Raw genomic sequence first — 58789 nt, forward strand, 5'->3', positions numbered from 1 at the left:
CCGGGGTTTTTCCTCCTCTTTTCTGCATCGTTCATCCATCTTCGGAGGAACTCCGGATTAAACAGCCGCCGCTTTCTGTCCCCCGCAAAACGGATCCCAGATTGGGCCCGGTCTGAGCAGCCTTCTACTTCAACTGTGGGGGAAACGAAGACCCTCCGGGTCCAAACTGCCTCCTTCCTCTCCCGCTAGTACTGACGATCAAAAGACACCGCTTGCTGCAGCAGCTGCCGCTTCGCTTTTATATCCTACTCTGTGGATTTTTCCGGCAGCTTTTGCTCTGGGAGGAGTAATTTCTTCTTAACAATGCCTCCGGCAAGAGCCTGCTCCCTGCTCAAACCTTTTTGCCGCTGATTTTAAAGAACACTCTGCTGAATCGATATTTGAAAGCCCCGCTGAATTTACACGGGGCGACCTACTTCTGAATAGACACACAGTGTCTATTATTATTATAGTGTCTATTATTATTAGTGTCTATTATTATTATTATTAATTATTATTATTATGTCTATTATTATTTATTATTATTATGTCTATTATTATTATTATTATAGTGTCTATTAGTGTCTATAGTGTCTATTATTATTATTATTATTACAGTGTCTATTATTATTATTATTATAGTGTCTATTAGTGTCTATAGTGTCTATTATTATTATTATTATTACAGTGTCTATTATTATTATTATTCTCAATCTCTCTCTCTCTCTCTCTCTCTCTCCCCCCCCCCCCCCGCCGCAAACACTTAAGGGAAAAGCAGAGTTACCATTTTCTTACTAACCGCAGTCCTGTGCCTTTACTTTAGCAGCAACCTGACGCATGGAGATTAAGAAGATGGAACTTTTTTCAGTCCGAGCCTACGCCTTCAGAAGTAAATCCCTCTGGCACCAAGTTCAATAGGACTTACTCCCAAATAAGGAGTAAGGCCCATTGAACTTGTAGTCAGATTCTATGCAGTTAGGCATGCCTGAACCAGTGGAGGCTGGTGGTTCCGATTTTGGTGGGGCTGTGATTCCACTCTGGGTTTTAACCAGCCAGAACTCTAAAGGAGCAGTCCAGGGTGCTGAACCCGAAGCCCCCAAAGTAGGTTCAGCAGCTTGGATAGCTCCTTTAGAGGTCTGGCTGGTTCTGACTAAAACCCAGAATGGATGCACACCCCCACCGAAATTGGAGCCACCAGCCTCCACTGGCCTGAACCTACTGTTTTCCCTCCTCGGGGGCGGGGGAAAGCTGCGTGTGGGGAGGTGTTAAGTAGGAAAAGAGCTGGCAGGGAAAGCAAGGGCCTCTATCCCCCCTTCTCGAGATCGCAGCTCGGTTTTGTAAAACAGCCACAAAGACCCAAGCTCTCTTCTCTCCTACTACCCAGATCATTCCGGGGAGGGAAGGGTTAATTATCTGCTTCCTTGTAGGTTTCGGCAGCCGCTTCAAGGAAGGAACCAAGTTTTCATTTCTCCCACGGTAGCGGGTTACTGTAAAGGCACTGCCAGCGATTGTATCACAGTGGCCCCTGTATTGCCACACTGATGGCTCGCTTTGTAGAAACTCTAGAGCAGCCTAACCAGGTTTACTCCGGTCCTTACTCCCATAAGTAAGTACGGATAGTTTTACGGAGATTTCCCTCCTTTTTTTTTGTCCCTGGCAGGGCTCCTGTGCCTTGAAGAGCTGCCTAGCAGGCAGAGGGTCAACAGGTGCAGCTGAAAAAGTGTGGGGGTTTGATGGCTGCGAGTGTCTGGTTTTGGGGGTGTCCTTGGGGACGATTGTGACCTGTGCAAGGCTGTTACTGATACCTGAGTCAGACACAGATGCTAGTGGTTTGGGCGTGAATGTGGCTGCTGCTGGAGGTGCAGCAGGATGGCGCCAACTCCGGGGCGGGGGGGAGCCGCCTGTTTTCCCAGAGAAGGAGGCGGTCTTGTCATGATGCCCCAAAGCCCAGCAAAAAGGGGCCGCCTTTCCAGCCACATCTCCTTCTGCAGTGCCTTCCCATGCGCAAAGCCAGCAGCGCGGCCCTGCGACTTCCCAGGGCAAACCCTGCTGGACCTCTCCCTTGGGCGCCTCGACGCCCATTGGCAGCTCAGTCGCTGCTGTCCATCAAAGCCGCCTCAAGGCACGCAGCATCAATATCCTTTTGGAGTTGTGCCGTTCCTGCTCCTCTGCACCCCCCCTGACCAGCACGACAGACTCCTGCCGGTGACCAAGGCTTTCCGTAAGTCTACAGCTCAGGCAGATGAGTAAGGGCAGTGTTCTGGCTTAGGATTTCATGTTTCTTATATTATAGACCATCCACAATGCTTTCCTTTACTGTCCTGTTTTTATCTTTGTTTAATAAACTTTACTTCGTTGGACTATTTTGATTTAGCTTGATTCCTGTTTACATCTTCAAGGGCAGGTTTGTTCCGCCCACGTTGCTTAGTCCATATAGGTACACTTTACTGAATAATCAGTGTAGGGAAGATGGGCTAATTGCGGAGACTGGGAGCTAGCTAGCTGTCTTCCGACTCCTGAGTAAACACCCCGAGAGCAGGAGGAAGCCTGGCTTGGCTTAACTAAGAGCAGTGGTGGCGAAGGAGAGAGAGAGAGACAGAGGCGAATGGTGCATGCCCAGTGAGCTGCCCGGAAGGGCTGGCATGGATGTCTGCTCTCCGTGTCAATAGGGTTGCCAACTTCTGAAGTGGCTTTGGGCGCTGTGCCTTTAGCAGCAGCTTGATATGCAGGAATTGGCAGGAGAAGCTTTTGATGGCAGTGGAGATAGGGAGGATCACTTCTTAATTGCTGAGTATGGATATGCTGTTAAAGGAATAGAAGCAGGCTGGGCCAATTTTCTCCTGGTCAATGGGCAACGTTACATTGCAGCGAAGAGTGCAGTTATAATCTGGAGCTGCCGGCTCCATGTTTCAGAGTGAAACATGCACTAACAGCCTTCAGTTCTTGCCATGCCTGCAGAATAAAGCCCAGTTACCCTAAGTCTGGGATCTCCAACGTGGTGCCTGTGGGGACACCTGCCAGGCGCCTGCGGTCTCCCTGCCCCTCCTGAGTTTTATTTTTAAAAGATTTTAATTTTGAAAAAATGAACTGGGAAGCTGGCCTGCTGCAATGCCAAATATGGCCCTCCAGAGCCATCTGTATTTCCCAGATTGCCTTTGGAACTGACAGGGACCCCGGAAGCTTTCTTACAAAATAAAGATGGTGGGCGGCTGCAGCTCAGCACTTTGCTTTGAAGGACGCCCGGCTTTTCATACCGAAGAAGAAGATATGCTGCAAGGAGTAGGGCGCGGCCTGGGGGGCTAGAGTGGGTGGCAGGGAGCGTCCTAGGGGGCTAGAGGAGGGTGGAGCACAAAGGGGGTTTGCTGGTGCTCTCTCTCTGTGTTAGCTGGTTTGCTTTGGTGTAGTTCATGGCAGTGGAGGCTGGTGGCTCCATTGTCAGTGGGACAGTGAATCCTCTCTGGGTTTCATAGAATAGAATAGAATAGAATAGAATAGAATAGAATAGAATAGTGGGGTTGGAAGGGGCCTACAAGGCCATCGAGTCCAGCCCCCTGCTCAATGCAGGAATCCAAGTCAGAGCATCCCTGACAAATGGCTGTCCAGCCTCGTCTTGAAGGCCTCCAGTGTGGGAGAGCCCACCACCTCCCCAGGTAATTGGTTCCATTGTCGTATTGCTCTTACAGTCAGGAAGTTTTTCCTGATGTTCAGCCAGAATCTGGCTTCCTGTAACTTGAGCCCAGTATTCCATGTCCTGCACTCTGGGATGATGGAGAAGAGATCCTGGCCTTCCTGGCCTTCAGTCAGAACTCTAATGGAGCTATCCAAGGTGCTTCCTTAAGAGTTCTGACTGGTTCTGACTGAAACCCGGAGCAAATTTACTGCCCCACTGACATCCGAGCAGCCAGCCTCCGCTGTCTCCAGGGCCACCTCTTTGCCCCCTTTACCTTGCTCTCGTGACCTCCCAGAGAGCCTTCCCACCTGATGGCTTGTACTGAGGGGTCCTCAGAGCAAGTCCTCAAATGGGCAGTGCTCTGGCTGCTGTGCTCTCTTGTTGTAGCCTTTGCCGCAGCGGGGGAACAGCCAGTGCGGCTCTCCAGAGCAGCTGCCCACCTATACTGTACTCAGAGTGAGGCATCGGTCAGGCGGTGACTGCTTCCCGAGAGAGCCACAACTGTGGATCTCCTGCTGTAGCATTTGCCACAGCAAGGGAGTGGCCTGTGGGGCTGCCAGGGTGCCTTCACTTTGAGAGGCATAGGGCAATGGCAGCAGCAGCATGGCCCATGGCCCTCGGAGCAGTGGGATCTGCTGTCCTTCCAGATCTGCCGCCTGAGGCAGGGAATTCATTCCACCTCATGGGAGAATTGGCCCTGGTGTAGTCTATGTTTTGCTTGGTGTGCATATGTGTATGTGGCATGTTTTGCCTGGGTTTTGTGTGTATGCAGTATATGTCCTTCTCTGAGCATCACCAGTTTACTCTCTGTGAAATGGCTATTTTGTTGTGCTTTGCAGAGGCAAATAAGTGATTTGGCGTTTGTGGCTCAGACCCCACCTCTACCTTGTACTTGGTTTTTTAGCCAAGTTACTCTTTTTATGACCTCACCTGTTTGCCTTTTGGGAAATGGGTGTTTTGTGACTGGCCATGCCCACCATGGCAGCCATTTTATAAATGGGCAAGTCTCCCCCATGGAAGCCATTTTGTGAAAGCACTCTCAACATTCCAGATGTGACCTCCAACTCAAAATGTTTAGGGACTTCTGGCCTATTGTGTCCTTATTTCAGATTTCCCCCTCTTTGGGGTTATTAGTGTGGTTGGTACCTCCCAGCCCTCCTGCCCTGTCACCTCCAGTGACATCAGAAATTGAGCTTATTGCACTACTGGACAAAACAAAAATCAGTCTCTGCTGAGGGATGGCTTTTACTGAACTCAGAGTCCCTTAAAAGTGAATGTTCACTTACCTCCCCCCCCTTCCTAATAACATCTAATTGGAACCCAATACACACTCTCTCATACCATCTTCTCAGCAGTCAACTCTGTATATGCCCAGAAGCTCAAGATATGTAGGTAACACAGAACTAGAAATAAAAAATTGATTTTTATTTGGAATTCTCTGTGTGTGATCGCTGCCTTTCTTTGTTTCCTCTTTTTTTCTTACCCCCTTTATCTCTTCACCCCACAATAAAATCCTAGTTTATATTTGAACATTTGGCTGTGTTAAAGTACCTTCCTAGACTTCAGGTTATCCTCAGAGGCCCTTCTCCAGGTTCCCCCCACCCAGTGGTGTAGCTGGAGGGAGGGCTTGCAAGGACACAGCCCCTGCACTTTTTCACTAGCAGGGACTCTGACGTCATCTGCCACCCCCCTCAGAATTCCCTGTTCCCTCTGTGCTTAGCTGCGATCCTCACTGTAGCTGTGGGGGGAATGAGTTTTCCAAGAGACAATATATTGTTCCATGTTGGAATGCAAAGTATTTGGGATGACTTGGTCTGGAATGGGCATTTAAGACCCATTCACTTTACCAAAGACGTGCTCCTGGTGGAGATGAAATTCCTAGAACTGGTTTGTTGATATGGATCGACACAGCTGCCTGAAATTTTTGGAATGCCCTTGGAGACTGTCACAATGAGCTCCTGCATTTCCAAATTTACCTGTACACCACTCTGTATGTGTGTGTGTGTGTGTGTGTGTGTATAGTTCAATCCAGCTGGGTGTGTGGACGTTTCTGTTGGAGGGGGAAGGGGGAGATATAATGAAGGAGCTTAGGGAAGGCTAAACGTTGGGGTGCTAAGGGAGTGTGTTCAAATAAGAAGGGATCTGTCCATGAGGGCTGAGTTGAGAGGGTGAAGCTTCCATAGAGTGTCCTATTTTGAAAACTTAAAATGTTTGTGTTTGAGTGAGTGTGTGTGTGTGTGTGTGTGGGTGCGTGGGTGAAAAAGATTTTAACAGCCCTGAATTTTTTCCTCAGACATCCAATTGAAATACCCCTGCCTCACTCTCAGCTGCACTGTTTTTGGATTCCAGTTGAAGGTTGCATATCTTACCAGGTTGCACAATCTTAGAAGGGGGCGTGGCTGTGAGGAGGCGTGGCCATGACTGTCACGAAGGGACCCTGCGCTTCTGGATTTGCTACTGCCCCCACCAAATGAGGTGAGGCGGGTGGCTAGTAAGGAGAGGGTAGCCTTCTTCTTCTTAGTAGCCTTATCCTCTCCTTATCAACGTAGGTGCTATTGCGTAGCACCTACGTTGTGGTCTTCTTGGCTCTAGGTGAATATTTCTTTTTATTCTCCTATGCTTTTTAAGCGTTCAGTTTTAAAATAAAATGTGTTACTGAGTTTTTAAGGTCTGTGTACGGCTGCTGCCTTTTTACTTTGGTTTTTACTCTAGTTTTATTCTGTTTTAAACTATTCTTGTTTTTTTATTGTGTTTTATTATGTTGTTGTATTTTATGGTTTCAACTCTTGTTCTGTGAATCACCTAGATAACTTTGGCAATTGGGCCATTTAGAAATGTAATAAATCAACAAATCAATTTTGAAAGGGAATTTCTCTCTCAACCCCACCTCATGGGAAGTACGGCATGATTGCAGAGCCTCCACTTGTATTATTGGGATTTTCAGAAGGTTTTATTAAGTTCTGTATTTCTTGAATTTGGCAGAGAAAATCCAAAGTGCTTTTCTTTTCTTTTCTTCTTTTTTCCTAGAGCTGGGCTGAAGGGAGCTCTTGACAATAGGACTCAGAAACTCTCCAAGCAGCTGGACAGACTAGGGTGTGTCAGGAGCTTCAACCTGACTGGTGGTATCCTATCAGTAATACTTTGGGGGAGGGGGAACCCTCATAAAGAAGGGGGGCCACTAGGAAGAGAAAGTCACCTCCCTCCCAGATCCATAACAGGAAGGCTGGCACTGCATTTTCCAGGCTATGAAAGGCAGCATTTGTTTTTGGTATTTGGGGCCTTCAACACTCCTGTTATAAAGGCACAAGCATCCACACAGGAAAAAGGTGGTAAATCCAAGAGGGAGGGAAGAGCAGCAGCACAGAGGGAAAGAAATAGGGAGTGGAGATGTCCGTCGCAGCGAGACAGAAATAGGATCAATAAGGACTGCATGAAGTGAGGAGTTTTTTGGAAGGGAGGAGTAGACTCTTGTGGCTCTCACTCCTGTGAAGACAGACAGGATGTGAATCTCATTGTTAGCATGCTTGTCCACCCGGCTATGTAGATGCCGAGAGAGCCTCTGCCTCCCACCGGCGTGGTGTGTGTGGGGTAGGGGTGGTGTTTGAACAGAGCTGGCTAATGTGTCCCAAATGTTACCTGCTGCTGCAGAGTGATGCTGCTTAAGGGCTTTGCTGAGAGCAGGTGCACACATGGAGAAGCACATTACTGTCTGGCAGACAGTTTTGTACCACCTCCTATCCCTGCTAGAATCACTGTGTCCTTTGCAGCACACAGATACAGCCCTGTGTCCTCGGGCTGGAGCTTGTTCAGGCGCAAAGACGTTGTCCTGCCATCCCGGGTGCCACCCAGCCGGTCCTTCAGCTTGCTTTCTGTCTTTTGCAAGACATTTTCATAGGTACTGAAAGTCCCAATGGGCTGGAGCTCTGTCTGTCCAGGGAGCTGGCGGTACCAATAGAAATAATAGTTGTCTTGGTTGACAGTGCAGTTCAGCGCCAGGACCTCATTCTGCCTTTTGCTTGGAAAGCGTGGTTCCTGACTCACTTTCACTCCAGAGTCACTGTCTGCTAGCCCTAAGAGCAGAAAAATGGTATTGTCACTGGAAAGAGAAGATCTCTGGTGACCGTGGATAAACTGAATCCAGGGGAGACAATAAGAGAGGGTACCAAGGGACATTTAAAATTTGGATGAGATCCAGTCCTGTCTCTGCCCTCATCTACGCGGACACTTACCACGCTGCAGGGCCAAGAGGGAGAAGAGCAGGTGTCTGAAGAACCCACGGTGGGACTGAGCCAGCGTGGCAGCCATCTCGGCCTGGAACCAACTGTAAGTGGGAGGGAAATGGATGTGCTTGTTTCCTTCTCTCTCTCAGTCCTATGTGTGTGTATCAGTGGCAGACTGTTTCGTGTGTATGTTTAGTTTCTTGTTGCTATTTGAAGGCAGCTTGGAACTAATCATGAGCAAAAAGTCATCTGTTAAAACAAGCAATGCACACCAGTTAATAAATGGCAAAAGTATATGATACATTTAAGAAATTATATATATTATTTTATTTATTTATTATAACATTTATAAACTGCTTCACATCGAGAGATCAGAGCAGTGTACAACAAATTAAACTACAAAATATAGACAATAAAAGCAGAAACATCAATAGGACAGTGGCTGGAATTTAGTCATTAGTCATGAAATGCTTGCCTGAAAAGAAAAATAACATAAGTGCATGCCTGATCTCATTTGGGAGAGCATTCCACTGGCTGGGAGCCACCATGCTAAAGGCCCTACTCCTGATGATTTCAAAGTGGATCTCTCAACCACATGGGACCACCAGGAGAGTCTCTTGTCAGTGATCAGGCAAGATGATAAGGCAGAACATATATTGTTATGATGTTACTTTTCTAGCTATATATTGCAAGTCAATATGTTTTAATAGTTTTATCGTGCAAACTCTTTTCTGTGAAATATATAAAGTACTTGATTTATATCTATGATATTTTCTTGAACTTACACAAACATATCCTGACTGCGATGCCGGTGTGGGTGTGCAGGAAGTGAAAATGCAGACAAACACTTCGGTAGATTGCACTGACATCTTATATGGGTTCAGAAGCCCCCTTATTAATGGGAGTGCCCAATCGGCAGAATGGAGGCCTTCCTGAGAGTCTGACTGATTGTTATCCCAGCACTGAAGGGCAGTGAAGCAGTAAATTTCAAAGTGCAGACATTCATCATGACAGCTCCCATAGCCATGCCCTCAAGGAGAGTGGAAATATTCAGGCAGCTGGGTTGATCCATATCAACAAACCTGTTCTAGCAGTTTCGATTTCTTCCAGAAGCAGGTTGTTTGTAAAGCTGTTGGGTTGTAACTGCTCATTCAAGACCAGGCCACCCCAAAACACTTTGCATTTACCATAGGGAGCAATATACTGCTGTTGGGAAAATGCATTTCCCCTCAGCTGCTGTGAGGATTAGAGCTACGTCAGAGGGAACAGGAGATTCTGGGTGGTGGTGGCAGCAGAGGATGTCAGCGTCCCTACTAATCAAAAAGTGCCAGCGCGGCGTCCCTGCGTGTGCTGGCTCCATGACACCGCTGTATGCAGGGCTTAGGCTCACAGCTGAACGGTTCCTTCCGTACTGGCACTCCCTGAAGTTTCCACCCTGCATTTTCATGTCGTGTGTGTGTGTGTGTGGGGGGGAGGAGTGTTGCCCTGGGACTGGGGAGCTGCAGGGAAGCAGCCAGGCAACCAAGGGCCACTGGGGCTGGCTGCACTTCCCAGGAATAACATCGAGGCAGGGGCAAAACCACCCTGGCCCATCCTCCGGCGAGAGAAGGAGCAGATGCAGGGAGCTCGCTTCTTTCTCCCTGCCAGAAAGAATATGTGGCCTTATCTGCATGTTGCCTTGGGACCAGTGGAGGCTGGTGGCTCTGATTTTGGTGGGATCATGATTACGCTCTGGGTTTTAGTCAGAACCAGCCAGAACTCTAAAGGAGCTATTTAAAGGGCTGAGCCCTAGGCCCAAAATTGGTTCAGCACCTTGGATAGCTCCATTAGAGTTGTGGCTAATTCTGACTGAAACCTGGAGTGGATTCACAGCCCCACCAGCCTCCACTGCCTGGGACTGCCAAAGCAAGGGGAAAGAGCACACTGGCCCCATCCCATGGCCAAAGGAATAGGAGCCACCAACTGCTGTCTAAGCAAGAAGACCAGCAAGGGAAGATCAGCCTGGCCCGAACTGCACATATGTGCCCGCTTATAACTTGCCACTTTGTTCTGACCTTGAAGAACTGATCACTTTCCCCTGCCTTTCCCCTCCACTCTGATTCCCTTGGACTTCTTGCCTTTTATGTTCCTTAACCTGGTGGCAGCCCCCCCCCCCATTTTAACGGATGTGAGGCACTTTCTTTGGAAGACAGAAACTGCTCGAAAAACGAGAAGAAAATACTGGAAATAAACATAAGCATCTGGCACAGGCCCAACGGGAAAGCGAAGCAAATACCAGGGGAGCGGGTGGTGGTCCCGGGGGGAGTGTATAGCAAGCCTGTGCTTCTTGGCCTTTGGAGCTTTAAAAAATAATTTCATAGAATTGCAGTTTGCGGCATACCTTGACTGAAGCTGTACGGCCGTTTCCTACTCTTCATAGCAATGAATGGATCATTTCAACCTGAACCCTTAAAGATAGAAGAGTTGGAATTTGCCTCTGCGAGGCTCTTTCCTTTTCCTTCTATTTACAGAAGCTGGATCTGTGATGTGTCTGAAACGTTTTTTGTGGCCAAATAAATCACACAAAAAACTTGGGGCTTGTTTCTGCTGTTCTGACATCCCCAGCCCCCACTTCCTCTACAGGCTGGTTTCACAAGATTTCTTCCATGTTTCCATTACAGTGTTTTCTAGAGGCACAGGCTGGCCTCTGATAAGCACGTCCTACCTCTTTCTCCAGTTGAATAGCTTCTCATTGGAAAGAGGGACAGCTGAAAGAAGATACTCAAAAAAGATAGGATGACGCTTTGCTGATTATTTAGGGAAGCGTTCCCCAACCTGGTGCCCTCCAGATGTTTTGGACCACAGTTCCCAGCATTCCTGACCATCGGCAATGCTGTCTGGGCTTGGTGGGAGCTGAACTCCAAAGCATCTGGACAGGCCAGGTTGGGAAAGGCTGATGCAGGGAGTCCTGACAAATTTCTAAGTAGCCATCATATTGTGTTTCCTGCTAAATGTTCCTCCCCACCCCCACCTCCATCCAAACACTCAGAGGATTTATGTGTTGTTGTTGTTTTAATTTGGCAACTACTCTCAAGTGACACCTATTTATAACCTTTCAGCAAAATAATTAATCTATTAAGTAGTGTTGCCAATTGATCAGGAAAGAAAACCTGGCTTGCTCTTGCGCTTTTTAGCAGCAGTCTGCAAAAATAAGCAAATGATGATTGTCACATCATGGAGAGAAGCATTTACTGCTAATGTTTGCAGACAGATCAAGATGTTATAATGTCACAGGAGCAAGGGCAGGGGCCAAAATTAGGTAAACTTACATTGCAATCAGAAGTGTGAGAGACCTTCTTAACTTCATAATTAAAAAAAAAAAGATGGGGAAGATTCAGTTACTGGCTGAAGGATATAAATACAATTAGGTAGGGTAGGTTCTGGTGACCTTCATAGAGTGGGCTGGTTCAGTTAACCATCAGAAGCTTGTGTCCAAAATAGGCATAGCTCAACATTTTAGTGTGACGTTAACCCTATGCAAGGGATGTGTACCTTTACCAGCTGGATGATAGATATTGGTATCTCTACATTAAAGAAAAAACCCGAAGTCCTACTATTGTGGAGCCTTTTCACATTTAACGCTGGCTCCCAGATGGAGATCATGTGATTGCTGAGACGGGAAGTTTTTAATTTTCAAGGTTCCATAGATCTCAATAAAACAGCACCATCTAGTGGCTGTTTAATAGTGCAACTGAATGTACACAGTAGGGAAAATCCAGGATATTTAAATACCTCATTATCTCCAGATCTTTTTAACATGGAATAACTGGGGAAATACCCCTTATGTGCCCTGGAGGGTGATGATGTTGTGAAAAGGACGCGCAAATGTCCATGAGTGACCCAGCACAAATGCATGATAAAAGCCTCATGTAATGGCACCCTACACAAATTCACCACTCCTAGTGGTGCCGACACGAGAGATCTGGATTCTGGGACCATGGGCTATACTTCTTGGAAGGTGGATTTTTGGCAAGGGATGAGTTGCACCTCACAAGGGCTGGGAAACAGGTGTTTGGCAACAGAATGAAGAACTTCATCAGGAGGGCTTTAAACGGAATTCTACGGGGGAGGGAGATGTAAAGTTGGAGGTAACAATGGATGAAGGCTTATACACCTCAACAGAGGGAACAGCTTTAACAGTGCCCAATAATAGTCTTCAGAAACATGTAGGAAAAAAGCCAGACTATAAAGCACATGGTCTTCAATGTCTATTTACTAATCCCCAGAGTATGGGAAACAAACAGAACAAACTTGAACCCTTAATACAGGAGGGAAATTATGACTTGATAGGTGTAACTGAGACTTGATGGGATGACTCCCATGACTGGAATACGGCAATTGAAGGATATAACTTTTTCAAAAAGAACAGGAGGAACAGAAAGGGAGGTGGGGTTGCACTATATGTTAAAAATACATATCTCTGAACAGAAATAAAGGAGGATGAGCTTAGTAGCCCCATTGAGAGCATCTGGGTTAAAATAAATGCAGCAAAGAATAAAAGGAACCTGGTGGCCAGAGTCTACTACTGGCCACCCAATCAAGGAAAAGACGAGGATGAAACTTTTGAAAAGCAAATGGCCAATGTTTCAAGGAAGCATTATGTAGTAGTAATGGGGGACTTCAATTTCCCTGATATTTGTTTGGAGACAAATTCTGCAAAACATGCCCCCTCCAAGAAATTCCTGGCTTCTGTTGCTGATAACTTCCTTCTACAGAAAGTGGAGGAAGGAACTAGAGGATCAGCTATCCTTGACTTTATCAACAGAGATGACTTAGTGGCTAAAATAGCAGTTGTGGGAACTCTGGGGGAAAGTGACCATGTTATACTTGAGTTCTTGGTTCTAAAGGAAGCAAAAGTCGAGTGTAGCCAAACATGTACCCTGGATTTTAGGAAAGTGAATTTTAATAAACTCAGAACAATGATCAGTAAGGTCCCATGGCAAGCAACTCTAACGAGAAAAGGAGTCCAAGATGGGTGGGAGTTTTTAAAAAAGGATATTCTAAAGGCACAATTACAAACAATTCCAACAAGAAGAAAAGGTGGAAGACAAAAGAAGAAGCCAATGTAGCTTCACAAAAAGCTTAGAGATGACCTGATAACAAAAAAGGACACATACAGGAAGTGGAAGGAAGGCCAAGCTACAAAGGAAGAGTACAGGCAGGTAGCACAGAATTTCAGGGATGGCGGCAGGAAGGCGAAAGCTGAGAACGAGCTGAGGTAAGCGAGGGATGCTAAAAGAAACAAAAAGGCTTTCTTCCGATACGTGCATAGTAGGGCTGTGCAGGGACCCCTGGATCCGACTTAGAAGCCACAAAGCGGCTTCCGAGGTGGACCTGATTCGGCTTGGGCAGATTAGGGCCCCCCTGACCTGCCTTGGCCCCGAACCCGAAGCAGGGTTCGGATAATGAACCCCGCTTTGGGTCCCCTCCGATGCCCCCACGCAACTCCCCAGCTCCTTACCTGGGCTGCCTCCTTCTCTGCTTTCACTGCCTGCTGCTGCCACTGCCATTTCCTGAGGCCTGGACGGGCGGCGACTCGTCTTCTTGCAGGGAGTTGCCATTTTTAAAATGACAACCTCCTGGAAGTTCCAGGAAGTTGCCATTTTAAAAATGGTGACTCCCTGCAAGAAGAGTCACTACACGTCCAGCCTTCAGGAGCTGGTGGCAGCAGTGCGTTGCTCCCGCTTCTGCCGCTGCTGCCGTCCCCTACCCGCCGCCAGCTCCTGAGGCCTGGACGCACAGCAACTCTTCCTGCAGGCCTCAGAAGATGGTGGCGGTAGTGGGCAGCAGTGGAGAAGGCAGCGGTGGCGGTGACAGAGAAGGCGGCTCAGGTAAGGACCTGGAGGCACCAGGGGGGCTGGGTCAGGGGCTGAAGCTCCAAAGTGCACTGAGTGCTTCAGAGAGCCCCCAACCCACTCTGGGTCGCTTTGTGTACCCTCCGCTTCACCTCAGAAGGGGCACAAAGTGACCCAAAGCAGCCCGCGTCAACTCGGGGTTCGGGCCTCAGGCCGAAGCGGTGCACAGCCCTAGTGCATAGTAAAAGACAGAGGAAAGAAATGGTGGTTCAGCTATTCAATGAGGATGGTAAAATGATAACAGAAGACAAAGAAAAACTAAAAGTGATTAATTCCTACGTCAGCTCAGTCTTCTCCCGAAAGAGGGTCTATGACCCCACCTGGCAAAGGCAAAGTAGAGGATGAAGGGGCAGGATTGCAGCCTGAGATTTATTTATTTATTAATTAAATTTCTTAATCACCCGTCTGGCTGGTCATCCGGCCACTCTGGGTGATGTACAATAATACAACAGTTTAAAACAATAAAATCCACATTAAAACATTGTATTTCTAAAAATACCCTAACCCACCTCAAATGCCTGCTTGAACAACAACATTTTTAATGCATGGCAGAAGCTCATTAAAGAGGGGGCATGGCAGAGTTCCCTAGGGAGGGAGTTCCACAGAGTGGGGGCCACCACAGAGAAGGCCCTCTCCCTCGTCCTCACCAGCCTAACTGTCCTGACTGATGGGACAGGCCATCCAAGGCAGATCTTGTTGAGCGGCCTGTCTGGTGTTGCTGGAGGCACTCCTTGAGATAGGCTGGGCCGGAACCATATAGGGTTTTAAAGGTCGAAACCAACACCTTGCATTTGGCCCGGAACACAACTGGTAACCAGTGCAACTCCTTCAGCAACGGAGTGATATGATCATGCCAGCGACTGCCTTTAATCAGGTGAGCCGCCGTATTCTGCACCAGCTGCAACTTCCAAACCATCTTCAAGGGTAACCCCACATAGAGCACATTACAGTAGCCTAGACGAGAGGAGACGAGGGCATGTACTACTGATGGGAGCAGATGGTCGGGAAGGTAGGGGCGCGGCCGCTGTATCAGATGGAGTTGGTACAGTGCTGTCCGGCTCACAGCTTACACCTGAGCCTCCATGGACAGCTAGGACTCTAAAATGACCCCCAGGCTGTGGACCTGGTCTTTCAAGGGTAGCTGTATCCCATTCAACACCAGGTCAACACCCCCAGCCTCCTCTTGTCTCCCACCAAAAGTACCTCGGTCTTGTCAGGGTTCAGCTTCAGCTTATTCCTCCCCATCCAGCCACTCACCGTCTCCAGACATTTGGACAGGGATTCCACAGCCAACCTTGGTGAAGATTTGAATGAGAGGTAGAGCTGCGTGTCATCCGCATATTGATGACACCACACCCCAAACCTCCTGATGATAGCCCCCAGCGGCTTCACATAGATGTTAACTAGCATCAGGGAGAGGATGAACCCTGTGACACCCCACAAGTGAGTGGCCACGGGTCCGACACCTCCTCTCCCAGTGCTACCCTCTAGTACCTGCTGGAGAGGAAGGACCAAAACCACCATAATACGATGTCTCCAATGCCCAACCCCTTCAAGCGGTCCAGGAGGATATCGTGGTCAATGGTATCAAAAGCCACTGAGAGGTCGAGGGGAACAATGAAGAAGCATTCACCCCTATCTAAAGCCCTCCTCATATCATCCACCAAGGCGACCAAGGTCGTTTCTGTCCCATGCCCAGGACTGTAGCCCGATTGAAATGGGTCTAGATAATCAGCTTCTTCCAAGTGTGCCTTCAACTGCATTGCCACCACCCGCTCAATCACTTTGCCCCCAAATGGCAGATTTGAAACTGGGCGAAAGTTGTTCAAAGCTTGAGGATCCAAGGAGGGCTTTTTAAAGAGTGATCATAACACTGCCTCCTTGAGGGCTGATGGCATCACTCCCTCCTCAAGGGAGGTGCTCACCACTGCCCTGATCCCCTCACCCAATCTTTCTCTGCAGCTCATAATGAGCCAAGATGGGCAAGGATCAAGTAAGCAGGTAGTTGGCTTTACAGATGAAAGCACCTTGTCCACTTCATCAGAAGGAAGAAGCTGGAATCAATCCCACAAAACCGGTTTGCCACAGGCCGCCTCTCGCTCGCTCACTGTATCCACAGCGCACGGAATAACAGTCCTGATCCAATCAATTGTATCCAAAAAGTGCCTTGCCAAGGCCTCACAGGAGGCCTTAGAATGCTCCAGCAGTTCCAGAGCAACTGGACTGACCAGGCTCCGGATCACTTGGAACAGCCTCCTGGGACAGCACTCTGCGGACGTGATAGAGGCTGCATAATATTTCCTTTTTTTCTGCCTTGTGCCTTCACCGCCACGTGATAGGCTGAAGATACAGCTCTAGCCCATGTCTGATTGTCTTTGGAGCGAGACTTCTGCCACCGGCACTCTAGCTGTCTCACCTCCTGTTTCAGGGCTTGTAACCATGGATTGAACCATGGTGCAGTTCAAACCCTGTTCAGGGGGAGAGGGCTTTTCGGAGCCACCTGATCTAATGCCCCGGTGATTGTGGCATTCCAGCCACTGCAAGAGTCTCTGAGTGGCCGTTGGCGTGCTCCAGAAAATCCCCAAGCATGTTCAGGAGTCCATTTGGATCCATAAGATGCCTGGGGTGGACCATTTTAATGGGTCCTCCACCCCTGCAGAGGGGTTGTGGAACTGAGAAGTCCAACATCACCAGATAGGGGACTGTACACACACATCAGAGACCACCTCAAGCACCTGGCCAGCGAGTCAGTCATGCAGCAGCGTGGGCGGTACACGAGCAGAGTCCCCGGACTGCCCTTCAGGCCCAACCTCCAATACATGCACGCAGCAACTTTGGTCTCCCAGGGTCTGGTGAAGACGAAGGACTCCCGATAGATAACAGCCACTCCCCCTCCCTGATCCCCAGCCCTCAGCTGCTGTGCATACGAAAATCTGGCTGGGCACATGGCTGCAAGAGCTGGAGCAGAGGCCTCAGCCAGCCAGGTCTCCGTAATACATGCCAGTTCTGCACCCTCATCCCAGATCATGTCATGGATGACGGATGTTTTCTGGGTAACAGACCTAGCATTGCAGAGCAGCAGACAAAGGCCAGAAGATGGAGATTGATAGGCACATGGTCAAGGAATACCTAATTACTTTGACTGAGTTCACATCTCCAGGGCCAGGTGAACTGCATCCTAGGGTAATAAAGGAACTGGCAGAAGAACTCCCAGAACCGCTGTCTATTCTCTTTGAGAAATCATGGAGGACGGGGGAAGTGCCAGATGACTGGAGGAGGGCTAATGTTGTCCCTATCTTCAAAAAGGGCAAAAAGGAGGAACCTGGGAATGACAGACCAGTCAGTCTGACATCAATCCCTGGAGAAATTCTGGAGCAGATGATAAAGCAATCCATCTGGAAGCACCTCGAAAACAATGCAGGGATTACTCAAAGCCAACATGGATTTGTCAAGAACAAATCCTGCCAGACTAATCTGATCTCATTTTTTGATCAGGTAACCTCCCTTGTGGACTGGGGGAATGCTGTGGACACAATTTATCTCGAATTAGGCAAAGCTTTCGACAAAGTGCCCCATGATATCCTGATGAGCAAACTAGCTCAAAGTGGGCTAGATGAAACAACGATCCAGTGGATCCACAGTTGGCTGCAGAATCAGACTCAAAGAGTGCTTATCAATGGGATCTTCTCAAACTGGGGAGAGGTAACGAGCAGGGTACTGCAGGGTTCAGTCTTGGGCCCAGTGCTCTTCAACATTTTTATTAATGACTTGGAGGAGGAGGTGCAGGGAATGCTTATCAGATTTGCAGATGATATAAAATTGGGTGGGATAGCTAATACCCTGGAAGACAGGAACAGAATTCAAAGTGATCTGGATAGGCTGGAGCTCTGGGAGAAAACCACAGAATGAAATTTAATAGGGATAAATGCCAAGTTCTGCACCTAGGAAAAAAAACACACAAATGCGTAGTTACAAGATGGGGTATACTTGACTCAATAATACTACAAGTGAGAAGGATCTTGGAATTGTTGTAGATCACAGGCTGAATATGAGCCAACAATGTGATGTGGCTGCAAAAAAGGCAAATGCTATTTCGGGCTGCATTAATAGAAGTATAGTTTCCAAATCCTGTGAAGTACTAGTTCCCCTCTACTCAGCACTGGCTAGGCCTCATCTGGAGTACTGTGTCCAATTCTGGGCACCACACTTTAAGATGGATGCAGACAAACTGGAAAAGGTTCAGAGGAGGGCAACGAAGATGATCAGGGGACTGGAAACAAAGCCTTATGAGGAGAGACTGAAAGAACTGGGCATGTTTAGCCTTGAGGAGAGAAGACTGAGGGAGATACGATAGCGCTCTTCAAGTACTTGAAAGGTTGTCACAGAGAGGAAGGCCAGGATCTCTTTTCGATCATCCCAGAGTGCAGGACACCGAATAATGGGCTCAAGTTACAGGAAGCCAGATTCTGGCTGAACATCAGGAAAAACGTCCTGACTTTTAGAGCAATATGACAGTGGAACCAATTACCTAGGGAGGTGGTGGGCTCTCCCACATTCAAGGCGAGGCTGGACAGCCACTTGTCAGGGATGCTTTGACTTGGATTCCTGCATTGAGCAGGGGGTTGGATTTGATGGTCCTATAGGCCCCTTCCAACCCTAGTATTCTATGATTCTATGAGGTGAAGCATTTCTCAGCATGGAGTGGTGGGAAAAAGGCTTCATCTATTGAATTTTTGCCTGGAATGCAGACAGAATGCAGCCCATGGGCTGAATATTCATTCAAGACCTCCTTCTCTTCTCCACCAGAGTGAACAGTTTTTCAGTGTTGGTGTGAGGCTCTCACCTCCTGAAGCAGTCTGCATGCAGTTATTGCTATTCTTAAGAGTCAGGAGATCCGGGTTCTAGACCCCATTCTATAGCTTGGGGAAATACCTTCCACCTTCATACATAATGACCAATCCCATCTAACCCTGAGAACATGGGGCAGAACAAAAACAGGGTAAAAGAGAAGGACACCGTGTGTTACACTGGTTGTTTGTACTGCTTCACTGCTGACACCCTGCCACATCTAATTTTCATTGATACACCTATCCTCCATGATACACTAGCCTAGCAATAGAGCCAAGTAACTTTGGTTTATTACATTCTGGATTCTCTTTCTTTCTTTCTTTCTTTCCACCTAACTGTGGGAAGTTATTTAACAATGTGGTTACCATATTTCCCCCTCCCTCTGCTGAAACTGAGGATCAAATATCTGTGACTTTAGAAAGAATAAGGAAAGAGGTATGATCTATGAAAGTGCTTGCAAATATAAGATGGCAATTAGGACGTAAAAGAAAATGCTGCAGTGTGCGGAGTGCTCCTTTTCAGGGGGTGGCCACCCATCCCTTCTTCCAGAATACTCCATCTCATTCCCCCTCTCTCTGATTTTCTGTTGCCACCACCTAAACAGACACTCAGCGTCCTGTGACCATTGACATCAGTCCTCACTGGACTATTGGATGTGTGTGTGTGTGTTTCACCTTGGGATTTTTCCCTATATATTTTTTGTTCTTCTGCAAACCTTGTGGCTCACCAGAGTTGCAACTGCTGTTGGACAGGCAAGAATTCAGCCGGGGAAGTCTTCTCCTTCACTGAATTTTCAGACTAGAAAAGGCACCAGTTAATTAGCGGCTGAGCAAGCAGTTGTTAAAAGCACAGAAGCCCTCTCAGGAAAAAGGTGGCAAATCTTGGAAGCAAGAGGAAGCAGCATTATTATAACTCCTCCAAGATTCAGACAGAGGGAGAAAAGAAGGAACCAAAGAGGTCAGTTGTAGGAAGAAAAGGGGAGAGAGAGGGAGGGAGAGAGGGAGATGCAATTTGAATAGAGCTGGCTGATGGATACTGAGTGAACATGCTGGGTGGTTTGCAAGGGATGAAGTGGTGCTGCTCATGTACAGGGAGCATGTGTTTATCAGCAGACTGTTGTTTGACAGTCAGTTTTGCACCAGCTCCTGTTCCTGCTAGAATCACTGTGTTTAGACTTGCTGTTGGCATGGTGTGTGTGTGAGTAGTAGTAGTAGTAGCAGCAGTAGCAGTAGTAGTGTTGGTGTTGGCATGCTGTGTGTGTGTGTGTGTGTGTGTGTGGCAGGGGTAGTGGTGTTTGAACAGAGCTGGTTAATATGCCCTAAGTTTAGACTAAATCTAACCAAAACAAAGACCCACTGTACATACACAATATATTTACTTAACATATAACCAAGAGTGAATACACAAATTACACACACAAACACACACACACAGTTTCATTCACACAAAAGCAAGCATGCACAACAGAGAACTATATTTCAGACTCCCATCACAGCTAGAGTGTATCAGTGAAATTCTGTTTGAGTCTTTATCAAGTCACTATGAAAAAGAACATCTATTCCCACTCTAGTCCTCCAGATGTGTTGGACTAGAACTCCCGTCACCTCATCCAGCATATTAGTCATGCTGGCTGGGGGATGCTGGGCATTGTAGTCTAACAGAACTGGAAGGCATCAGGTGGGGGAAGGCTGGTGTATACAATGGCTAGCCTGCAAACGCAGAGTGAAGTGGCCTGCATGCAATGCTGAGAGCAGGTATGCTGAAAGCAGGCACGTCATTATTTGGAAGTCAGTTCTTTGCCAGATGCTGTCCTTGCAACAATCACTGTGTCCTTGGCAGCACACAAATACAGCCCTGTGTCCTCGGATTGGAGGTTCTTCAGCTCCAAAGCTGTTCTGCCATTCCGGTTGCCACTCAGCTGCCTGTCCTTCAGCTTGCCTTCTGGCTTCTCAAAGCCCTCTCCGAAAGCATTGTAAGTCCCAATGGGCTGGAGCTCTGTCTGTCCAGGGAGCTGGCGGTACCAAGAGAAATTGTAGTTGTCTTGGTTGACAGTGCAGTTCAGCGCCAGGACCTCATTCTGCCTTTTGCTTGGAAAGCGTGGTTCCTGACTCACTTTCACTCCAGAGTCACTGTCTGCTAGCCCTAAGAGCAGAAAAATGGTATTGTCAACTGGAAAGAGAAGATCTCCGGTGACCGTGGATAAACTGAATCCAGGGGAGACAATGAGAGAGGGTACCAGTTGGCCCTATATTAGAAGGGGCATCCAAAACTTGGATGAGATCCTATTCTGCCTCCGTACTCATCTACGCAGACACTTACCACGCTGCAGGACTAAGAGGGAGAAGAGCAGGTGTCTGAAGAACCCACGGTGGGGCTGAGCCAGCGCGGCAGCCATCTCGGCCTGGAACCAACTGCAAGTGGGAGGGAAACGGATGCTGCTTGTTTACTTCTCTCTCTCTGTCCCTCTCCCTTTCCTTCTCCCTCTCCTTTGTGTGTATACCAATGGCAGGGTGCTTCATGAGTATGTTTAGTTTCTAGTTTCCATTCTAATGCAACTTTGAACAAAAGATGAACAAAAAGTCATCCGTTAAAATGAGGAATGTGCACAGCAATTAATAAATCGTAAAACTATCTTTATATATTTCAGGAATTATAGATGGTCAAAATGTTACCCCCCCCCCCACTGTCTAATTCTAAGTCAGCCTGTTTTAACAATGAAGCTAACTCTTCTTCAGGAAATATATGAAGTATTCAAGTTGATTTAAGTCCATTACATTTTCCTGAATTTATATCAGTTCATCGTGACTGGGTGCGGGATGCAATGCAGACAAAGTAAAAATGCAGACAAACGCTCTGGTAGGTTGTACTGATATCCAAGATGAGTCCAGGAAGCGCCTTATTAATGGTATAGCCTAACCAGCATAAAAAAGGCTTTCCTGAGGGTCTGACTGATTGTTACGCCAAGGCTTAGGCTCACAGTTGAACGGGGTTCCTTCTGTACTGGCACTCCCTGAAGTTTCCACCCTGCATTTTCACATTGTGTGTGTGTGTGTGGGGGGAGAGTGTTGCCCTGGGACTGGGGAGCTGAAGGGAAGCAGCCAGGCAACCAAGGGCCACTGGGGCTGGGTGCACTTCCCAGGAATAACATCAAGGCAAGGGCAAAACCACCCTGGCCCATCCTCCGGCGAGAGAAGGAGCAGATGTAGGGAGCTCGCTTCTTTCTCCCTGCCAGAAAGAATATGTGGCCCTACCTGCATGTTGCCCTGGGACTGCTGAAGCAAGGGGAAAGAGCATGCTGGCCCCATCCCATGGCCAAAGGAACAGGAGCCACCAACTGCTGTCTAAGCAAGAAGACCAGCAAGGGAAGATCAGCCTGGCCCGAACTGCACATATGTGCCTGCTTATAACTTGCCACTTTGTTCTGACCTTGAAGAACTGATCACTTTCCCCTGCCTTTCCCCTCCACTCTGATTCCCTTGGACTTCTTGCCTTTTACGTTCCTGAACCTGGTGGCAGCCCCCCCCCCCATTTTAATGGATGTGAGGCACTTTCTTTGGAAGACAGAAACTGCCCGAAAAGTGAGACAAAAATACTGTAAATAAACCATAAGCATCTGGCACAGGCCCAATGGGAAAGCGAAGCAAATACCAGGGGAGCGGGTGGTGGTCCCGGGGGGAGTGTAAAGCAAGCCTGTGCTTCTTGGCCTTTGGAGCTTTAAAAAATAATTTCATAGAACTGCAGTTTGCGGCATACCTTGACTGAAGCTGTACGGCCATTTCCCACTCTTCATAGCAACAAATGGACCATTCCAACATCGCATATGCCAATGACTTTAGCATATGGTCAGCTGGCATTTTGCTCCCACTCCCCTTTGCATGTGATGGCAATTTATCACCACGATTAAAGCAAATCTTGACTCTCTCCTCTCACTTAGGCTGCCATGTACTCTGTATACAGCAACATATGCCCAAGCACTTCAACCATTAAAACCAAGTCTCGTGTAGTTCCAAGTTAATCTCAAGCTTCTGGGTGTTTCCTTACAACTTTGGGGTGGGATGGACAAAATCTAGAGACCAGCACTTTCAAAATGGTGGGGAAAGTGAAACCCAGGGTGGGGAGAAGGTATACAATCCATCCTGGACTTGTAGCTGTGCTGAAGGAGGCATAAACACACACACACAAACAGCAGGGCATTGGCAGCATGTGTTTTCTTTGGATGTTCACTTGTCTGCTTAAACTTAGCTGAAGATTTGGGCCTCTGTCTCATGTTCAAACAGGTTTGGGTAAGTCAAGAAGAGATCCAGACTGCCATGGGCCTTAAAAAGGGGGGTGGGATTCTATCTCCCCTTGCTCTGTCCCAGTGTTGAAACATGATTTCAAGGCAGCAAGATATTTAGGTTTTCAAAAACCGACACAATGACAACTACATGTTTGTATATATTTTATAAAGCAAGTGCAAATTTGAGTATGTCTGTTGGGAGGCTCCTCCCCTCCTCTTTTGTCAGAGCATCCTTTCCCAACCTGTTACCTTCCAGATGTGTTAGAGTGCAATTCACATCATTCCCAGCCAAAATTCAACTGGGGAAGCTCTCCCCTTCGCTTTATTTCCACACTAGAAAAGGCACCAGCTGGTCATCTGCTGATCATATCGCAGCTGTGAAAGGTGCAGAAGCACTGTCAGGGAAAAAGCAGCAAACCTTGGAGGCAAGAGGAAGCAGCATTATTATGACTCTTCTGGGATTGATTAAGACATAATATAAGACTTTAAAAGTTTAAAAGCAGCATGTACAACCAAGTAAAAGCCAACAGCAGTTACAGCCCAGGGAAAGCCCAGGTGAAAAGATGCGTTTTCAAGAGGCATTTGAAAGATGCCACATTTTCTGCCCCCCAAACTGCATGGGGGAAAGTTTTCCAGAGGGTGGGTACTGCTACCGAGAAGGCCCGCTGTCAGGGTTCTTCATGGTGACATTGCTTTCATTTTGGAATGACCAGCAAGACCTCCTCTGATGATCTTAGATGTCGTCCGGGTATGTATAAGGGAAGGCGGTCTGCTAGGTATCCTGGTCCCAAGTTGTTTAGGGCTTTATATGATAATAACATAACCTTGTACGTGGCTTGGTAGCTAATAGGCAGCCAGTGCCGTTCTTTTAACACAGGTGTTATGTGAGCATGGCTGGGTGTTCACGTGAGCACCTTAGCTGCTGCATTCTGCACTAGCTGCAGCTTCCGAACCACACACAGGGGCAGCCCCACATAGAGCGCATTGCAGTAGTCTAATTGTGAAGATTCAGACAGAGGGGAGAAGAAGGGACTGAAGAAGTCTGTTGCAGCAAAGAGAGAGAGAGGAAGGAAGGAAGGAAGGAAAGCTATTTGAACAGGGCTGGCTTGTGGGCATTGATGGCTTGCTTCCAAGTGATGGGAAATGCTGCTGCTGTACAGGGAGCATGTGTTTAGCAGCAGCACACAGAGAAGCATATTATTGTCAAGCAGCCAGTTTTGCACCAGCTCCTGGTCCTGCTAGAATCACTGTGGCCTTTGCAGAGCATAGGTACAACCCTGTGTCACTGGACTGGAGGCTTGCAAGGTTCACATATGTGGTCTTGTCATTCCGTTTGCCACTCAGACGTTTTTCCAGCTCACCTTCGGCATTCTTGACCAAGTTCTCTTCGTAGAGTTCGAAAGTCCCTAAGTGCCTTAGCTCTGTCTGCCCATGGAGTTGGCGGTACCAATGGATATAATAGTCGTCTCTGTTGACAGAGCAGTTCAGTTCCAGGGTCTCACTCTGCTGTTTGCCAGCAAATGGTGGATGCTGAGTCACAATTACCCTGGAGTTGCTGCCCGCATCAGCTGAGGAAAGAGAAATGGCATTCTATCAGCTAGGGAATGTAAGATCTCCAGTGACAATAGGTGAGTCAAAGGGTGGCAATGAAAGGGGTACCATTTGACTCTGTACTGGAAGGGGCATTTAAATATTGGATGAGACCGAAATCCTCCCCTGCCCTCATATACCCAGAAACGTACCACACTGCAGGGCCAGGAGGGAGAAGAACAAGTGTCGGAAGAACCCACGGTGGGACTGAGCCAGCATGGCAGCCATCTCGGCCTGGAACCAACTGCAAGTGGGAGGGAAACAGATGCTGCTTGTTTCCTTCTCTCTCTCTCTCTCTCTCTCTCTCTCCCCCCCCCCCTCTGTGTGTGATTAAGGAAACAATAGCAAGGTGTTTTGCATGTATACTTAGTGTGTAGTTTTCATCATACAGCAGTTTGGTGCAAACAATGAATTAACAATGTTTGCCATTTTTCTAAAATAGTAAGATTATTTTTAATACATGTGGTCAAAGTGTATACCATACTTTCAATATAAATATATTTTCCTAGGGCAGCTACTAAAGTAGTAGGAATCAAGAGAAGTACAATAAAATGGGGTGGGGGGACCCAGTAATTTAAAACATATAAACTAAAGCAGAAGCAATCCATAGAAACAGACAGTAAAATCAAAACGTCTCCTACAAAATGCTAACAATAGCAATGTTGAAAAGCCTGAGGAAACAGGACTGTTTTTGCTTGCATCTAAATGACAGGAGGATCCGGGGGGGGGGGGGCCTCCCTTGGAGACTATTTCAAAGGCAAGGAACCATCCCTAAAAACACTCCCTCCCTGGTGACCACCCACTGCACTTCAGGTAATGGGGGCACCCAGAAAAAGGCCTTGGATGACAACCGTAGTAAGTCTCATGTCTTTCCTTGGATTAATGCTTCCTCGTGAATGTCCAGAGATCCCTGCCCCATCATTCTGGCCAAAGGTGGAGAAGCTGGCCAATGGGCAGCTCACATCAATGCAGAGAAAGATGGACAAGCTGGGCAACAGGGGAACAACAAAACATCATAGATAAGGCTGCAGTTTACCTTTATTGTAGTAATTTCTTCTCGCTCCATCAGACTTTGTTTCCCAAGCTTGAATGGATGTGTCTGAGAGCATCTCTACACCAGCCTAAAATCCCACATTTAAAACAGGGCTTTCTGCTTCCATTTTAAATGCAGGATCACAACGGACTCCCTTTACACGTGCCTGCTTCCCCCCTCCTTCTCCCCCTTATCTGGGTCTTCCATATGTTTCATTATACAGCCACTAGATGGCGCTGTGGTCTAGGACATCTTATTGCAGCTCTTCCCTTTGCACAAGGGAATTCAAGTGGAACTCAGATGCTGTAATTTGATCACTCATTATCTCTGATCTTTTAAAAAACGGAATAAAGGTCATTTAGTGTGGGAGATGCCCTGGAGGTTGACGATGTCATCAAAAAGACTGGCAAACATCTGTGAGTAACCAATCTCAATAGCAGGATAAAAGCTCTGTGTGGAGAAGCCCTGACACTCACCGGATCAAGACAGATTAAGGACAGATCCCACTTAGTGATAGATTTACAATGCTTTATTGAGTGCTTTGAGCTTCAAGAATTAAAGTATGGGTAGTGGTCCCTGAAATTTTTTTCTCAAGCCAGACAACACAAAGTTGGTATTAAATAATATATATTTATTGCTCAAACGGTCTAAGAGAATAACAAGCTTTAGCTAAGATGATGCAGATTGCAAACATCCCTAAATACACACAAGTTATGATAATTAAAATTATAATGAAAATAGTCAGCATATTGTTAACATAGTAAAACCTAGGTTCCTTTCAATCTAACAGTCAAAGTTTCATAATTACCTAATTGGAAGGCATGGTGGCCGAAGCCAGCCTTAGCACGGATGATGGGTGTCTCGTTCTCTCTCTGCTGAGCAAATCTAACCCTGCTCTATCATAACCCCTATGATGTCAATGACCTCACCCTTAGTTTCAGACCTGGTCATACCAGCATTCCCATTGTTCCCAATGCAGCCGGGTCTTCCATCCACACCAGCAACACCTAGATAAGGGCTTTCTTGGTAAGCGAAGCAGCTTTCTCTACTTGACCAACCCATACGTTCCTTCATTTCTAAGAAGGCAATCCATTACTCATAGTTATCTCACAACACTCTCATAGAACTAGTCATGTCTACAAAATACAATAAATTCTTTTAAACTCTCCACACTATAAGGCATACTCCACTGCACATCCTTATATCAAGACTGCCTCTCGTGTGTGCACGTGCGCGTGTGTGCACGTGCGCGTATGTGCACACATGCGCATGTATTTAACACCTGTGATTGCATATTGGATTTTTGGTATGGATCAACACAGCTGCCTGAATTTTTGGGCTCTCCAAAAGTGAGTGGAGAAAGTGTAATGCCACCCTTAAAACAGAAGGTATTCCGCCCTGTTTTATCCCATTTGAGAGTAAGAACCCGACTTTAGGGCAGTGTGTACCTGTTGGGAGTGTCTCTCCATTGCAGAGAATTTTCCCCTGCAAGGCTCAGGCCCTGGCTTCCATTGACAGACTTTGGATCTGTGATGTTTCTAAAATGTCTTTGCAGTAAAAAAAAACCAGCCCCCACTTCCTGTGCCCTGTGGTTTCGCATGTTTCCACAGTACAAGGAGATGAACGTTTCCTCCAAGGTGCAATTATAATTCCATAGTGGCATGGTGCTTGGTAAGCATGGTGACTTTACAAGCTGCATGAAACTTCATCAGGTGAATCATTTCCTAGTATGGAATGGTGGGGGAAAGGCTATACCTGTTGAATTTTTGCCTGCAATTCAACTGTCAGGCACAGGAACCCTGCCCTTAATTGTGATACAAGGAATAGGCTGGGTTCACACAACATGCAAACCCACACTCAGTGATTGTGTGCAGGTTGTTATTGAACCATGCGTTGTCTGTTAAACCATGAGTTAGCATGTTGTCCGAAACCAGGACATTTTCCACAGGTAAGTTTGTTAACCATGCAGTGTGGCTTGTTAATCACACTGAACAATCCAACAACAAACCATGGGTTCTCAAAGTGGCTTGTTCAAGAAAAAAGGATTCGCATGCTGTGTGAACCCAGCCACTCTGTGTCTAATGGAAGAACCAACACATGGCAACCCTTGAGGCTGCGGAGTGGTAGAAAGAAGGCAGTTCAAGTATGCTTTAACTTGTCCTTGACCATGGGTATGCCAAGATGTTCATTTTTTCCACCTTCAGAGGGTCAGCTCCAGTCCTTTGTGCTTTCATTCTCATTGCATATGGCAATATGAGTAGAGTGTAATGTCACAACACCAAGGTGTATAGTTTATCACAATTGGGTAAACCCTGCTGTCCAAGTGTTTAAGTTGTCTCCAACACTTACAGGACATCAGTGCAGCTTGGACTCCTGAGTTTTCTGTCTCTGTTATATTATCAAGTTCACATGATACTAATGTAGAACATTGTAGAGCCCCAGATCCAGCCCTAGGTTTCTCCAGAATGAGATTGGTGTGTTTAGCATGATGATATCATGAATGACCATTCAGATGTATACATTTTTGCATGAGTTGGCGAGAGAGGAGAATTTGCATCCTTTTATTATGCTGGAAGAGTAGCTGTAACAACACAGGGTGCAATCCTAGGTTTGCAAGGGAATAGGTCCCATTTAAACCAGTGGGACTCTCCTTCAGAGTAAATGTGTTTGATTGCTTAATGCTGGGGTGCGGTGCAGAACCTCTTTCAGCCTGAGGATGGAATTTAGTTTTGGAGAGGCTCTCAGGTGGGCTGCATTCCAGTGCTGGGTTCTGCTGAAGGCAAAAGGGGCAGAACAAAAGGAATGGGGCCACAATACAAAAAACACTAGCATATTTTACTTTAAACTGCCAGTAACCAAGGGCTTTTCTACATGAAGCTGTTAATCTGTTGCATCTACTTTTGGTTTTGTCACAGAACTGAGATCTGAGTACTACACGAAGTGCATTTCCTTTCCTGCTTTTCCACTACATAACCTCTAGGTGGCACTGTGCTCTAGCAGAATAGTGTAAATACACAGGAAGAAACAGTTTTCTTTCTGCCATCAGAAATAATACCCCGTTTTCTGTATTCAAAAAAACTTGTTGAGAGTGCTGTTTACAAACAGAAGCAAAACTGGAGGGTCTGCATGTCATTTAAAGAACCTGTAAACAACTGTGAATAGGGAAAGGTGAGCACATGATAAATGCCTTGTGTAGAAAAGCTCTAAACCTTAGGAGAGGCATTTCAACCTTTTAGACTGGGGGGAGGGGAGTGAACAAAAGCCAGGAAACCACCAAAAGATTGGTGGTTGGAGGAAAGGGATGGGGCCAAGAGAAGGGGGTATGGCCATCTGGGGAATCCTGGAAGGCCAGACTGGGACTACAAGAGGGCCGGATTTGGCCCCCAGGCCTGAGGTTCTGCACCCCTGGGTTAATGGCTCATAGCCCAAAAGTAAGGCTATGAACTTTGCAGAAATCATTTAACAATCTGGTCAAGCGTGGTTTTGGTTTTAATTTTTGTGAACCACCCAGAGAGCTTTGGCTATTAGCGGTATAGAAATGAAATAAATATAAATAAATAAATAAATAAGCTAGTTGTGTGACTGCCTGATCCTCTGCATGTTTACTTGAAAGCAGTTTCCATTCTTTTGATAGGACAGTCATAGGGAAGTGAGCCTCCCTTAAGTTAGAAAGTACTGGACAACAAGTCCCACCAAAACCAATGGAACAAATGGTTTGTCCTGACTGACCTCAGCAAGATGTGATTAATCTATCAAAGCTTTAATTGCCAATTAAAACTCTCTCCGACTACAAGGAGGAAGATTCCTGAGAGACCTGCTGCTGCTGTACAGGATTCACAGATGTGCTGGCTGACTCCTCTGCACCAGATGATTCAGAGAACTTCAAGATGGCTTTCTTGACAGTTTGCATCCTATTCTAGTAGACACGTTGCATCACAAGAGTGAGATCGGTATGTTTTCTTTACTTCTGTCAATATGAACCGCAGGGAACTGGAATTGACAGTGCTGGAGTCTGTTTTAGTGCTAGGTTGAAGTCAGTGCCAACATATATCTTAAAGCAGGGCAGGCTATTCCAGGATAGTGATGGAATTTGAATGTGTTCCACATTTGAAGCCATTTTGGCATGTTACTATAATAGGAAAGTTCTGTTTCCCCAAATTTGAGGAACACAATATTTTTAAATGACCTTTCCTTCTGGCAATGAGCAGTAGGCTTATTCAGTTTTTTATTTATTGTTTCATTGTTTGTATGTTTATGCTTTTAATGTATTGTACACCACCCAGAAAACTTGGCTTATGGGGTGGTATAAAAGTATAATGAATGAATGAATATATGTATGTTTTGAATCCTCAGAAAATGCATCTTCATTGAGATTTTTGCACTATATAAACCTACACACATCTACATGGATTGCACTCTAAAAGCCACATAGCGAATAACATTTTCTTAAAAGCTGGTTGACAACTTTAAGAGAAAGTTTCCCCAGTAACACTGGAAATTATTACTAATCTGATTTTTTTGAAGTGCTTGAGAAGATAGCTATGGAGGCTTCAGAGCAGAGTGAATGGATTCCAACCGGAACAGCTTCTCTGCTAAAGTAAGCATGCCCAGGGTGCCCCGCTTTACGAGGCGATGTAGCTCTGTTGTAGTTGATGTCAACAGGTGAAGCCACAACCCCTCCAGCTCACAACCCTTTATGGACCTATAGTTGAAGAGAGAGGGAGAGAGGGAGAGAGAGAGGAGGAGGAGGAAATAGTAAGAATAGGGACAACATCAACACAATGATTCACATTAAAGCATATATCCTGCCACATCACTCCAATATGGGTTCCCACCATATGCTGGAGAAGTCATCAAGACCTTTGGACACACTGAACATTGTTCCCAGTTGCTAAGGAAGCCGTACCTTCCATATTTCAGTGGGCAAGTTGGGGCCCTAACCTGTTTTCTTACATGTTGTGTAGATCCACAGAGCAGTGCCATAGGTCAGGGATGTGGAACACTGTGTGGCCGTCCAGATGTTGGAGTGCAGCTCCCAGCATCCCTCACCATTGGCTATGCTGGCTAAGGCTGATGGGAGTCCCAGTCCACCAATATCTGGAGGGCCTCAGGTCCCCATACAGGCCAAGCTCTAGGCAGCCAGGATCAGGAAAATGAAATATGCTGCCTGAAGACTATGCTGAATCTCAGAAGGGGCCAAAGCTGATGTGGGAGAAAATAGAGGAAGTCAGGTTTAATCATCCTCATCCTCAGCATCATGTTTCTTCTCCTCCTCCTCCTCCTCCATCATAGACCTCCCCATCCCCACCAAGATGGGACATTTCAGACTGGGGTTTTTAGACAACACTCATCCCTCCCCCCAGCATGCAAAAAAGTTACAGTTGCCACGCCAAGTACTCAGAAGTTGCCCTGGAAGCTCTGCTGGAGGGCAAAATAGACATCTTTTAAATAACAAAGAAGAGTCAGGCTGCCATGCCATTTTTAACATTTGGATTCTGGAGCTGCTGTGAGTTTTGTTCCTTGATGTATCTTTGCTGCTTTTGATTTTATGCTTCTTTTCTATAGCCTTTTTTTAAAGTAAGGTGTCTGGAGAACTTTACTATGGAACAGGGCAGCATAAATATCATAAATAAATAAACCTGCAGATATTTAGTCCTGTTCCAGCCCTTTCCCTTGCAACTTGAAAAAGACCTATGGATCAGCAGGTTTCTTGTTGTTGTTGTTCAGTCATTCAGTTGTGTCCGACTCTTCGTGACCCCATGGACCATAGCACGCCAGGCCTTCCTGTCCTCCGCTCTCTCCCAGAGCGTGCTCAGGTTCATATTCATTGAATCGGTGATGCTATCTAGCCATCTCATCCTCTGCCGTCCCCTTCTGCTTTTGCCTTCAGTCTTTCCCAGCATCAGGGTCTTTTCCAGAGAGTTTTCTCTTCGCATTAGGTGGCCAAAATATTTGAGCTTCAGCTACACTATCTGTCCTTCCAATGAGCACTCAGGGTTGATTTCCTTTAGGATGGACTGATTTGACCTCCTTGCAGTCCAGGGGACTCGTAAGAGTCTTCTCCAGCACCACAGTTCGAAAGCATCGATTCTTCAGCGCTCAGCCTTCCTTATAGTCCAGCTCTCACAGCCATACATTACTACTGGGAAAACCATAGCTTTGATTAGACGCACCTTTGTTGGCAAGGTGATGTCTCTGCTTCTTACTATGCTGTCTAGGTTTGCCATAGCTTTCCTCTCAAGGAGCAAGCGACTTTTAATTTCATGGCTACAGTCACCGTCTGCGGTGATCTTGGAGCCCAAGAAATTAAAATCTGTCACTGCTTCCATTTCTTCCCCTTCTATATGCCAGGAAGTGATAGGGCCAGATGCCATGATCTTCGTTTTTTTAATGTTGAGTTTCAAACCAGCTTTTGCACTCTCCTCTTTCACCCTCAACAAGAGGCTCTTGAGATCCTCTTCACTTTCTGCCATTAGGGTGGTATCGTCTGCATATCGGAGGTTGTTGATAATTCTCCCAGCAATCTTAATTCCGACCTCTGATTCATCCAACCCGGCATTTCTCATGATGTACTCTGCATATAAGTTAAATAAGCAGGGTGACAATATGCAGCCTTGTCGTACTCCTTTCCCAATTTTGAACCACTCGGTTGTTCCATGTCCGGTTCTTACTGTTGCTTCTTGACCCTCCTACAGGTTTCTCAGGTGACAGGTAAGGTGGTCTGGTACTCCCATCACTTTAAGAATTTGCCACAGTTTGTTGTGATCCGCACAATCAAAGGCTTTAGCATAGTCAATGAAGCAGAAATAGATGTTTTTCTGGAATTCTCTTGCTTCCTCCATGATGCAGCGAATGTTGGCGATTTGATCTCTAGTTCCTCTGCCTCTTCGAAACCCAGCTTGTACTTCCGGTAGTTCTCGGTTCGCATACTGCTGAAGCCTAGCTTGTAGGATTTTGAGCATCACCTTGCTGGCATGTGAAATGAGCGCAATTGTGCGGTAGTTTGAACACTCTTTGGCATTGCCCTTCTTTGGAATTGGAATGTAAACTGACCTTTTCCAGTCTTGCGGCCATTGCTGAGTGTTCCAAATTTGTTGGCATACTGAATGCAGCACTTTAACAGCATCATCTTTTAGGATTTTAAATAGCTCAGCTGGAATACTGTCATCTTTGCTAGCTTTGTTGTTACTAATGCTTCCTAAGGCCCACTTGACTTCACTCTCGAGGATGTCCGGCTCAAGTTCAGTGACCGCACTATCATGGCTATCAAGGACATTACTATCATGGCTATCAAGGACATTAAGATCTTTCCTGTATAGTTCTTCTGTGTATTCTTGCCACCTCTTCTTAATCTCATCTGCTTCTGTGAGGTCCCTGCCTTCTTTGTCCTTTATCATGCTCGTCTTTGCACAAAACGTTCCCTTGAGATCTCCAATTTTCTTGAAGAGATCTCTAGTCTTTCCCATTCTGTTGTTTTCTTCGATTTCCTTGCATTGTTCATTTAAGAAGGCCTTCTTGTCTCTCCTTGCTATTCTCTGGAACTCTGCATTCAGTTGGATATATCTTCCCCTTTCTCTCTTGCTTTTTGCTTCCCTTCTTTCCTCAGCTACTTGTAAAGCCTCATCAGACAGCCACTTGGCTTTCTTGCATTTCTTTTTCTTTGGGATGGATTTCGTTGCTGCCTCCTGAACAATGTTACGGATCTCCGTCCATAGTTCCTCAGGCACTCTGTCTATCAGGTCTAATCCCTGAAATCTATTCCTCACCTCCACTGTATATTCATCAGGGATATGATTTAGGTCATACCTGAACGGTTTAGTGGTTTTCCCGACGTTCTTCAATTTCAGCCGAAATTTTGCAAGAAGCAGCTCATGATCTGAGCCACAGTCAGCGCCAGGTCTTGTTTTGACTGACTGTATGGAGCTTCTCCATCTTTGGCTGCAAAGGACATAATCAATCTGATTTCGATATTGACCATCTGGTGATGTCCACGTGTAGAGTCGTCTCTTGTGCTGTTGGAAAAGAGTGTTTGCTATGATCAGCGTGTTCTTTTGGCAAAACTCTATTAGCTTTTGTCCTGCTTCATTTTGTACACCAAGGCCATGCCTGCCTGTTATCCCGGTGATTTCTTGATTTCCTACTTTACCATTCCAATCCCCTATGATGAAGAGGACATCTTTTTTTGGTGTTAGTTCTAGAAGGTGTTGGAGGTCTTCATAGAACCGATCAGCCTCAGCTTCTTCGGCATCAGTGGTTGGGGCATAGACTTGAATTACTGTGATGTTGAATGGTTTGCCTTGGATTCGTACTGAGATCATTCTGTCATTTTTGAGATTGTACCCCAGTACTGCTTTTCCCACCCTTTTGTTGACTATGAGTGCTACTCCATTTCTTCTAAGGGATTCTTGCCCACAGTAGTAGATATGATGGTCACCTGAATTAAATTTGCCCATGCTTGTCCATTTTAGTTCGCTGATTCCCAAGATGTCGATGTGCAATCTTGCCATCTCATGTTTGACCACCTCCAGCTTACCTTGATTCATTGATCTGACATTCCAGGTTCCTAAACAATATTGTTCAGCATCGGATTTTCTTTTCACCACCAGACACATCCACAGCTGAGTGTCCTTTCGGCTTTGGCCCAGCCGCTTCACTCTTTCTGGTGCTACTTGGAAATACCCTCTGCTCTTCCCCAGTAGCATATTGGGCACCTTCCGACCTGAGGGGCTCATCTTCCGGCGTCATCTCTTTTAGCCTTGTGATACGTTCCATGGGGTTTTCAGCAGGTTTCTAGCCCTCATCAATACTGAGAGAAAGACATTACTTGCTGAGGACTTGAGAGCTGGTTCCAAGTTGAGTGGACAGAAGTAAAAAAAGGAGGGTATCCTGCACCTTTAGTACTTGTGTAGAAGAGGGAATGTAAAGGTGCAGGAGCCCTGTCCTCTTTTACATCTAGCTACACTAGTTTCCAGTGGAGGCTGGTGGCTCCTATGTCAATAGGGTAGTGAATCCACTCTGGGTTTCAGTCAGAACCAGTCAGAACTCCAAATGAGCTATTCTAGGCACTGAACTGATTTTGGGCTCAGCACCTTGGTTAGCTCCTTTAGAGTTCTGACTGGTTCTGATTGAAACCCAGAATGGGTTCGCAACCCCACTGAAATCGGAGCTGCCAGCCTCCACTGCTCAACACCGGGTCAGCCCATTCTCGCCCTTTGGGCTTCCTGAGCGGATCCCTCCCTGAGAAATCCCCCTTTCGTGGGGGACGTCGAGCAGCATCTGGAAAATGTGTGTGCGGGGGGGGGGGCAGAGAGCAGAGTGCCCGAGCCCTCTCCCGGCCGCGACAGGGGAGCCGAGCGCCTTCGGGCTCCCCTTTGACGGGGAGCTGCATTCCCTGAGGCGTGCTCGCGCGAAAAGCCTTCCCGGCTGCCCCCCGGAGAGGCTTCCGCGCTCGCCGCCGCCCCGCACGCTCCCGCGGGGCCGCAGGCGGGCTCAGCCTCCGCCAGCCAGCCTCCGTCCCAAGGCAGCCAGTTGCGGGCCGCACCCAGCCAGGTCCCTCCAGGGCGCCGGAGCCTCTCGCGGCAGGGCTGCCACGCGGGAGCAGGGGCACTTCGCCCGCGAGAGCGCTCTGCCGGGCAGCCCCCCGCCGCCCCGCCTCCCTTGCCGCCGGCCGTCCCCTCCGCGCGCCCTCTTCCCTCCCGGGGCAGCGGGCGGGCGGGCCTCCCCCTCCCCGCTGACGCCTCCGGGAGCAACGAGGCCAAGGCTCGCGCCCCGAGTCCCCGCACCCGCGCAGGCCCCCGCGGCTCCTCGCCGGGCTGAGCGCCAGCCCCCCGCGGAGCCGGGGCCGCCCTCCCGTCCGGCTTTGCTGCCGGATGCGGAGTCCGTCGCCCCGGGGCCCCTGCGGCCCCCGGCGCCTGCGGGCTGGCGGGAGCGGCCCTCGGGAAACGCGCGGGCGGGGAGTTCTCCGAAGCAGCGCAGGCCGGTGGCTCCGGCGTCCGCGGGGCTGCGGCTCCGCGCCGGGCTTCCGTCAGAGCTCTGAAGGCGCGGCCCCAGGCGCGGAACCGATCGGGGGGTGGGCTCAGCGCCTCGGGGAGCTCCTGTGGCGTCCTGGCTGGCGCCGGCTGAAACCCAGAGCGGGGCCCCAGCCCCGCTGGCATCGGAGCCGCCAGGCTCCACTGCTCGACGCCCGCCCGGCCCCTCGTCCTCCCCGGTCGTTGCCTTGCGGCGCTTGGCACCTTCCGCGGCGGATTCCTGAGGGGAGCGCCGCGGCCGGCGCCGCTCCGCCGCTCCGCCGGGCACTTGGGCGAGCCGCGCTCCGAGGCGGGCTGGGGGCAGAGGTCCCGTCGTGCCTCCGGCAGGGAGCGGAAAGGGAGCGGCGGGGCACTGCGAAGGCGCCCGCTCCGGCCGCACCGCGGTGCCCCCGCCGCGGCCAGGCGCCGCTTTGCTGCAGCTCCCGCCGGCTTCCCTGCGCCGCGCGTGCGGCGGGGGCGGGGGCGGGGTTGGGGCGCGCGACGGGGCCGGCTTTGCCTGTGAGCCGCCGCCGGCGCCGGCGCCGCATTTTCTCGGCAGCTTGCTTGACTCACGAGTCCGTCCCGCTGAATGCAAAGGGAACGAACTCGCCAAGTAGTCTGTGGAGATGGGACTGGAGCCCTGTGGGGCAGCCTCCCCCAACTTGGTGGCTCCGATGCCGGGGTGTGTGTGTGTGTGTGTGTGTGAGAGAGAGAGAGAGTGAGAGAGAGGCTCCGCTCCGGGTTTCAGTCAGAACTCGAAAGGAGCTATCCAAGGTGCTGGAACAACTTGGACAGCTCTTTTAGAGTTCTGGCTGAAATGCAGAGCAGATTCACTGCCCCACTGACATCGGAGCCACCAGCCTCCACTGCCTGGTGCCCTGCAGATGTGTTGGACAGCAACTCCCATCATTCTCAGCCAGCATGGCCAGTGGCAGGTGGGAGGTGTAGTCCAACACACCTGGAAGGCACCAGGCTGGGGAATTGCATGCGGCACGGCCATGCTTCCTAGGGAACACCAGCTTGGGGAAACCTGGTGTAGTGCAGCCCTGTGCATCCTTCCAAATCTAAGCCCCACTAAATTGGACTAAAGCCAGCCGGAGCACCTGTTCACATTTATTCTTATGAGGATGATACATCGACAGGTGTGTGTGAGTGTGTGATTTTAAATGCCTGCGCCCGATTAGGACCTTTGTTTGATTTGAAAGCCAAAGATTGCCTTTCACCTGCACTCTCCTATTGCTGTGCTATTAAACACCACAAATCTTGCAACACCTGTGCACGACAGGCAGAAATTCAACAGGTGCAGCATGGAGGTGCAGTGATGAGGGGTGGGTGGGAAAGATGTAGTCCCTGAATTTCTGCCTGCCATGCAGCTTGTAAATGCATAAATCCTTTTTCAGGGGAGAAATGGGAGCAATCCTTCCGATGGCCCCAGGTCTTCATGATCACCTGTGGCAAGATCACCACAGCCCACCATGGCTTCCCAGGGTCTGGGAAGGCAACGGCCCTGCCCTGCTGTTGCTTCACAGCAAGTGGTACCCATGACACTCTGGCACTGAACATGGAGGTTCCATATAGATATGGACAGGGAGATATGGATATGGGTAGGGAGAAAGCGGGTAGGGAGACATTTTTCTCCCTCTCTCATAATACTAGAAACTGATTGGTGGGAGATTCAGGACAGATAAAAGGAAGAACTTCTGCACGGAGCACATAGTTAAACTATGGAATTCACAACCACAACATGTAGTGATGGCCACCAATTTGAAGTAGATCATGGCTTCAGTGTGCCCACAGGCTGCAGGGAAGGGGTGTTGAGCCCCTTTCAGCCTGAGGCCCGACTTTGGTTTTGGAGAAGCTCTCAGAGGCCGCATTCCAGCAGTGGGCAGGGCTGAAGGCAAAAGGGGCAGAGCCAAAATACCAGCATATTTTATTTCAAAGCTCTTACTGCCCATGACTCATCTCTAGGAGAGGTATTTCACCTTTTAACTGGGGGTGGGGAGGAGAAGAACTGTGCAAAAGCACAAACCCATCAAATGATCAGTGGTTGGAGGAAAGGGGGCGGGACCAGGAGAAGGATCTTGTCTGATCTCAGAAGCTAAGCAGGGTCAGTCCTGGCTAGTACTCGGATGGGAAACTGCCTGGGAATCAGGCTTCCTGCACTGAGCAGGGGGTTGGACTCCATGGTCTTGTAGGCCCCTTCCAACCCTATCATTCTACGAAGGAGGCATGACCAGTTGCAGAACACAGAAGGGCCAGAGTTGGCTCACAGGCCAGAGCTTCAACACCCCTCTTGTAGGGAGTGATGCCTGAAAGAATAGTCTATACTTTCAGGGATCATTGCTATACTGTCAGACTACAGAGGTGCACTCAAAAGTGGTTGGATGAGCAAACCATGAAGAGAAGTCAAGGGGCAGAATCCAACTCTAGCCCTACTTAGAGGAGACCCAATTAAATAAATGGGACTTCAGTTACTCATGACTAACTTAAGACCTATTCATTTCAGTCTAAGTAGGACTTTAGTTGGATTCTACCCAAAGTGTTCTCTTCCTTGTGTAGCGAGTGAGCGGTGCTACATTTATGCAGCTCCTCTTTACTGCTGATGACTTTTCGGCCTTCCTTTTCCAAGGGAATTGGAGTGGGAGAACACACAAGAGAGTAGGGAGGGATACGACATGGAGATGACATTGGGAGAGCTGTCAGCAGAAACCAGGAAAGCCTGGGGATGTTTTGCACTGGCGCTGATTCCTGCCTGTCCCACTGTGTGTCACTTGCAACACACAGATACAGCCCCATGTCACTAGGCTGCGGACCTCCAAGCTACAGGCTCATTTTCTTTTCCCTGTCCAATCATTCCCCTCTCAGCTGGTCAGTCAGATTATGGTTGAGTTTATCCATGTTCAGCTTCTCAGAGTAATGGTATCAGGTCCCAAGGCATTGCAGCTCTACCTTCCCAGGCAGCTGGCAATACCAGAAGAAATGGTAGTTTAAGCTGTCTGAAAGAGAGCAGCTGAATGTCAGATTCTGCTCTTGCTGGAAGCCAGCAAATGGTGGCCACTGTGTGACGGTCATGGTGGAGCCACAGGCCAATAAAGCAGAGGGGAGGAAAACAGCAAAGTCAGCTGGAAATGCTGAGGAAATCCCTAGGGACTGTGGATTAGTAAGGAGATCAAGGAGAGAGGACACCAGTCACACAGGAGGAAATAGGGGTATCTAAGGAGGACAACGGCCCAGAGCCCTACCACCAACCTCCTGAGAATTGTGCCCTGTTCATATCCAATCACTTACCACACCAGAAGGCAGGGAGGGCTGGGAGGCTGGAGAGCTCAAAGACCCCATAGATGGGCTGAATGGGTGTTGAAGCTATGCCAGCCTGTTGGGGATACAGCAACTGGAAATAAACTGAAAGCTGCTAGATTTCCTTCAATGTGTACGCAAGACAGATGCAGGTGTTGCTGACGGGTGGAGGAGGAGACAGGATGTGTTACCCACACTGAGGCAAGTAGCAGACTGGATGAGCCCCAGCAAGAACACTAGAGCAGAGCCTGCACAGAGATGGGAGTCTAGTGGATTGACTCTCCACATTGCTTTGGCTCTCTTTCTTGTGGTGGGTTTCTAGCTCTTCCAAAAGAGGCTGTTGGAAACTGGCTGGTTGGCTGAACCTGATTCCTTTGCTACACCTAGGCCTGGTTGTTATGGGTTGAGTATAGGCTGCGTGTGGGTTGTCACTGAACCATGGGTGGTTGTGTTGTGTGAAACCAGCCATGCTAACAAACCATAGTTTGTTAACCATGAACAACCCATGAAGAACTCATGGTTTGTTGTTTGGTTATGAACTGTGGGTTGTTTGTCTTGTCATGTTGTATTAATCCACTCTCTGACAACCTGTACTCAATCCATACTCTGGGTTGTCTACATGTAAACCAGGTCATAGTTTCAAAGAAGATATATTCTCTGTGATTCCCCAAAGTCTTAGACCCCAGAGTGAGGGCTGCATGTATTCTGTGCTTTCATCACACAGTTATTTTCAGCAGATATATTTCTGGTCCTTGGGATTGCAAAGATAGGCTTCAAAATATGTGGGCAATTCCTGTGGGATCACAGAAGCTCCTGGGGAAGGGGATATGAATGAGACTTTCAGTAGCTGCAGCTTTAGTGCCCTGGATAGTTCTACAAAATCCTCCATGGCTGTCAGGGTTAAGCCCCTTGAGATACCTGATGGCTCTGATTCAGATTGCCCGGGCTGAGTCACTGCCTCCTGCCTCCAATGTGAGAACTCAAGTTTCCGAGGAGGATGATTTGAGAGATGCTAGGGAGCATTGCAAGTTGAAGCAGGAGTTAAGGACAGGGCTTAGACACTCCGCCAGGATAGCTACTGTACAGGAAGCCAATGCAGAAGAGAGCCGCCCTAAGGGAGGGGCATCACTGCAAAGCAATTTTGGCTGTGAGTGTTCACAGGCAAACTGTAAGCCACTTTACTACCCTCCGGATCATTGTCTCTAATTTGAGATCTTAGATTAGTTGTTCAGCACCTGAGGCAGACTGAGAGCTTATTTGAATCTGCATTGTAGAAAGGCTAGTCTTTAGCATAATAAAGTCATAATAGCTTGAAGCTTTGAATCTCTGTGGTGTTAATGGTGAAGGGGGAGGACAATAAATTCATGACAATGGCTAGCAAAAGCAGAATGAATTATACAAAATAAGTAAAGACATGAAAATATAGTTGATTTAAATAATCTATATAAGAATACGTTAGTATGATGCTTATTACTAGAGATCTACCAGACTGATTTTGCTCATAAAAAAACTGAAGCTTGAGCAATGCAGACATGCAGAAAATTCTGAAACTTTGAAAAAAAAATTGCTCCATGCCAAACAGTCTCTTATTGCTCTATGGTTCAGTGCCAGTTTATTTGCCCCGTGCCAAAAAGTGCCTGATATGACATAACATGTTTTCAACCCGAAACTTAAAGAAATGCTAAATGATCTTTTAAAAAAGAGCATACCAAACAGTGCCTAATCTGACATCAAGTGTTTTCAACATCCATTACCTGCATCTTCCAGCCTTCCTTTTTTCTGTTTCTGTTTGGGTTTCTTTTTATTCATTTTGCTTCACAGGCGGGGAGCTGCTCGGCCTCAGGGCAATTGCTAGGGGCAACAGCCACCCCCCCCTCCTGGATTAGATTGCTTTGAATGGGATCAATCAGAGAGCAAGGAGGGTGGGGCTGCTGCTGCTTGCCCTGTGGCAAAGGTGGTGTGTGTGTGTGTGTGTGTGTGTGTGTGATGGGGGGGTAGTGGCTGGGCGACACAGTAGGGGTGGGTGGGGTGCAAGACTGGTGCCAAATTGGATGGCTCTGGCTAAGGGTAGGAGAGAGAAAGGTGGTGTTTTTTTTTTTCTTCTCCCCCCCATTTCACCTTTTGTTTTTCAGGCGCAGTTGAAGGTGGCAGTGAAGCTTTGGGGGGGGGGGTGGACTTGGAACACCCCCTTTCCCTGCAACAGAGGAGGGAAGACCCTTTTTGTTATGCTGTAAGGAGGCTTCCCCTTCATGGATCACTGCCTTGTTGTGGCGAAGGGGCTTGCGTAACTCAGTGAAGCCATAAGCTATGCCGTGCAGGGCCACCCAAGACGGACAGGTCATGGCAGAGAGTTCTGACAAAATGTGGTCCACTGGAGAAGGAAATGGCAACCCACTCCAGTATTCTTGCCAAGAAAACCCCATGGAACGTATCACAAGGCTAAAAGAGATGACGCCGGAAGATGAGCCCCTCAGGTCGGAAGGTGTCCAATATGCTACTGGGGAAGAGCAGAGGGTATTTCCAAGTAGCGCCAGAAAGAGTGAAGCGGCTGGGCCAAACCCGAAAGGACACTCAGCTGTGGATGTGTCTGGTGGTGAAAAGAAAATCCGATGCTGTAAAGAACAATATTGTTTAGGAACCTGGAATGTCAGATCAATGAATCAAGGTAAGCTGGAGGTGGTCAAACATGAGATGGCAAGATTGAACATCGACATCTTGGGAATCAGCGAACTAAAATGGACAGGCATGGGCGAATTTAATTCAGGTGACCATCATATCTACTATTGTGGGCAAGAATCCCTTAGAAGAAATGGAGTAGCACTCATAGTCAACAAAAGGGTGGGAAAAGCAGTACTGGGGTACAATCTTAAAAATGATAGAATGATCTCAGTACGAATCCAAGGCAAACCATTCAACATCACAGTAATTCAAGTCTATGCCCCAACCACTGAGGCCGAAGAAGCTGAGGTTGATCGGTTCTATGAAGACCTCCAACACCTTCTAGAACTAACACCAAAAAAAGATGTCCTCTTCATCATAGGGGATTGGAATGGTAAAGTAGGAAATCAAGAAATCACCGGGATAACAGGCAGGCATGGCCTTGGTGTACAAAATGAAGCAGGACAAAAGTAATAGAGTTTTGCCAAGAGAACATGCTGATCATAGCAAACACTCTTTTCCAACAGCACAAGAGGCGACTCTACACATGGACGTCACCAGATGGTCAATATCGAAATCAGATTGATTATGTCCTTTGCAGCCAAAGATGGAGAAGCTCCATACAGTCAGTCAAAACAAGACCTGGAGCTGACTGTGCCTCAGATCATGAGCTGCTTCTTGCAAAATTTTGGCTGAAATTGAAGAACGTCGGGAAAACCACTAAACCATTCAGGTATGACCTAAATCATATCCCTGATGAATATACAGTGGAGGTGAGGAATAGATTTCAGGGATTAGACCTGATAGACAGAGTGCCTGAGGAACTATGGACGGAGATCCGTAACATTGTTCAGGAGGCAGCAACGAAATCCATCCCAAAGAAAAAGAAATGCAAGAAAGCAAAGTGGCTGTCTGAGGAGGCTTTACAAGTAGCTGAGGAAAGAAGGGAAGCGAAAAGCAAGGGAGAAAGGGGAAGATATACCCAACTGAACGCAGAGTTCCAGAGAATAGCAAGGAGAGACAAGAAGGCCTTCTTAAATGAACAATGCAAAGAAATGGAGGAAAACAACAGAATGGGAAAGACTAGAGATCTCTTCAAGAAAATTGGAGATCTCAAGGGAACGTTTTGTGCAAAGACGGGCATGATAAAGGACAAAGAAGGCAGGGACCTAACAGAAGCAGATGAGATTAAGAAGAGGTGGCAAGAATACACAGAAGAACTATACAGGAAAGGTCTGAATGTCCCTGATAGCCATGATAGTGCGGTCACTGAACTTGAGCCAGACATCCTAGAGAGTGAAGTCAAGTGGGCCTTAGGAAGCATTAGTAACAACAAAGCTGGCGGAGATGACAGTATTCCAGCCGAGCTATTTAAAATCCTAAAAGATGATGCTGTTAAAGTGCTGCATTCAATATGCCAACAAATCTGGAACACTCAACAGTGGCCACAAGACTGGAAAAGGTCAGTTTACATTCCAATTCCAAAGAAGGGCAACGCCAAAGAGTGTTCAAACTACCGCACAATTGCGCTCATTTCACATGCCAGCAAGGTGATGCTCAAAATCCTACAAGCTAGGCTTCAGCAGTATGCGAACCGAGAACTACCGGAAGTACAAGCTGGGTTTCGAAGAGGCAGAGGAACTAGAGATCAAATCGCCAACATTCGCTGCATCATGGAGAAAGCAAGAGAATTCCAGAAAAACGTCTATTTCTGCTTCATTGACTACGCTAAAGCCTTTGATTGTGTGGATCACAACAAACTGTGGCAAATTCTTAAAGTGATGGGAGTACCAGACCACCTTACCTGTCTCCTGAGAAACCTGTAGGAGGGTCAAGAAGCAACAGTAAGAACCAGACATGGAACAACCGATTGGTTCAAATTTGGGAAAGGAGTACGACAAGGCTGCATATTGTCACCCTGCTTATTTAACTTATATGCAGAGTACATCATGAGAAATGCCGGGTTGGATGAATCAGAGGTCGGAATTAAGATTGCTGGGAGAATTATCAACAACCTCCGATATGCAGACGATACCACCCTAATGGCAGAAAGCGAAGAGGATCTCAAGAGCCTCTTGTTGAGGGTGAAAGAGGAGAGTGCAAAAGCTGGTTTGAAACTCAACATTAAAAAAACGAAGATCATGGCATCTGGCCCCATCACTTCCTGGCATATACAAGGGGAAGAAATGGAAGCAGTGACAGATTTTACTTTCTTGGGCTCCAAGATCACCGCAGACGGTGACTGTAGCCATGAAATTAAAAGACGCTTGCTCCTTGGGAGGAAAGCTATGGCCAACCTAGACAGCATAGTAAGAAGCAGAGACATCACCTTGCCGACAAAGGTGCGTCTAATCAAAGCTATGGTTTTCCCAGTAGTAATGTATGGCTGTGAGAGCTGGACTATAAGGAAGGCTGAGTGCCGAAGAACTGATGCTTTCGAACTGTGGTGCTGGAGAAGACTCTTACGAGTCCCCTGGACTGCAAGGAGGTCACATCAGTCCATCCTAAAGGAAATCAACCCTGAGTGCTCATTGGAAGGACAGATAATGAAGCTGAAGCTCCAATATTTTGGCCACCTAATGCGAAGAGAAAACTCCCTGGAAAAGACCCTGATGCTGGGAAAGACTGAAGGCAAAAGGAGAAGGGGACGGCAGAGGATGAGATGGCTAGATAGCATCACCGATGCAATGAATATGAACTTGAGCACGCTCCGGGAGAGAGCGCAGGACAGGAAGGCCTGGCGTGCTATGGTCCATGGGGTCACGAAGAGTCGGACACGACTGAACAACAACAAGGAGGCTTGCTTTAATGTACTGGGAAGATGTTTTATTATCAGGATGCTTATTGAAGGGAAGCTGATGTAGCACATAAGTGGAAAGCTGAAAGAGGAAGAGGGAGGGAAAGAAGGAAACGCCCCTTGAAAGTTGTTCCTGTCCCAAGGGAAGCAGCCAAACATATTTTCATTCAGTCCTTCTCAGACTACTAGCACCTGTGGCAAGATGGGCTTTACACTCATCTGTACAGATCGCAAAATCCAGTGCTTCTTGGCACATCATTTTGGGATTTGTTTGTTTTTTAAGTCAAGGGATCGCAGAGCCCCAAACACAGCCAGACAAAACAGTAGGTTGGTTGGGTTTAGGGGACCCACATGCCAATCCTTGCTCAGCTGTGAAATTTACTGGCTGGTCTCTTGAATCTTCTCTCGCTTCCTGATTTGGAGCTCAGTCTCTTCTCTGCTACACCACCTCATCACCATTAAGCTCTCTATCAGTAAATTAATTATCTAATAAACTGAGGTATATTCCCTTGTTTTACCCAGTCATGGTTAGTTGTTTTCATTTGTTTCTAATATTGAGCATATGTGATTCTCACTGTGATGAGATTTCTATCATTTGTGGCTGAAATTTTCCAAAAAGACTGGAAAAAATGAAAAATGATAGTGGAAATGATTATAGGATTTGGCATGTATTTAAATCCAACTACTACTTCTTCTACATTAATGATAAAATAGAGGTCTGCGATTCTCTCTAACTTCCATATTCAGGAAGAAGGGGCTGGACAACCTCAAGGCATGCCTGAACCTTAAATCTCCCATCCTCCTCCTTGTAGGAAGCCTGATGGGTTAGGAGCTCTTGGAAAGGTATCTGGTGTCACCACTGTGCATGCTCAGGTCTCCTATCAAACATTTTGTTGTTGTTCAGTCATTCAGTCGTGTCCGACTCTTCGTGACCCCATGGACCATAGCACGCCAGGCCTTCCTGTCCTGCGCTCTCTCCCGGAGCGTGCTCAAGTTCACATTCATTGCATCGGTGATGCTATCTAGCCATCTCATCCTCTGCCGTCCCCTTCTGCTTTTGCCTTCAGTCTTTCCCAGCATCAGGGTCTTTTCCAGAGAGTTTTCTCTTCGCATTAGGTGGCCAAAATATTTGAACTTCAGCTTCATTATCTGTCCTTCCAATGAGCACTCAGGGTTGATTTCCTTTAGGATGGACTGATCTGACCTCCTTGCAGTCCACAGGACTCGTAAGAGTCTTCTCCAGCACCACAGTTCGAAAGCATCAGTTCTTCGGCGCTCAGCCTTCCTTATAGTCCAGCTCTCACAGCCATACATTACTAATGGGAAAACCATAGCTTTGATTAGACGCACCTTTGTCAGCAAGGTGATGTCTCTGCTTCTTACTATGCTGTCTAGGTTTGCCATAGCTTTCCTCCCAAGGAGCAAGCGACTTTTAATTTCATGGCTGCAGTCACCATCTGTGGTGATCTTGGAGCCCAAGAAAGTAAAATCTGTCACTGCTTCCATTTCTTCCCCTTCTATATGCCAGGAAGTGATGGGGCCAGATGCCATGATCTTCGTTTTTTTAATGTTGAGTTTCAAACCAGCTTTTGCACTCTCCTCTTTCACCTTCAACAAGAGGCTCTTGAGATCCTCTTCACTTTCTGCCATTAGGGTGGTATCGTCTGCATATCTGAGGTTGTTGATAATTCTCCCGGCAATCTTAATTCCGACCTCTGATTCATCCAACCCGGCGTTTCTCATGATGTACTCTGCATATAAGTTAAATAAGCAGGGTGACAATATGCAGCCTTGTCGTACTCCTTTCCCAATTTTGAACCAATCGGTTGTTCCATGTCTGGTTCTTACTGTTGCTTCTTGTCCCTCCTACAGGTTTCTCAAGAGACAGGTAAGGTGGTCTGGTACTCCCATCACTTTAAGAATTTGCCACAGTTTGTTGTGATCCACACAATCAAAGGCTTTAGCGTAGTCAATGAAGCAGAAATAGACATTTTTCTGGAATTCTCTTGCTTTCTCCATGATCCATCGAATGTTGGTGATTTGATCTCTAGTTTCTCTGCCTCTTCGAAACCCAGCTTGTACTTCCGGTAGTTCTCAGTTCGCATACTGCTGAAGCCTAGCTTGTAGGATTTTGAGCATCACCTTGCTGGCATGTGAAATGAGCGCAATTGTGCAGTAGTTTGAACACTCTTTGGCGTTGCCCTTCTTTGGAACTGGAATGTAAACTGACCTTTTCCAGTCTTGCGGCCACTGTTGAGTGTTCCAAATTTGTTGGCATATTGAGTACAGCCCTTTAACAGCATCATCTTTTAGGATTTTAAATAGCTCAGCTGGAATACTGTCATATCTGCTAGCTTTGTTGTTAGTGATGCTTCCTAAGGCCCACTTGACTTCACTCTCTAGGATGTCCGGCTCAAGTTCAGTGACCGCACTATCATGGCTATCAGGGACATTAAGATCTTTCCTGTATAGTTCTTCTGTGTATTCTTTCCACCGCTTCTTAATCTCATCTGCTTCTCTTAGGTCCCTGCCTTCTTTGTATCTCTTAACTACTCAGCCCACTCTTCCTATTCACAATCACTTCACTCAACAAATAGTGCAGAGAATGGAGAGTCTCATCTAAGCTCATGGACCACCCTGTATGATGTCCAAATCAGCCCCCAGTGGTTAGCCATGGATGTGAACAAAACACACTGGAGTGGTGGGTTACGAACCGACTTTACTGGAGATATAGCAAGCTTCCATCTCAAGATAAGTTGCCTGAGGTCATCCCCATGGTCAGCATCCCTTGCAGGAGGAGGAAGACAGGAAAATAGAGGGAGAAGACAAGGAAAAGGCAGAAAGACCTCCCAGAGATCCCCTCCCACATCACTCAGGTACATGTTAACCCTTCAAGTTCAGGTTAAGTGACTCATGGCCCTAGTCCCACCAACACTTTATGTATATTCAGTCCGCAGTAACCCCCGCTGAAATCAATGGCACTTTTGTACCAACAAGATGCACAAAAGTCTTAACTTTTAGAAAGAAGAAAGAAAAGAAAGAAAGAGAGAGTGCTGGGGCTAACAGAAGGGACACCACGGCTGAATAACAGTTCAGCAAACAGTTTTCATCTACCTTGTGGGACTTCCAAGTTAGCTTTGGTTGTTAGTGTTTGGGCCAGGGAGAGGAACTGTGTAGAGAAAAGGTGTAAACAGGTTCTGCTGCTTAGCTGCTGCAGGTAATTATCAGCTTAGTGCTCTTTACTTTCTTCCTTTTTTATTGCAATAGAAGTTCAAGTAAATAACCATAAATAAAAACAATAGCATCTCAGTAATTTAAAAAAATAATTAAAAGTATAACCATACCAAACAGTTTTAACATTCAATGCATTTGCAAATAAAATGATTTGGAAAGGGTGCAGCTTTTTACTGGCATGGAGATGCAGTGATGGGAAAAGCTAAACGTTTTGAGTTTCTGCCTGACATGCAGGTGTTAAAGGCATAAAGCCATTTCGGGGGTGGGTGGGGTGGGTGGGAAGGGAGCAATCCTATATCTCCACTGCAAACCGGTAAAATAGAACTCTTAGTTGTGGCTCTAAGTCATGATTTGACTACTGGAGGTGGAAATATGGCTGATTAGACTGATTCACACATCAAGTTATCATAATTTCTTGCTGACTGCAACATCAGCGGATGGACTGCATTTCTGAATGGATGATCAGAGATTAAACCCCACAGAAAGAGCTTTCATACTCCATTGCATTACCTCGACACAATGCATCTGAGAGAGTTCACTGTTCATTCGGCTGTGAGTGATCAAATGATGCAAAATCAAGAGACATGCGTGGCCTGGCCTGGCCTGATGTGTACGCCATTAGACACCCTGAAGGACATGATGTCAGGGGTGACAGCACTGGCACTGTGCTGGCACTGTGGGAGTGAAGCCGTTTGCACTGAGCTGGCTGGCATGTCCTTGGTGCATGTTATATGCTGTATTATGGCTTCGGCATGCTCAGGGATTGGTGGAGAATGATACTGCATGGATATGGCATTGGGAGAGTTCCTTATCAGCCGCACATAAGACAGGCTGGGGATGTTTCTCTTGTCACTCAGAGTTTTGCAGCAGTGCCAAATCCTGCCTCTCTCACTGTGTCCCTTGCAGCACAGAGATACAGCCCTGTGTCACTAGGCTGAAGGCTGACAAGACTCAGGCTCATCCCGATCTTGTTAGCGTCCAGCCATTCCCCTCTCAGCCATTCCTCTGGATTGTGCTTGAACACTTCAGTCAACTTTTCTTCATAATAGTAGACGGTCCCGAGGTGTTGCAGCTCTGTCTTCCCAGGCAGCTGGCGATACCAGAAGAAACTGTACTGTGTCCCAGGGTTATCATGTGAGCAGTTGAATGTCAGCTCTTGCCCTTGCTGGAACCTGGCGAATGGTGGCTGCTGTGTCACTGTCACCATGGAGCCCCTGCCCAGTAAAGCTGAGGGGAGAGAAACAGCAACGTCAGTTGGGAATGCTGGAAGGAAGCTCCGGAGATGGCAGATGGAGTGACGGCAATGGGGGAGGGTACCAGACTGGTTCAGGACAGATGCCTCAAGGGGTGTCTAAGGATGGAAAGGGTCCACTCCAGACCCCTTTCACAGCACTTACCACACCAGAAGGCGATGAGGGAAAGGAAGAAGTGGAGATCAAGGAATCCACAGCTGGACTGACTGGGGCTTGAAGCCATGCCAGTCTGTTGCTGATACAGCAACTGGAACGAAACCAGAGGCTGCTAGACTTCCTGTAATGTGTAGCAAGAAGGATGCAGGTGTTGCTGGCGGGTGGAGGAGGAGACAGGATGTGGTGTCCACCCTGAGGCAAGTAGCGGACTCTTTCTGATTGGACGAGTCCAGCAAGGAGACTAAAGGGGAGTCTGATGCCACTCCAGTGGTCTGTCTCTGCATATATATTTTTTGCTCTCCTTCTTTTGATGGGTGTCTGGCTCTCCTTTAGTTGAGCCCAGCAAGAAAACTAGAGCAGATCCCATGCAGAGATGGGAGCCCAGTGGCCTGTCTCTCCACATCTCTTTTGCTCTCCTTGTGGTGAGTTTCTGGCTCCTCCAAAAGAGGCCGATGGAGGGTGTTTGGTTGGATGCACCTGCTTCCTTGGCTATAAATAGTTTCAGAAGATAATATTCTCCGCTCCAGGTGTTTCTCCAAAATCTTTCTCCAGAGAGTAAAGGCTGCCTGTTTTCTCTGCTTCTACCATTACATTGCACACATAGTAAATTTGGCATATGGCTCAGATTTCCCTACCTGAGAATCTCCACCTTGCTGTCATTTTCAACAAAAGTAATTCTGGACCTTAGGTTTGAAAAGGTGGGCTTGAATACCTAAGAACGGTGCCTGTGAGACCTCAGAAGCCCCTGCACTCAAGAAGGGGCATGAACAATATTTCCAATGGTCAGAAGTCCCACAGCTCTTCAACCCTCTCCGTGGCTAGCAAAACCAGATTAGATTATACAAAATCAGTAACGGCATGCAAATGTGTTTGATTTCCATAGTTTATACAGGGTCCAAAACTGAATGTTTTTTTGGAGCAAAATACACGATGCAGATTTTTAAAATATATTATGTACAGAGATTGCAGAGCCCCAAGCCACAGCCATAGCTTTGGTCTGAATGGGGCAATAGATAAGATGGGGCTGAAAGCAGGGGAGACACCCAGGTTCAAATCCCAGCTCAATCATGACGTTCACCAGCTGCTCCCATGGCTTCTAAGGCCAATACTGAATTTAACGTTGAATACTAAGGAAGCATGATAGAGGTCATTAAGCCAGTTCCAGACTTTAGTCTGACTGGGGTAGCATCATCTTCACTCTGGGGCCTAGAATAACTAAAATACCCTAGAATGGTAGATGGGTGTCAAGTTGTGTCTGTGTGTGTGTGTTGGACTACTACAACCTTCATCACTCCCAGCCAGCATTGGCCTCCTGACTGGGGAACTGTAGTCTAGCACATTTGCAGGGGTGCCAGGTTGAGGAAGGCTAGGAGAGAGGGAGAGAGAGAGAGAGAGAGAGAGAGAGAGAGAGAGAGAGAAGTCTTATGCACAACTGGCTTTTTGTGTAGGGTCAGCTGCGGCCACGCCGGGGAGCAATTTAAAAGAGCCCCCTTGTAGTGGCTGTTTGGTGTGTTTTGGGCCTTTCTCTTTCCTAATTGCTTTTCTCTCTCCATAGTATTCTGAGCTGTCAAAGCCTTTTCAATAACAACAACAACAGATGCCTCTTGGTCAACAACAACAACAACAACAACAATAGTAGTAGTAATAATAATACAATGAACAAAATCCCCATTGGGATCATTGGCCCCAGTGATGGCACGGAGCGCCCACTCTCCCACTCCACAACCTCGATCCAGGCCATTGCCAGCACAGCCTGGCCACTGTGTAGTTCTCCAGGCATGGCCACATTCTGCCATCGCCCAGCGCTGGCTTGGATGATGGAATAACAGGACTGGGTGTCGGTGGTGGGTGGCTGGAGTGTTTTTGCCACATCAGGCAAATCCAAGTCCTTCCTCCCTATAATGTGTTTCTTCTTATATGCTGATCTGCGTAGCATATTGCATGGATAGGACAATCCTGCACATGTCTACTCAGATGTAAGCCCCACTGAAATCAATGAGACTTACTCCCAAGTACATTGAAGCTTCACTGCAATCCTATACTCACTTTCCTGGGAGTAAGTCCCATTGGACTCACTGTGGCTTACTTTAAGTAGACATGTGTAGGGTTGCACTGTAAAGCTCTTACTTCCTTGTTTTTATTTATACTGTCTGTTACTTCTTTGCTTCCTTCCTTTTACAGCTCTGTCTACACCCTGGGCAGCTGATGAAGATCAGAAGGGTCTCGGTTGTGACCCCTAAACACAGGGTAGGGCTTCAGGGTACAAGTGCAGGATCCCACTAAGCAGAATGTACAGGACAGCCTCCAAACACAGCAGAGCTGGCTTACCACATTTTGAAGTAAGTGAAGTAATACATACTACCATCTAAAGACACCCCCACCCCACCCTGGTAAGACCATTAAGTCCAGAGTCTAAAATTACCTACTTTGCAGCACTGTTGTTTTGGCTGGGCTATCCCTGCCCCACAACCTGCATCCCATAGACTGTTATCCAGGCCAACCCTGTGGGGTCAGCAGGAGATAGTTAGGCCCCTTTCTGGATCCTCTCTTCCATCACCCCGTGGTGACTGTGGCTTGGTATCTGGGTCTCCGTCTTGGACCCCTGTCCTCTGTTGTACTCAGAAAAAGTGTCTCTCCAAGGCTACCATGGGACTGGGAGTGTGGTCTGTTTGAATAAATGTGCTTCTTGCATTCTGGTCAAGACTTGGAGGCTTTTCAGTGGTGAAGAGCAGGAACAGGCTAATCAGCTTTCATACTGGCCCTTGGAGATGCTGCCAGCGCCACATTGTGTATTAGCCTCTAAGTATAAAAGGGTATCTAGTTAATGCAAAAGGGAGTCCCTGGGGCTGATAAGAAGTATAGAACCATCATCAAATAATACAGGGGCTTTACATAACCACTGTCATCTCGTAATTACTATTTTCCAAGAAACACAGGAACATGAGCAATAAGTATATATGCATGGGAGCAGCAACAAAATGTTGCAGTGGAGCCTTCCTCCTAAAAGAAGTGTACCCCTTCTAGCTAGGGTGCACCTCTTTTATAAGAAGGACCTTCCTGAGAGTTAGAGTGGGACAAGTGGTACCTGTGACAAAAGATTGCACTGTGGAGTGCTCCTTTTCATCACTTGCACCAGCCAGCCACATGCTTTTCTGAGACATTCCATCCCATCTCCCCTCCCCCTGGCTTTCTTTTTGACCTTAACTGTCAGTCAGGTTTCTGTGACCACTGAACATGCTAGGATGGGTTTTTTTTTTGGGGGGGGTGCACTTAATTTTTTTTCTAAAGTCTTAAAAAATACTTCTGCAAGCCCTGAGGTTCCCCATAGCCTGTTGAGACCTCCTCCTTGTGCATAGATGGTGCTGTTTTGGTTACATAAGGATCCATACTCAGAGGATGCATTTGCTATTAATATATAGGATGGCATAATGATCCCATGTCATTTTTTTGTTGTTGTTGTTCAGTCGTGTCCGGCTCTTCGTGGCCCCATGGACCATAGCACGCCAGGCCTTCCTGTCCTGCGCTGTCTCCCGGAGTGTGCTCAAGTTCATATTCATTGCATCGGTGATGCTATCTAGCCATCTCATCCTCTGCCGTCCCCTTCTCCTTTTGCCTTCAGTCTTTCCCAGCATCAGGGTCTTTTCCAGAGAGTTTTCTCTTCGCGTTAGGTGGCCAAAATATTGGAGCTTCAGCTTCATTATCTGTCCTTCCAATGAGCACTCAGGGTTGATTTCCTTTAGGATGGACTGATTTGACCTCCTTGCAGTCCAGGGGACTCGTAAGAGTCTTCTCCAGCACCACAGTTCGAAAGCATCAATTCTTCGGCGCTCAGCCTTCCTTACAGTCCAGAACCAATCAAAAAGTTACATTTCAAGCCAGAATAAAGGGAACTTGGAACTTAGCAATGTGAACAAAAGGAAAAGCAGATAGATGGGTCTTTGTTAGGCCAGGTCTGTACTGCAGGTGATTACCTGGCCTACCAGCAAAAAACAAGAGTATATCACCTGTGCAAAACACATGAATAGAAATGCAGCAGGCACTGTGAAAACCTCACAGCCCCAATCAAACAACTTTGTCTGAGGAAACATGATACATGATGTTGCAAGGGAGGGTATTTTGTCCCTCGCGTGTGCTGCCTTCCTGAGCAGCACCTATTTTTCTGACGATTCTCGTGGTTTTGCGGTCAGTTCACAACACCTTCCGGCACTTATGTTTGCTACACTGACATCTCAGCCCTCTCTGCTCTGTGGTTTTGCTTGTTTCTACAAGCAAGTGAAAAGAAAGTCTGAGTTTATGCCTGGCTACTCGGAAGGAAGTCCGCACTGTATGCAAGGGGGGAAGCCAAAGTCCACATGGTTCCAGGGGCAAAGCAGGGGCAGCTTATATCAAGGCTTCAAAGATGTGGGTCAGAAGTTGAGCCTCCTGTTTTCCTCTTTGGCTTCCTGGCAGCAGCTTCATGACCTCTACTCAAGGAGTAAAAGGAAAGATCCAAAAGGATCATTTTCCATTGGTCAAGCATTTGTGGATGTGTTCTGTGATGTTTGAAATCTAGGGTGCTTCCAGACAGAGAGCTCCTAGCAGTAACACTCAAAAGGCGCTGTGTAGCTATTCCATCTCTCTCTCTCTCTCTCTCTTTTTTTTTTTTTCATAACAGATCTTTTTCTGGTAAGAAAAATTCTGGAAGAAGTGGTGGAAAAACATGGGAGGGCTACAAACAGAAGACATCTTCTGGACCGTGTATAAAATTCCATGAATGAGGCAGGGCAATTGCACAATAAAAAACCTCATCTGGAAACACCCATACTTCTTCTGTTCCCTGGAGCCTTCTATTACAGCTATAGAGGACAAACAAATCAAACACCTCTTTTCCTGGACAAATGAATGGAAAGTCCTCCTGGCTGAGACACAAATCCACCTTCAGCTCCCTCCCCACGTGATAGCTGATCACTAAGTAAGAGAGAACTTCCAGTTCACACGCCTCTCCTTTATGCTTTTCTCTCCTCTTGGCTGCCCTCACATTTGAATGCAGAGCTGGATGTGGAACTGGGGTGCAGCGAATGGTGTGGAATGGCCTGATGCTGCACTATTGCTAGAGCCGCACAGCTCAGGGGCTAGTCAGTCCCTGGGCTAGGAGAACTGTCGCAAGCCCAGTGGAAGAGGAGGAGATCCATTAAATAAAGAAATACCTCCAGAGCTAGTATGGTGCAGTAACCTCTGATCCTGAGAGACCAGGGTTGAAATTCCTGCTCAGCACAAAACTCACAGGGTGACCGTGGGCTAGTCATTCTCTCTCACACTAACCTACCTCGCAGGGTGGTTGTAAAGATAAAAAGGGTGTGTGCGTGCACTGCCCTAAGAAACTTGGCTCAAGCCTGGGATAAAAATGTAATGAATAAAAATAGGATAAGCTTAGTTTTTTCTCTCTCCGCCCGCCCCGCCACAGCTCTGCATTTGGTACACTCAGCTCGTGTGTCTGCTTCTCCTGTTTCCCTGCCAACTGTCCCCTCCCCAGCCCCCCAACGTCAACAGAGAGTTGAGAGAGCCTTACAGATGCTCTCAAAACATTTTAGTGGTGAGTATATATTATTGCTCCTTAGGCTAATCAATGCCCTGACTACTAGAGTGAGCAATCAAGATTTAAAGACGTTCAAGTGGAGGGTCCAGCCATTAAGACATATGAGTCACTATGAAGTGCATACTGAAACTGGTGCTAAGCTGGGCTGCTGCAAATCCCACTGCAGTAATGTTGAATGAGCAGATATTTTACAGGGTGAATTATGCAGAACCGAGGGAGGGCTTTATTGAATACATAACCAGAGTGCAAGAGCCTCCAGTCCAAAGTCTGAAATCAGGGCAAGCTACAAAAGCAGGATCTCAATGCAGCAGAGAGCAGCTACAGAGTGTGCAGGAGGGAAGAAGGGAAATTAAGGCCAGAAGTTGTTGTATATACCATCTCCAAAATATACAGAGAAAATGTGTTGGTATCGGGGGTGGCGGGTGGGGAGAGGGTTGTAATAAAAGAAATGGAATTAAAATGCAGACAGGAAATTTGAGGTGTGCTTTTTAGTGATGGCAGATGTGGCATCACCCCATAAAGCAACCTGGCACAGGATCAGGTAACCCGGTGGAAGGGAGTGAGCCCCGAGCATATTGTGCAGGGCAGGCCCAAGACAATTTGCCACCTGAAGAGAAGGCAAGAGGGCCCCCCTTTCCCCCATTCCATGCACAGAAGCCAGCTGGACTGAGAGCGGAATCGTACTTCAACACTTGTGATGGCACAGAGTGCTCGACCACACCCAAGGGTGATAGGCTGGCTTAGCGGGTGCAGGGAAGGCCACGTGGCACTCACAGCTCTGTCCTCCAACATCTCACTGCCACCGCCTGACCTCCCTCCAGCTCCTGCTGCTGTGTAGGAGGCTGCCTCACGATAGGGCTGGCCCTGAGTCTGCTGCCTTGAACGGGTCACAGTTGATCCGGGCAGGCCTGTACTTTTCTTATCCCTTAGCAGTGGACTAACTCTCTCCCACAGAGGGGCCAGTTCACACATCCCTTGGTTTCTCTGCACTTGATGCCTGGCAGCAGGATGTGTGAACCAGCTCCTCTGGAAAGCTATGCAGCTGAGGAGCTCTACGAAGTTTCACCTGAGCGGGTACATCTGCGACGATGACCCACCCCAGCATTCACGCCTCCATTGATGCTGCAGGCATCCAAGTGATGAGCAGGCAGGGGTGAACCAGCCCCAGGTCAGTGGCTCTCAACAGTGAGAGATGGGCCTCCCTTGGGAGGTCTGGGCAGTTGCCAAGGAGGCCCACACTTCCTCCTGACTTCTCTCCATCAGTATCCTGGCTAGACGAAGAGGCAGAGGGCCAACACATTAGTGCTAGAAAGGAGACTGCATACCTCATCCCTGCTTCTGTTTATTATTAGTGCAAGGGTATCCCTGAATCCATCATCTATTTCTCATAGGCCTTTTCGTTCCCTAGAGTTCCTCCTGTAGGCATGTTAATACACAGTGACCTCATGCAGCAGCCCCCGCTCCCTCGGCTTCATTTGATCCGCTTGGTTCCGGATTGAGGAGAAAAGTGTTTCCTGCCAAAGTAAACTGTCTGCTGTCGTTGTTTGTGTTCAGGGCCAGCGTCAAGAGTAGGTATTGTCGGGCCCCTGCTGAGGCCCAAACCCCAGCAGGGGCCCACTGGCAAGAGCCCCCTGGACTTGCCCCTCCCCTTCACCATGGCAACCTGCTTGTTCCCCTGCCTCTTGCTCTGGCCCAGACAACAGTGCTGGTGGGAAGGGGGAGCAGGAGACCCCATGGCCGCCTTGCTCTCCGGCTCTCTGCCTGTCCAGCAAGCAAGGGGTGGCGGTGATGGGGACGAGGAGCGGGAGCGAGAGCAGCTGCTGGCAACGGTGGTGAGAAGGGAGACTCACTGAGCAAGGAGGGGGCCCATGGAGGCTGTCTTGCCCAGCGGCCCACAGAAACCTGGAGCCAGCACTGTTTGTGTCACTTGCCCTAAGAGAGGTAGAAACACTCGTGCTCTTGCTGCGGCAGGGTTTTGGCATCCTTCAAAAAATGCAATCCTAGGTGACTGTCTAAGGTAGCCTTGTATAAGAGGCAGAACTTTGGGCAGCAGTAGCTTATAGAAGTGTCACAATGCATGTCTCTCTGTTGCAGAGGTGCAGCAGGGCACATAGAAGAAAGTACTGATGTAAGAGAACAAGGAAGAACCAGAAAACAGCAGGCAAGAGATCCTAGTAGGAACACAGGGCTGGCCCTACCATTAGGCAGAGTGAGGTGGTTGCCTCAGGAGGAAGATGCTGGGAGGTGGCAGCGAGGTGTTTGAGGAGAGAGCTGTGTGCCAACCAGCCTGCCCTGTGCTGCCTGTGCTCGCCTGCTGGCTCCAGGTGTGGTGGAGGATGCTTTCTTCAGTGGTGAAGATTCAGCTGCCAGGCCAGCTTTTGTACATGGGATGGGAGGGGCGCCATCTTGCTGTTTGCCTCAGGTAGTAAAATGTCTTGGGCCTGTAGGAAAAGGAAGAATTAGGAAAAGAATATGGGTGAGGCATGAGTGGCTGAACAGCAGCAGCTCATGGGGAATTAAGCTTACAAAGATATATGGGAGAAAGGATAGCAAGCAAGCAGGTATTGGTGCTAGTGAAGGAGGCCCTATTGTGGTGGCACAACAAGATAGTAGAGGAGGGACTGTCCGGCTGAGATGCTCCAGGATATTGTGCCAGAGCGAGGAAAGGGACATCATTTTAATCGTTTGTGTAGCATCCCAAAATTCTTAATGGCTGCTCTCTGGCATAGTGGTGCTTGCAGGAAACTTGCAAGATAATAGTGTGGTGGAAAGGCATGTCCAGCAGGTGGCACTGCAGAACTATGTCAGTCTATTCCGGAGCCAGAATGCAAGGGGTCTAGCTCCACATCAAGGCGGGTGGGGTGGGGGGGTCCCTGGAGAAAGCAGTAAAACGGACCCCACCCTTTATAAAGCAAAACACATTGCAGCCAACGTCACTGATATTCAACTATTATTCATTTATTAACGTGTTTGAGACTTTTACAAGATGGAATGCATAATTTAGTTAGCATCAGCAATGACAACGTGGACAGAAATAAAGTATTAGTAATTTAACATTTAAATGTTAGATGTAGTACAAAAACAAAATATACCACAGGTAATTTCTTCTGTTTAGCCTTTATCTAGGTGGATTCTCGTGTGCTCTCTCTCTCTCTCTCTCTCTCCATCTCTCTCTCTCTCTCTCTCTCTCTCTCCAGGCATAGATAGATATACGTGGCTTTTAGAGATGAAAAGATACTGTCAAGGCCTTCAGAAGTCTGCATTATTTTCCCCAAAGTGCTCCATAGATACAACTACCAATCAAGGAAGTCTTGTCACTGTCAGCCACAAATAGTTCTTCATTTACTTCAACAAACTGAAACCTCATGGTTACTAAAACACGGAATTTCTGTGATGTGTTGTCATCAACTATTTTAAATACAAGTAAAAACAGCCCCCCTTTCACAAAAGCAACTTGCCCCAACTGTCTATGTATGCCACACCCTGTGAGAGATGGGGTAAGGGATGGATTTCTGTTGCTCAGTGTTGCTGGCCACTTTTGTTTAGTCAAATTGTTGAGTGGACCAGCCCCACTCTCTTACCTGCTGCCCCAGACCTGTGTCACCAGACCCACATATCTGCTGCTCATGGTAGCTAATGACACCCCAGTTCCCAGCCACCATGTTTCCTTGTGGTTTCTAAGGGAACATGCCATCGAGAACTGGGACCCCAGGACTCCCTACTGAGGAACAGGGTTAGGGTCATCAATGTCTAGCAGAATTCCTGTGCCTGTAACAGCACCCTGACAACTCGAAATGAAACAGGTGAATGTCAGGCTAAGCTCACAGCATTTCTTCCTGCCAGACTGTTGCAAAAAGCACAGGATCAAGGCCAGTAAAAAAAGTGGGCAACCTAAGTGATCAATGACTGGCAAAAGGGTGGATTTCCTCCTACTCTTCCAATGTGCATTTATAAGTGGTGATTCTAATCCATTTAGGCTGCAAACCTGTACACACTTACCAGGAAGTAAATTGCATTACACTCAGTGAGGCTTCCTCTTGAGTAGACATGTATAGGATTGTGGTGTTAGTGACTGTAAGACAGGGGCAGGAGGAAAGTACATCTGAATCTACTGGTAGGCGTCTGGGAGATTTGCAGCAGATCAGCAAGGATTTCTGATGCCCAACTGTTTGACAATAGTAGTAACAAAATGTCTCCCTCCAACCCTAAATTATACTGCTGAAAGAAAGAATGCCTGGGGTAACCCAGGAGTGGACGTGTGTGTGGAAAGAGGACTGTGGGCTCCTAAGCATAGAATTC

At 47.6% G+C, this 58789-nt stretch overlaps 1 non-coding gene and 4 gene segments (V, D, J or C); 1 reads left to right on the forward strand and 4 right to left on the reverse strand.

Moving 5' to 3' along the window:
* The window catches only part of LOC146358042 (uncharacterized), a 5441-nt gene extending 5248 nt beyond the window's left edge, over window positions 1-193 (reverse strand). Inside the window, 1 exon segment of the C gene segment in view lies at window positions 1-193. This exon segment is cut by the window's left edge and continues 427 nt beyond it. Within this exon segment, the coding sequence occupies window positions 1-39 (39 nt within the window).
* Window positions 194-6582: 6389 nt separating this feature from the next.
* On the reverse strand, window positions 6583-13601 carry LOC146358043 (T cell receptor beta variable 7-8-like). The segment is given in 3 exon segments: window positions 6583-7719; window positions 7879-8118; window positions 13370-13601. Coding segments are annotated over 2 exon segments (444 nt in total).
* A 6364-nt stretch (window positions 13602-19965) lies between these two features.
* LOC146358044 (T cell receptor beta variable 29-1-like) lies at window positions 19966-21166 on the reverse strand. The segment is given in 2 exon segments: window positions 19966-20753; window positions 20931-21166. Coding segments are annotated over 2 exon segments (441 nt in total).
* A 16672-nt stretch (window positions 21167-37838) lies between these two features.
* LOC146358045 (small nucleolar RNA U3) lies at window positions 37839-38064 on the forward strand. Its single transcript, XR_014787042.1, has one exon. It is a non-coding gene; the product is annotated as a small nucleolar RNA U3 (small nucleolar RNA).
* A 10216-nt stretch (window positions 38065-48280) lies between these two features.
* LOC146358046 (T cell receptor alpha variable 21-like) lies at window positions 48281-49040 on the reverse strand. The segment is given in 2 exon segments: window positions 48281-48733; window positions 48904-49040. Coding segments are annotated over 2 exon segments (453 nt in total).
* Between the last annotated feature and the right edge of the window lie 9749 nt (window positions 49041-58789).

Source organism: Heloderma suspectum, chromosome 1 (genome assembly GCF_057233095.1).
Source record: "Heloderma suspectum isolate Gila_16-S chromosome 1, 16-S_ref, whole genome shotgun sequence".
NCBI classification, from domain to species: domain Eukaryota; kingdom Metazoa; phylum Chordata; class Lepidosauria; order Squamata; family Helodermatidae; genus Heloderma; species Heloderma suspectum.